Source organism: Mytilus trossulus, chromosome 7, assembly GCF_036588685.1.
Source record: "Mytilus trossulus isolate FHL-02 chromosome 7, PNRI_Mtr1.1.1.hap1, whole genome shotgun sequence".
In the NCBI taxonomy this organism is placed as follows: Eukaryota; Metazoa; Mollusca; class Bivalvia; order Mytilida; family Mytilidae; genus Mytilus; species Mytilus trossulus.
Window position 1 is genome coordinate 15276649 of NC_086379.1, and position 72089 is coordinate 15348737.

Sequence of the window (72089 nt, forward strand, 5' to 3'; positions counted from 1 at the left end):
AATACATATTAATCATGGTTTTACTTTTATAGAATGAGTATTACAATCGATCAGTCAATCTAATGGTTTCATTTCCAATGTTCACATTCATTTCCTTTTACATAATATATAACCCTTATCTAGCTATTCTGTTAAATTGACGGTCTTTTGAATTCGGATTCACTGTTTTAGCATTATTCACTTGAAACTATTGATAAAAGCGAATTTGCATGGCAATATAATACTATTATTAAATATCCAACAAACACAAAATAGATTTAATTTGATTTCCGAAAATGATCGAAGCTTCATTGGTCAACCAAGATACACAATTCCTTGACTCTTTACAAAGATGACTGTTAAGTAATAATCGCTTTTAACATGAAAAATACGTCCAAAGAGGAAATTAAAAAAAGTGTATTTACTAGATCATGGCGTCCGGTGAAATAATATTTTTACAGCAATACAAAGTAACTACGTCTAATAGAAATTAAAATCATAGATATAAGAAGATGTTGTATGGGTGCCAATGAGACAACTCTTTATCAAAGTCATAATTTGTAAAAGAAAAGTTCCAATAGGTCGGAGGACGGTCTTCAACATGGGGCCATGGCTCACACCGACCAACCATCTATAAGGGCCCTAAAATGATTATGGTCAACCATTCGAACTGGAAAAACAACGATCTCATTAAAAAAGAAAAATTTATGAACCACATCAACAACATTATTATTATTATTATTATTGATTCTAAAACCATCCTATATATGAAAACAGACCAAAATTTATCTTATCGCGTACGAGGTTGTACTGTATTAATAGAATGCACATAGACGTTAAACCAGAAGAATACAAAAAAGAAGTATTCACCAGTTACTGTTATTTGATTGGTTATGACTAACTCTTCCTTGTTGTTCTTTTAAGATTACAATCTGTTACCATGGTATCGTCCTTGTTGTTTCTATATTTACTTCACACATGTCATTAACTTTGTTCATTGAACAATAACTGATAATAAAATAACAATCTATTGATTTACACGTTTAAAATTACTATACTAATATTATAACAAGTATCATCTCTAACTATATTCGCAAGTTAATAATTTGTTTCATCGAGTCAATTCTCCACTGAGGTCAGCATGCATGTGAACTTCCTATAATTAGCCATTTAATTAGTCAAGCATGCATACTCTATTATTTATTTGTGTTTTCAGGTAAGCGTAAAATTATAAAGGTTAGATGAGGCCTTATAAACTTACTGAATGAGACTGACTGAAAAAGTGACGAATGTCGAATTGATTAGGAACTTTCTGTATTGAATTTTCCTCAGAATTAAGTATTTTCGTGATACTTTTTTACTTCATTTTTATTACTTTTGATGAATCGTCATCGTTGCTATTTGATTAAATAAATATAGAGGGCAAACATGTATCTGAAAATTTAGCATTCGTGTTATATGATTACGCCCTGTTGAATGACATTCAGATGGTGATGTATAGATTGAAACAATATTTTATTGATTTTTTTTTATCATATAGCACTTTAACTGTTTCGATTTGGTACACCATTGTAATTTTAATATTGGGCTTTCGTCGTTTCAGATGAAGGTTAATCCAGAAAGGCCCATTATATTTATAATGTGTTGTTCTCTTTTTTTCTATTATAACGTTAGATTGGCTCAACTTTAAATTGTCGAATCCTTTTTGGGACAGAAGTATGTTCAATAACTCATTCTTTTAAAGATGTATTTGAGATTATATTGCTACAGCAGGCCAAACATTGTAAAAAGAGATGGACGCTTTACCATTATGATTGTAAATACATTATATTAACTGAAACTATGTCACAAAGAGAGAAATCAGTGATTAATTAAATTGTGTCGGCTATTGAAGTAACATTTGGACACTGATAACAAAACGTAAGTAAAATTCAATACAACAAACCATTTCTGGTAATAAAAAAACCAACACGCTATTAATCATATATTGAACGAGGTTGTACTGTTTTCACACAGAAATTTAACTAGAAGAATACAATAAGGTTTACCAGTAGAATTCATCAAGGAAGCATTCACCAGTTACTGTTATTTGATTGGTTATAACTAACTCCTCGTTCTTGTACTTTTATGGTTTCAATCTGTTGCAATGGTATCTTCCTCGTTGTTTCTATATTTACTTCACACAAGTCATTGACTTTGCTCATCGGACAATAACAGATAAAATACAAGACTTAGTACAATTATATTGATTTACACGTTAACAATTACCACTATATCAATACTATTACAAGTCTTATCTGTAAACTTTTCGCAAGTGATTTTTGTTGTTGCATCGCATCAATCCTACTTTAAGGTCAGCAGGCATGCGTTCACCCTACAACTAGCCACACACTCAACAGTTATTGTGATGTGTTTTCATGTAATTATAAAATGTCAACCATATCATGCTTATGGTTTAACTGAATACAAATGAAACACAAAGTCAACTTAAAGAGGATTGCAATTGGTAAACGTAGGAATTCCTTTTGTTAGTTGAAAAATACGTCGTCTCAAAAAATCAGATATGTTGTGTGAATAACTGTAAACCAACTAGTTTTTGCGAACGTTAATTTTTGCGTCTTTCGCAAGTGGCAAAATTACGCTAATATAAATCGTCGCGAATATGTAAAACTGTTTTTATCCTTAACTACATCAGGTAAATTTCAGAATCCCGAAATTAAATCGCCGCAAAATGGACAAGAAATGGCCAAACGCGAAAAAGGTATTCGCAAAAATAAGTTGGTTTACAGTATGAAATTATTATTTGTAATAATGTCAGAATTACAGACTTTTTCATTTACTTAGATTTATTTGTTATAATCCTGGTACCTTTGATAAATATTTACACCTTTGTGTCGATGCCACTGGTGGTGGACGTTTCGTCCCCGAGGTTATTACCATCCCAGTAGTCAACACTTCGGGTTTGACATGAATATCAATAAAATGGTCATATTTATAAATTTCATGTTTACAAAACTTTGAATTTTTCGAAAACTAAGAATTTTCTTATCCTAAGTATATATTACATTATCCGTATTTGGCACAACATTTTGGATTTTTTTGGATCCTCACTGCTCTTTAACTTTGTACTTATTTGGCTTTATAATATTCTGAGTTTTATAATCCTGGTACCTTTAATAATTATGATGTCATTAAACAAGAACAATTATCGACTTCGGTCATTCTTTTAAGGAAACAATGCAGGCCCATTTCTTTAAATTTGTCTTTAATTTAGAACTGGGGTGTGAGGTCAAATGTTTAATACAAAAGGAAAGATACTTAGAATGTATATACAGATTGAATGGACTAAAAGATTAACTGCAGATAAATTTTCAAACTGCATAATTATACAACATTTTGGTCTGGAAACAATCTACTTGTATTGCAAATGAATCTGTATAATGTAAATCCGATACCAGCAATAAAAATTATGATTTAGAAAAGAATTATAATAGAAAATTTAACACCAAAATAAATACAGAATTATCCACGATTAAGCTGATATCATTTAAAAAAAAACTATATTATTCAAAAGCTTAATAGACAGTAAAATAAAATACACAGAAATGCTATCATTGATGAAATTTGAAATAAAACGTTTTATTGTAGACAAAAGTCAACTAAAAACAAATATTAAATAAGTTAATTCTTAGTTAATAATAAAACAACGAGTATACCAAACGAGTGGGTTGATAAATTAGTTGAAAACTGTTCAAGAACAACTGATTTACTAAGAGAAAATATTTTATATCATTGCGTTATTGTACAATAGTAAATTTATGTATTCTTGTCTTTAATTTTTTCTAATATGTTTGGTTTATATGCCGTTTTGTATTTCTTTGTTACATATTTGTTTTTTTAAGTGATTAAGATTATAACACAATGTTGACTACTGTACTCCCATTTTGTATTTCTTTGTTACATATTTGTTTTTTTAAGTGATTAAGATTATAACACAATGTAAAGGAATTTGATGCGATTGTCATAAAAGTGAGAGTTTAATAGCTAGCTATTAAACCAGGTTCAATGCACCATTTTCTACGTAATAAAATGTTTGTACCAAGTCAATAATATGAAAGTTGTTGTCCATTCAATTGATGTGTTTTATATTTTGATGTTACAATTATATAAAAAGTTAATAAAACAATGCATTTAAATAAATACTAAGTGGATTTTAAAAATTGAAGAGCCTATTCGATTTAGGAAACATAGACAATAAAAGTCAATATATATATAAATGGCTCTAGAACTATCTGATAATAGAAAATTAATTAAAGATGTTCAGATGGAAACTCTTATATTTTACTCTTTCAGACGTGCTATGGAAAATTTTTCCAAACTCAGACTGTTAAAACTATAACAATACAAAAGAATTATACACCCCCTTTTTATTTTTTTCAAATGTCACAAGTTATGGGAAGAAATATATAATCTATCAGAAAAAGTTAAACATGGACAACTCATTTTAACTCTAAAATAGTCAATTTGGGTGACAAAAAAAAATGATATACTATACCATATCATTATTATTATTATTATTTTATTTTTTTTTATCTGTCGGCGATTTGGGTTTCTCTTCACAAAATACAGCGTTTGTCAGAATTTTTGCCACCAAAATGTGACAATAATGGCACAATTATCAAGATATTTTAAAGATATGAGGTTTTTTTTGCGAAGTAATATAGCCCATCAAATTGATGAAATAAAAGATTTTTCAGAATAAATTGTGTTTTTCGGTCACACTATGTATATTTTTTCATTTTTGATTTTTGGATAAACCATATATACGTCATTTGAACCTTAGTGGATAGTTATCTTATTGGTCATAATACTATGTCTTAATATTAGTACAATATAAATAAACTCATCATAGATACCAGGACTAAAATTTTTATATACACTTGTCTACAAATGACTCATCAGTGACGCTCGAATCCAAAAAATCTAAAAAGGCCAAATAAAGTATGAAGTTGAAGAGCTTTGAGGACCAAAATTCCTAAAAGTGTATTCAAATACAGCTACGGTAATCTATGCCTGAGGTAGAAAAGCCTTAGTATTTCAAAATAATTTGTAAACAGTAAACTTAAAAATATAACCATATCGATGACAGTTCATCACAGCACAAACAGTACAAAAAGGGATGATTACTGGGTTTGTGATACCCTCGGAGGAAATCAATCTCCACTAGCAGTGGCATCGACCCAGTGATTGTAAATAAACTCATCATAGATACCAGGACTAAAATTTGGGTATACGACAAACGCGCGTTTCGTTTACAAAAGACTCATCAGTGACGCTCGAATGCAAAAAAGTTAAAAAGGCAAAATAATGTACGAAGTTGAAGAGCTTTGATGACCAAAATTCCTAAAAGTGTTGCCAAATACATCTAAGGTAATCTATGCCTGAGGTAGTAAAACCTTAGTATTTCAAAAATTCTAAATTTTGTTAACATGAAATTTATAAATATAACCATATCAATGACAGTTCATGTCAGTACAAAAAGTGCTGACTACTGGGCTTGTGATACCCTCGGGGAAATAAATGTCCACGGTTGTCCCCTTGGTAATTATACCACTTTTCCTTATTTGTACCAGCAGTTTTCTCATTGGTAATTATACAACTTCTCCATATTTGTACAAGTATAACTCATGGTTTTAAAAGATTATTGTTAGCACCTAGAAATTGAAAAATACCAGACATGTATCGAACTCATATATATGACTCGTAATTATACATCAAACAAGAGTGCACACGCAGAAATATCTTGCTTTTTTTGCTCACCATTGATTGATGTTGATACTCCTGAACATAAAGCTTTATTACAAATATCAAATAAACTTTATAAGATCGAAAATAATGAGGTCAAGGTCAGATTAACAAAACCGGAAATACATGTATACGTTGCAATCAATCAACAAATAAAATAAAATTGACCAATTGCTTACAGTATTTTAGAAAACAGACTTAAATAAGAAAACTAAACATTGCCTGATGAATCACGAAAAACATGTACAACCAATCTTTGCATTTCATATAGTTGATCTATTACTTATAGTATCTAGAAACAAAGTTTTTCTTGTATTATTCTAATTTTAGTTTCTTGTGTACAATTTTGAAATAATTATGGCATTCATTATCACTAAACTAGTATATATCTGTTTAGGGGCCAGCTGAAGGACGCCTCAGGGTGCGGGAATTTCTCGCTACATTGAAGACCTGTTGTTGACCTTTAGCTGTTGTTTTGTCTATGGTCGGGTTTTTGTCTGTTTGACACATTCCCAATTTCCATTCTCAATTTTATTAATCAAGAAAACTTAACAGACCAAAATGAAATCATGGCCAGATAAGACCTGCCACACAGACATTCAAACCTTATTAACATTCCATACAACAAATATAGTTGATCTAACACGATAGATTGAAATCTACATTGTAAAATATTTCCATACACCAAATAAAGTTGACCCACTGCATATAGTAATATAATTTTTTATACCAAAATACCCAAACTACTGGACTATGATAATAAGGTTAAGGTCAGGTGACTCCTGTCAGTTAAATATGAACACCTTACAATCATTCCACACAACACATATTAAAGACATAATGCTTTTAGTATCTGATATATGGACTTGACCAAAATACTAAACTTGGTTCACTAATACTTGAAATGAGAACAAGGTCAGATGAAATCTGCATAGGTACCTTGCAAGGTAATAATTATAAGTACAAAAAAAGTAGGTGTTGCACAAACAAATTTTGTAACAGAGGACCCCCTGTATGAATATATTTGAATTGTGATTGACAAATTATGGTCTATTGGATATGACCAGTAATCTAGACTTTGAACAGGGTATCTTTGGATCCCTAACGACATGTGTAAAGGGTGTACGACGTACATGGAGCTTGGCAATTTATCTGCACAAGGGGACGGATAACATATACTCAATATAACTAGACTTTGTTCTGTACTCGTATATTCTGCTCAATTCAAGGGACGGCTCCCCTCAAATTTGCTCTTTACTACTGGTCGGAAAATACTAAAATCTCTATTTTTCAGTCCTAAGAGTGCATATAAATGGAAAACGAAAATTTGAAATAAAACAGAATAGAAATACATCCATAATAAAGTTATAGTATGCTCTGATTAAGTGCAACTGAAATTATTGCGGATTGATTGCTGCACGAACGGGACGGGCCAACAACAAGCCATCGCCGGGTAGTGCAAAAATTTGAAAGTGATACCACTTATACAAACACTTTTTTAAAGGGGCGAAAATAGCAAATAAATCCAACATAGACAGGATCAGCTGAAAATTTCTTTAATCTCTATTGTCAAGTAGTGCACCCGAAGTTTTGAACTTCACACAAAAGCAGTCAGTGACAAGTCGAAAAAAAACCCGAAGAATTTTATTGAGCACAAAATACACCCAATAATCACTGATAATGGACTAATGGAATAAACACATAACAATAAACATGACAAATATAATGACACACGTTTGATTCAAGTTAAATTGTAATGTTTCCTGCTCTTAGATCTACTGACGTCCCAAACAGATACCAACTTATTGTAATTGGTCATTACTTTATGTTTTAGGCAACCGTGTAGAAAATGATTTAATCTACTATTTACAAAAATCTCTGACCTAGACAGTAATACAGCTATTCAAATTAATCGAAAATGATTTCGCTGTAGAATGATTTATTTTCTTTATTTTTTGTAAATGGCTAATGCTTTAAATACAAAATATTTAAAAAAAATGTCCATTCAAAATTGATTATTGTTTTAATCAAGACTAGTATAACATATTTTATGCACATTCAGGACAAGCAAATCAAGACAACGCGCTACTACGCTTTTTATATAAACACAACTAAATTCAAGTAATTAAACGTATAAAACGAACGAAATATAATAAAAATTTTCAAAAATAAAACACAGTTTTTTTTTATCTTTCACCTGTTTGATACACTTTTCTAAACATCTTCACGGATGATTTTAATGATATGCTTGATTTTTTCCACATATACCAATGAACACTCTTTAAGTCAATCAGTCCACCTTGGAGATATTGTCCTTTAAGATTGACGGATGTACAGGAGTGATACCACCAGGCTCCACCTCTGTCATTCGCACAGTTAACTATATAATGAAGATCATTTTCCCTGTCCTTTGTAGTAAAACTCATCCCATTATTATGCCTCAAACTATTTCCTTTTCAAAACAATTAAAATATATATGAAATAATATCGTTATACACGAATTTTAAGGGTTGTCATTACATTGGTTTTGATTTTAAAAAAAAAGGGGGGGGGGGTAAAAAACTACTTTAAATACTGTTAACGCAATATCTTTTAAAAACTATTTCATGGATTTCGATCGTCATCAATGTCCTTACTAGTAAATCTCATCCCCTTTTATAATGCAAATTATCTCCTATTAAAAAAGTTGAAATATATATGAAACAATATCGTTACACACTAGATAATTTTTCTGAACATCATCACAATTACATACAAATTACTAAAACAAAGTGACGTTTCGATCCGAGGGAAATGAGTATTGATAAGGCTTCGATCTAGGTATGATAACACTTTAACTACAATATGTGTAATAAACTTTATCCTTATTTAGAGTAATTTCTCGCAATTTGATTAGCTGATAGTGTCCTAATAAATTGCATACAATTTTTAATTTTAACTGGAACTATCTTCTTTATACCATTGAATGTTATCAAAAATATTGAGTTGCTTTATAGTCCTTATATTTGTTTTTCCTCAATTTGGATTAAGTATCTAAATAAATGTGGTTCATTTTGTCCTTGTAAATGAATTTTAATATATAAATTTGTAATATAACAGAATCCCAGTGTGCAATTGTCATACGAAATTTCAATAAATTCATATCAGGTTATATAGCATCACTCTGGTCCATTTGATGTGGTCAATTTTGTCAGATGTGAATGTTGTTTACCCGCTTAATAATTAAATTCAGTAAATTGTCGACAATTCTTTGTCTTTTAATTTTTTAGCCATAGCGTTGTCAGTTAAATTTATTTTCGATTAATGTGTTTGTCTGTCTCTCTGGTATTTTTGCTCCTCCAAATTTTGCACACTGTTTAACAAATTGTACATGTACTGCCCTTCTTAAGACGAAATGAAAAGACAAAAACGAAAACAAACCATTTAAGTTAGGATTTTCCGAAAGTTTTTCGGTATCAATTTTTGATGGTCTTAGATGTAGACAATCTCAATGATGTAAATATTGTTGATAAGTGACGTAATACATGTCAATTGTGTTTAATATAAGGCGTTTTAAATGTTAGCATCATTCCAGTATAATAAGACTTACAATCCGTGTACGCTAGGCACTCATTTCTTTTACACAAGACTCATTTGTGGCGCTCGAATAAATGAAGTTAAAATGGCCAAATAAAGTACAAATAAATAAACACTGATGATCAAAATTCCGAAATGATTTGCAAAATACAGTAACGGTAATCTACAGTTAACTTTCCCGGGGTCAAGATTATAGACGCGTTCGTAGATAATAGATGTGTATGTGTTCTGTTAAATTGTTCATTTAAAAATTATATACCATGATGACTGATGTACCCATATTTTGACTATTTTATTTATTGTGTCTGTATATTTAACGCATCAATGAAAATATAACGGAATTTGATGAAGCTGTCATTAAAGTGAGAGTGTTAGCGCTATAGAACCCGGTTTAATACACCATTTTCTACATTTGAAATTGCCTGTACTAAGTCCGGAATATGACAGTTCTTGTCCATTTGTTTCTGATGCGTTTTGTTATTTGATATTGCCATGTTATTATGGACTTTCCGAATTGATTTTCCTCTAAGTTCAGTATTTTTGTGATTTTACTTTTCACTCAATAGTTGATTAAACATATGTAGTCTCACGAGTCTAGTATAAATCAAGACCAGGCCATAAAGATGATATAGTATCAACTTTATTTACAGATTGAATTTCAAAGCAGAATATTATACTTCTTAAACCAATTTTTCGACAACCAGTATATAAAAGATACTTACATAAAGCACATTATGACGTTAACGTTTACTCACCAATATTCCCGCTATATCAACCAACTTCAAGCTTGTATTGAGTAGAAGCATTACCGACAGAGAACCTGGAATATTTCGCATATCCGGTGTTCCCGTCAAAATCAGTATAAGATCTACCCTTAATTCATGTTGTCCATTCGACGTTAATTCGTTGATTTTCCGATTACCTGAAACGGTTTTAAAATTGTTTGGTGTTTTTTATATATATATATAATGTGTTCTATCTTGCCTGAGATGACGTCATGAAGATAGGACAAGGCATCTTCACATTATTTTTTCTAGAGGGTCTAGAACAGTATTTGTTTTCAAATTTTTTAGGAAAGTTCTTTTGTAAGCTTTTTGCTAATGATATTCACATACAGTCTTAGATTGATGTTCAAGACTTTTTCAATCCTCTATGAATAATAACGGAACTGGTACAAATGTAAGCAAGCATATTGATCAAGAAGTATCATCTGCAGAATAATTGTTTGCAGCTCGTTTTGTCTTAAACTTATTCATAGCTTTTGGTAGTCATAATTCAACTATTGTTAATCAAAATCACACGAGAGACACTGCGTTCCGCGGAACGATTGACGAGGTTTTTTTTATGTGTGAACACATATAAAAATCGTCCTGAAACATCAAATTAAAGCTTGGCATGAATAAAGTAAAGGACAGCAACCCAACGGCATGAAAAGGACGACATTATGATGTAAAAATAGAATATAACGTCTTACAAAAGTGGCTTTATACTGTTTCAGCCCCTCTTTAGTCTGGTCTCGCACAAGGTTATACTATGTGGATATATATGTGGTTCGTGTTGTTTGTCTATAATCTTAAATTTATAATCGAAGGTATCGGTAGCCCGATGGTCTAAGTGCTCTTACCACGTGATGCAGTAAATTCTACGATTTCGTGTTCAAAACTAACATGCGACATATGGGTTCGACGTTAATTTTTCTTCATAAGGTTTTATCCTAAAATGACGGTTCTTTCCAGCCACTAATAAGGCTTCCTTCACCAATAAAGAAAATAGTTAAGATATAGTACATAGGTCGTCCCACTGTCTATATCACTCTGCTCAGCTCTTAATATTATTGCATATTAAGGCTTTGTGACCTCAACTACTTAATTAATATTAACGCATAGTTATGCTAAAACAATCAATAAATGAATCGACCAATCAATCAATCAATCACAATTACAATAGTTATTACTCCTCTAAAATAATATAAAGCATATAAATTTACCAAGCCAAAATTCAGCCTCCAAATTCCCAAATCCATTTTAATATTCCTCCCATCCTCTGAAAAAGTCTGTGGTTCCGTTTATTCTCCTCTGAAAGACCTGACAAATATAAATTATAAAATTAAACAGCAATATCAAAACGTTTTAAAATTATCATAAAATCATGATACTTATAGCATGTATAGCATAAAGGTAGGTATTCATTCATAACAACACGTGATGAAGTTGACTTTCCGATTTTATTTTCCTCTGAGTTCAGTATTTTTGTGCTTTTACTTTTTGTACAAAAATAAGCAAAATGTATAAATATACATGTTGAAGGCCGTACATTGACCTATAATGGTTCACTTTTTTTTTAAATTGTTATTTGGATGGAGTGTTGTCTCATTGGTACTCACACCACATCTTCCTATATCTATTAGACACAAAAAAGAAAAGCAATTACCGTCCAATTTCCGTTATCCGTTTCAAAATCACAATAGACTGAATAACCACTGCTACTGGATGTGTTCGGAAAAAGTGTGTAAATCCCATTTCCTCTTTTGGCATATATTTCTCCACAGTCTCTTGGTCAAAATTCAATACCTTTGGCTTTTTCTTTCAGAAAGAGAAAAATCAAAATATGAAAATGTGTTCTTATGATTTATAGCTTATTTATATATATGTTGTTTTAAATTGGCTTACAGTCGTTTGCAGTGAATAATAAAAGTTATGTGTTTTTGACAAAAGCTTATTTGTACATCGAAAGAGGAACAAACAATACCAAGGGATAATAATTCCCGTTAGCAGAAAAATAACTGACAACGTAATGGTTAAAAAAAGAAAAAAAGACAAACAGACACATAGACAAACAACAGTACACAAAACACAACATAAACAAACTAGGAACTGACCTCCACGAACTCCACAAACAAACCGGGGGTGAATTTATTTCCTCCGGAAATGTAGACAGATCTTTTTTTGCCAACGACTATTCGTTATACTTTTTGGTGAATATAATGTAAACGCGATATTGAGAAGAAGATTGAAATGGAAAAAAAATCTATTATCCTCACATTATAAAAAACACAAAAGAACAAGATAATATTTAGATGACGATGCTCAAAATCAAACAACAGGCACATACTCAACGTGTGTAAGGACAATAGACGGTTCAGATGTTTAAAAAAGGTCAGTGTTATTTTTTTTGTAGAGCAACGTTGAATTGTTTCCGGCACTTTGTAGTTAAGCGTATTTTGGACTTGAGAACTTCAACTAGATCTGATACGTATCAAAGTATACTCGGACTACATCCTATCACTGCAACTATAGAGATAAAGAATTTGCATTCCTTACAAAAGCTTTGAAGCCGTAAGGCAAATTATTAACTAAAATACAATTCCTTGTGCGCCTGCATTCTTATTTCTTGACACTGAACGAACATAAACATTATGGGTTTATTCCAGAAATTATAGATATCTTCTACAAATATTATCTTCATGAATTTGTAATAATATTTTCGCGAACTATTCCTACAAAGCAACCTTGGAAAGTTATAGTAAATAATACGGTAGACAAAGTACAAACTAATGAATGGACTCGTCGTATACAGAATGACAAAATCTTTTTCTCGTTTTAGAAATATTCACCTCTCAGTCAAAGTCCAAGATTTCTGGAAAAGCGCAACCTCATCAAAAGAAATCATAAACGCATCTTTCTTACCACAAAGTACTAACTGACATCCCTAATAACACGGGACGCACTTGCTAGCTATGCGACATACCATTTCTAGATGTATACGTAGATGCGTGTTGTAATTGTTGTGGTACTCAATCAATCAGAGATGTATGATGGGATTTCATTATTAAAATTTTCACATTACAATTATTTGTTGAACTGTATTCATACGATGATTTACAGTTATACTGCATTCTTTTGGACAAGCACGTAATAACAGTCAATATCGTCACCGACAGTTTTCTCAATCTGTGCCACGTACACGTTGCACTCTGTGTTGCTGAGTATAGAAGAGTTACGATCGGGATGATACAGTAGCGAGCCAGTACATGGATTATCGTAATTGAGAACAATTTTGTTTCAACTAGTGCTAGAAGTTCATCTGAAATCATCAAATGCCATGAAAAAAAACCTGAATTGTGGTGGTTAAATAGTCTTTAAAAGATGGCCATTGTTATATTATTTTTCGTTTCTGTGTGTGTTGCATTTTAACGTTGAGTCGTTTGTGTTTTCTCTTATTTTTGAGATATTGAGATAAGACGTGTCACGGTACTTGTCTATCACAAATTCATGTATTTGGTTTTGATGTTATATTTGTTATTCTCGTGGTGTTTTGTCTGTTGCTTGGTCCGTTTCTGTGTGTGTTGCGTTTCGGTGTTGTGTCGTTGTTCTCCTCTTATATTTAATGCGTTTCCCTCGGTTTTAGTTTGTTACCCCGATTTTGTTTTTTGTCCATGGACTTATGAGTTTTGAACAGCAGTATACTACTGTTGCCTTTATTTACATAAAAATGACACAAAACAAGAATACCTTCAATAAAATCATCTGTTGGAGTTCCATCATCTGGCATTTCATCCACCGACTGAATCATGTTATCCTGTTGAACTACACAAAGAAACATTTTATTTTTCAAATGTTATTTTGGTAATTTATTATAGTTATTGTTGTTATATTGTATTGTGTTGTCTGTTTTCTAAAATTTTGTCATTTAATCTGTTTACATACATTTTGTTCATTGAAAATCTTGATAGAGGAAATAACAAAATGAATGAATAAAAGAGGTGCCCTATGGAGAACCAAAAATTGCAGAAGCTCTGGAAGGGGTAAACAGATCATATCATATATAAGATATCCTGTAAAAGTAGCAAACAAAGTTATTCTGAAATATGTTCATTAATATTTCACCACATTTGATTATAACATTACATCCATGAATTATTCCTTAAGAACAGTCTGAAATATGACATATTCATAGTAATTTTAAAAGAATTATCTTTCGATCGAATATTTTCTTTGATCGACAAGGTCTCATGTCAAATCTCAACCTATGTTCAAAAGTCGTTACATCATTTGGTTATTCATTTTTTTCAAAATTCTGTATGTGCCTGTCACAAGCGAGTGTCCTATCTTTCAGCTGCTTTTTTTTTAGGTTGATTTAAATCTTATTTGATAATTTATTCTATTACACAACACATGTTGATGTTTTCTCGTTCGAACAGTGTTTGAATTTGTCATTTTGGAGCATTTTATAGCTTGCTATACAATATTTGGATTATTCATTGTTGAAGGCCGGACGGTGACCGATAAATACGAACATCTTTTCTTTTTGTTCTCTGGTTGTTATTGTATTATTGGAATTCATACCAAATTATTTTGTATAGAGCAGTAAGAATTGATTCAGATTACTTCCTTAAACCAAATGTGTGTTCATGTGCCAGTCTTTGGTTTATATTTATCGGTCGAGTTATGTCGCATTGCTATCATTAGTATTCTTTTATTCGTACAACACATTATATGTGTCTTTGGAATTGAATTATTGATAGCAAGATTCAGTGAAATCAAATGTCGAAAGACGATACAAAATATTGTAGTGTAAGAAACCAAAAAAGGTACTAAAGGTATATTCAAACTCAATAGTCAAAAACCAACCGATAATGTCACATAATATGTACTTGTGACGGATGTCAAGTTGGTTCAATATTCAACATTCAACATTCAACATTCAAATATCTTTAATTTTTCTATTTTTTTTTCTCGTATCCATTTTCAACATTCAACATTCGATTTCAACATTCAACATTCGATTTCAATATTCAACATTCAACATTCAAAATTTTTTTTTTTTTTTTTTTTCTCTCGTATCCATTTTCAACATTCAACATTCGATTTCAACATTCAACATTCAACATTCGATTTCAATATTCAACATTCAATATTCAAATTTTTTTCTTTTTTTTTTCTTTCTCGTATCCATTTTCAACATTCAACATTCGATTTCAACATTCAACATTCGATTTCAATATTCAACATTCAAATTTTTTTATTTTTTTTTCTCATTCAATTTTTTTTTTTTTTTTTTTTTCTCGTATCCATTTTCAACATTCAACATTTGCTTTCAACATTCAATATTCGATTTCAATATTCAACATACAACATTCAATTTTTTTTTTCTCGTATCCATTTTCAACATTCAACATTCGATTTCAACATTCAACATTCGATTTCAATATTCAACATTCAACATTCAAAAATTATTTTTTTTCTCTCGTATCCATTTTCAACATTCAACATTTGATTTCAACATTCAATATTCGATTTCAATATTCAACATTCAAATTTTTTCTTCTCGTATCCATTTTCAACATTCAAAAAAATTTTTTTTTTATTTTTTTTTTCTTCTCGTATCCATTTTCAATATTCAACATTCGATTTCAACATTCAACATTCAACATTCGATTTCAATATTCAACATTCAATATTCAAATTTTTTTTTTTTTTTTTTTTTTTTTTCGTATCCATTTTCAACATTCAACATTCGATTTCAACATTCAACATTCGATTTCAATATTCAACATTCAAATTTTTTTTTTTTTTCTCATTCAATTTTTTTTTTTTTTTTTTTTTTTTCGCGTATCCATTTTCAACATTCAACATTTGCTTTCAACATTCAACATTCAACATTCAATTATTTTTCTCGTATCCATTTTCAACATTCAAATGTTTTTTTTTTGGTTTTTTTTTCTTCTTCTCGTATCCATTTTCAACATTCAACATTCAATATTCGATTTCAACATTAGATTTTCAACTTTCAACATTCGTTTACAACATTCAATATTCGTTTTCAACATTCGATTTTCAACTTTCAACATTCATTTTCAACATTCGATTTTTCAACTTTCAACATTCGTTTTCAATATTCAACGTTCGTTTTCAACATTCAACAGTCGTTTTCATCATTCCATTTCAATATTCAACATTCCCAATTTGTTTTCAATATTTACCATTCTCAATCAATATAAGATTTTGACATTCTTGTAATTACTTTTTTAAACTGACAAGAACTAGCATGTTAAACTTAGAGTATAGATTCACAGGTCAGAGATTGTCAGATCAAAATTTTTTTAATCGGAGATTATGTCGACGGATCATATGTAAAAGTTTTTTTCAATCTAAACAATAAGGGTGCGTGATCTTTAGTCTTAAGTTTGGAGATGATCTAAGATGATAAGACATAACAGTGACTATCCTCTATTACTATTGTGGCTATTGTAAAATGGGTATAAATGGTCCGGTTCCGCATATTTATTTTCCCGCAAAAACAAATACAGGGCTACCGGTTCCTTGCCAGTATTGTCGCAAAACGTTCTGCAAGTTCACATTTAAAACCACGAGAAGCTTTCAATTTTTTTGCCATTCGGAGCCTATTCAGTATGAATATTGCTCATTTGTGAAGGCTATATGGTCACTTAAACTAGAAGGTGTGGATGGCGTTTAAGGAAAAGAGAATAGCGGGGATTGAATATTAGAGACAATGGAACAGAAATGAATAAAATAAAATAATGAGGTGTTCAAATATAAAGAGAATAAGTTAACTGGCAAAAAGTATGAAGAATAGAGAAAAATGGCTTACAACATAATTTAAAGAGTATATAGAGAAAAATTCTTAAGGGTTTCGCGGAACCCAGTGTCTAGCCTACTTATGCTGTTAATCGCAGGCTCAACAAAAGAGGAATAAAATCAATAAAAATATTCCTCTTAATACTATCTTATGATTCTAAAAAGCTTCTGTCCACGTTTGGTAAAAATGCAGAATGTTTTAAAAACCTTAACTGCAGACTGTCTGTAATATAGACTGGAAGAAATACTAATATATAAAAAAGAAGATGTGGTATGATTACCAATGAGATAACTATCCACAAAAGACCAAAATGACACAAACATTAACAACTATAGGTCACCGTACGGCCTTCAACAATGAGCAAAGCCCATACCCCGTAGTCAGCTATAAAAGCCGAAAAGACAAAGTAAAACAATTCAAACGAGAAAACTAACGGCCTTATTTATGTAAAAAAATGAACGAAAAACAAATATGTACACATAAACAAACGACAACCACTGAATTACAGGCTCCTGACTTGGGACAGGCACATACATAAATAATGTAAGTCTATTTATAAGTAAAATACAGATACACAGGTACAAAAGTTTAACAAAATTTTCATTTAGATACATTTTGTTCTAGCTTTTGATCATAAAAAAGCTTCTGTCCAATTTTGGTACAGGTCCAAAATAGTATAAGAAAGATATTAAAATTTTAAACACTTTAACCATGGAGTGAATGTGTTCTTTCCTGGCATAAAATCTAAGTCCATTTAAAAGTAAAATGCACAAAAAAATTGATTTATTTGTCAACAAAATTTACTTCTGTCTTAGTTTGGTACAAACCCAGGATAGTTTAAGAAACTTATTAAAATTTCAAAAACTTTAACCACAGAGTGAATGTAATGTTTCCTGGCAGAAAGACTAAGTCCATTCTTTTAAAAGTAAAATATGGAAAACAGGAATTTTATTTTTCCAAAATTTACTTCTAGATACTATCTTATGATCATAAACAAACTTCTGTCCAAGTTTGGTATAGTATAGTTTAAGAAATTTATTAAAATTTCAAAAACTTAAACCAAAGGGTGAATGCAATGTTTTCTGGCAGAAAAACTAAGTATATTTATAAGTAAAATACGGAAAAAAAATGGAATTTTATTTTTACAAAATTTACTTCTGCGTACTATCTTATGAACATAAAAAAGCTTCTGTCCAAGTTTGGTAGAAATCCAGTTTAGTTTACGAAAGTAATTAAAATTTCAAAATCTTTAACCAAAGAGTGAGTATTTGTGGACGCCGCCGACGACACCGACGCAGACGCAGACGGAATGTAGTATCGCTTTGTCTCGCTTTTTCGACTAAAGTCGAAGGCTCGACATAAATGGCCTAAAGTAAAACTATGGTTCTAGTATTACAGAATACAGAAACGAAAACCCCCACTTTGAGACCATTATACTAGTTGTCTAAAGCAACGACGTTGCGCACGATATTGGTGTAATTTGGAAATATGGGTTAGATGGCAGTTATTAAAATTCAAGCTCTTATCCTTTACAATAAATAGCCATGTTATGCATATCATTCGAAAGGAAATAAACCATAGAAATCAATGAAATAGATGAATTTGTGCTTTGTCTATTTTTTAATGAAAAAAAAATGCCCATTTCGATGCCTATTACGTCATTTTAAGGGTGTCCCGCTGTTACAATTTTGTTTTATGCGCGTCTTTGAAATCCAAGCGCGGATTCATTAGTAAGTAGAATGGTTTAAAATTTTACAACTATATTGTATACATTTAACCTTAAAAGAAGTAATAGTATAAGAGGAGGAAGATCGTCAGAAAAATTAAATAAAAAAGGGAAAAAATGTCCCAATTTGCTGCTCAACCCGTAAAAAAACTTTGGTATTAAAAGATTCGAAGCTATACACATGAATGAAAATTCTCACAATAAATCTTTTGAGAAAACGTACTCCTTAGTCGTGAAAATTTCAGTAAAATGTGCAACCATTTTTTTGGTGTCACATCGACTCATTTAACAAAAAGTTTTATCAGAGAATTAATACTCGTATGTCATAAAATTTCAGTATAGCTAACGATCATTTTTTTTTTACCTACTGCGAGTACATCTACAAATGTACCTAGCAATATGAGTATGAAAAATAGGGTAATTACATTTAGTAGTAGTGTGACAGAATGAAGTTTAACCATAATTTCGTTTTTGACTGGTAACCGATCGTATAAATACGCGGATATATATCATCGAGTACAAAATAACATAATAATTATCTTATCGCTTGTTATAAATTCATATCTGCAATGGATACTAATAAGAACGGAAATTAATTATACTAACATATTGTGTCGTTAGAAATATTTATATTTATTAAAATCTATGCACACGTACAAAAGAAATGTGTTAACGCATGCGGAAGAATATCACAAGAAAGTTTTGTGGGAAATTATGAATGTCTTCTCCAATCCAATTTATTGGAAAAATCGAATTGTGATAGAAGAGTGTCCATCATGCATGTGTACTGCACTTTTATTAGAATCGTAGAATAGAATGTTATACCATGAAAAAAAAAAAAAAGTAAAAACACAAAAATACCGAACTCCGAGGAAAATTCAAAAGGAAAATCCAAAATCAAAAGGCAAAATCAAAAGTTCAAACACATCAAACGAATGGATAACAACTGTCATATTCCTGACTTGGTACAGGCATTTTCTAAAGTAGAAAATGGTGGATTGAACCTGGTTTTATAGCTAGCTAAACCTCTCACTTGTATGACAGTCGTATCAAATTCCATTACATTGTCAACGATGTATGAACAAAACAAACATACTCAAAGAGTAAAAATGTCGAAAATACATACATGTAACTGCTATATACAAATATTAATATAATATAAATAACAACACATCAGATTATACTGATTTGTATCACCACAATATAATAGATATTAAAGCAGTGAGGTTGAATTCCCTGTCATTAATTTTATTCATCATCCACGCACGAACTTGTCTTATAAAAACATATATATCTGTACATAAATCTCAGTTTCAGGTATAGAAATGTGATTTTTTTCTGCGACAACTGCTTGTGACCATCAACAAGAACTTGCGGTCATCCGATGTTTAGTACTTCAGTACTTTGATACTACTTGTAAAACAATGTAAATACGAATATAGAAACCAAAGAGATTTAAACCGAAAACATAAAAAATAATCAGTTTGGAAACGTTTTTTTTTTTAAAGTCAAAGAAGATTTAGTGTTAACCGATATACTCTGTTATATGTTGAAAATGGAAGCGCTAGCTGAACCAAAAAATAACCAATAGTATATAAAAAGTGCATGGAATGTATTCTTGGTCCAAAGTTGTTAGCTTGAGAAAAAACCTTGACCTATGATGACATGCACATATAGCAATTACTTAAAAATACACATCTAGTAAAATGAAAATAATTGTATCATTCAAAATCGGATTTCGACCTGCTGGTAATCTGTGAGGTAGGTATTGGTATGTGTAAGAATTTTTTATACTCTTGCCAAATTTCTTTAATTTGAAATATTATAAAAAAAAGTTGATCGGCGACCCTTTTTTTGAAGCTTGAATTTGTGAAAAAAATATCAGATGAAAGAATGCTGGCTCGTAAATGATGTTTCCGAAAGCAAAAACACAACAATACAGAATCACCGTTCTCATAATAAAGTAAGAAAATGCGACTGTATGATTGCCAACGAGACAAACTTCCACCAAAGACCAATTAATAATTTCTCTATTGCAATCAACAATGAGCAAAACCCGTACCGTATAGTCAGCTATAAAAGAACCTCAAATGACAAATGTAAAACTATTCAAACGAGAAAACTAACGGCCTGATTTATGTACAAAATGTGTAAATACCTACATAACATGAATTTTCTTAATTATTTGGTAAAACAATCCTGATTTGAAAATTGTAATCAATGAAAACATTAAATATTTTCTTTTTATCAAAAAATAGTTTAGACCCCGACCATCTTTAAATCATTGAAAGTTGGCAACGGCAGCATAAGAGCACGTATTTCTTTTTCAAACTTGATGAACATATTATAAAGCTTTTCGTTAGAGATTTTTGAAAATATTCCATTTTTAACGTTTTCCATAAAATCGTGGTTGATATTAAGATTGTGGTCTTACTTATACGTTAAAATGAATAATATGCATTATAATGTAAGTATAAGTCACTGTTTTTAAAAGGTTATAAGCAAAGACAGCCAATGTGATATGTTCTAAGCACGCTCGTCCTAAGAGTAAAGAGATTCGCCTCAGATTCGTCCTGCATTTGTTTCACTCATAGTATCAAACTAAGTTTTAATGTTTTGAAACATTTTGATGATACAAAAACGCCAAAAAATATGTAAAAAACAGACTCTTTCGTTCATTTCTTTTACAAAAAATAGGCAGTTAGTTTTCTCGTCTGAATTGTTATACGTTGTCATTTCGGGGCCTTTTATAGCAGACTATGCGATATGGACTTTGCTTTTGAAGGCCGTACAGTGACCTATAGTTATTAATTTCTGTGTCATTTTGGTCTCTTGTAGAGAGATGTCTCATTGACAATCATACCACATCTTCTTTTTATATATTTCAATCATTTAACAAGACATCAAATTGTTATTTTGTGTTATTGTTACATCTATTATTCTTCTCAAACAATTAAAGAATTGTTGAGTTCAAATTCAATGGATTTTTGTATTTGCACCGGCTTGAAAAAATAAAACCATATAAAGAAGCAACTTCGTAAATCTCTGTACTTTAAGCGACATTTCACATGAGTAGAATATAAGATCAACGTTTGAAATTTTTCGTGAAACAACTATGGCATGGTATTGGTTGCAAAAATTTGATATTTTTCATTCAAATGCAATATTTTTCATTTAATTGGTATATTTTTTCATTTATATGCAATATTTTTTCATTTATATGCAATATTTTTTCATTTGTATGGTATATTTTTTCATTTATATGCAATATTTTTTCATTTATATGCAATATTTTTTCATTTATATGCAATATTTTTCATTTGTATGGTATATTTTTTCATTTAAATGGTATAATTTTTCATTTATATGCAATATTTTTTATTTTAATGGTATAATTTTTCATTCAAATGGTATAATTTGTCATTCAAATGCAATATTTTTTATTCAATTTGTATAACTTGTCATTGTAATGCAATATTTTTCATTCAATTGGTATAATTGTCGTTTTTTTATTTATATGCAATAATTTTTATTTATATGCAATAATTGCATTATGGGAAATTGTTTGACGTCACAAGGTCAAATTTGCAACAACGTTTGTGATTGGTCGATATAGTCGGGCAGCCCCTGCTTGACTCACATGTTGAAGTTGGCACGTTCTCTATGAACTCCCCTGGTTTGATTAGCTGTTGATATCTATATATGAGAAGGTAACGTTTTGTATAACTGTTTGCATTCCCCCTTTCTTTCTCAACACGAATGCATGACCAAGAATTAAAAAAACGCGTCGCCCCACTAACTAAATCTTGCGTTCATGCGAGTCCGGCATTGCAGGCTGATACTGTTAGTGTTACTGTTAGGATTATGTACCCTTGTGTTGATTCAATACTAAACATATGGAAAGTTTATAGAAAATCCATAGTCCAAATAATTATGACGTCTGGCAAGGCTATTTTGATTTTTTCTTGGACGCCTTCCTGCGACCAAAATAGCCTTGCCAGACGTCATAATTATTTAGACTAGAACATGGATCCACAGCCTTTTCTTTTTAATCTTGTTCCCTCAAATAAGGCAATTTAATGACTGATAGATATCGGAGTATTGCTCGAAATTTCCTCAAAACAAGTTTATTACTGTAGTTATAATAATGGTTAAAACAAATAAAAATTTAGCTCAAATTAAGTAGTGCACCTTTTAGGGTGCACTTGACTGGCTCAGCACCAGATGTTTGGGAATTTATAGGTTGCTTATATTTTTTTGTAAACAATTAATAAACACAAGGATTTATATAGTAGTCCTACTATATAAATCCTTGATAAACACAAGCACATTTTAGAAAAGCAAGTGAGTAATCTATGTTTGAAATTTTGTGGATTTTCTATAGAAATCTTGGTTTATTTGCCACAAAGTGCTCGCTTTGTTTATAAAAAATCCGCAAACCAGAACTGGAAGTTGACAGCAGGTTCATCAGATGGAAACACTTGTTGGAAACAGTTGGGGTACATCTAATAACCAATGTAAAAAAGTGCCGAAATATGCACCACAATGGCCGTTTATGGAAAAATTGGAATGTGTTCTAGTTCCCATCTCTGAATCCCCGAAGTAGATTTTTTTTCAACGCCCCACTGTGGTTAATAATTACTATATGTCTTTGCATATTTCAAAACATATTTTTCTTCAGGAATTGTTAGCTCTCTAGAACTTTTATTTGTCAGCATATTTTGTTCATATTTATACACGAGCTATATATTATTCATAGCCTCTCATAGGACAATTTTGAATTTCAGCCAGATTCACTTTTATTTCAAGGAGAAATTGCCCTTTATATGATTGAAAATTTGTCGTTTCCAACTTGTTAGCACTGATTAGGATTATACCCCGCTTTAAAAAAGGGGGGGGGGGGTATACTGTTTTAACTCTGTCTGTCCATCCATCAGTCCGTCCCATGAATATTTTTGCATTTTTACTCGGGAACTACAATACAATGATTTCTGAAATTCTGTTTCAGGGTTTATGTAATACAGCTATACCGTTTGATGTGTTTTCAGATTCATCACTCAACAACTTCCTGTTTACCGAATACTTGTATGATTTTACACATGTCTTTGATAGCCAAGTTGAAAATTTTCATCACATTTTTTCAGGAACTACAATACAATGATTTCTGAAATTTGGTTTCAGGGTTTATATAAGTCAGCTATACTGTGTGATGTGTTTTCAGATTCATCACTCAACAACTTCCTGTTTACCGAACACTTGCATATTTTTACACTATTAATATTATCCACTTGCGGCGGGGGTATCATCAGTGAGCAGTAGCTTGTAGTTTCACTTGTTTTATATTTTGAATGGATTAAATTTATATTTACATTAGGAAAATGGGGAAGGGGAGGGGGGAATTAGTCCTTTAATATACAAGTAAATATTCCAAATTGTATGTTGAATGTGTCACCATCTTGTTGGTGTTTTGTTCTCCATCCATTGATTTTCTCTCTTTATGGCACCTCGGTATGGATACTTTTGCTTAAAATGCATAAGCCCAAGAACAGGATTTATGGCTCTTTGTTTGACAGAAAAGTGTCATTTTTAACGCCTGTCTAATACTGGACATTTTATTGTATACCATTGTCTGTAACTTTCAATTGGTGAATTGTTTATAACACATTCTGTTTCAACTTGTCAATATTCTGATTTTGTCAAATAGGGAGAGTATGCAAGAATCTGCTTAATAACACCTCCTTAAAATTTAGATAACTGAGGTTTCTCCCCATATCTTAGAAGAATTTGACTCCTGTTGATGCAAATCGTTGTCTTTAAGTATTTTCAGCTATTTTGTGAGAAGTACACGATTGCAAATGTACATATACTATTTTTTTAGTCTGAGGATTTCAGTCCCTTTTTTAATATATAAGGCACAATGGGTACTTGCTTCCATTTGTGTAATCTGAAGCTGGATATACTATTTTTTTTTTAAATAGGACCATGCAGTAACATATATGCAAGAAGCCAGAGAAAACAGTACAACAATATTTTATTTAGCATGTTCAAAAACAAAATAAATGAGAATTTACGTTTTATTCAAACTGTTAAATTGTGACTAATTTTTGATGAAAATCTATTTGTCCCAGTTATCTGTATACCAAAGTCATGACTGAATTCAGTCATCTTGCACTACAACTTTCATCTTAATTTATTAATTGAATATTCAATTGATAATACATTAAAAATTGGAGATTGCCATCGGGGTCACCCCTACCCCATCATGTTTGAACATATTTTAAATGGTTGAGATCCCCACCCCTAAACCATTTATTCTTGTATGTGACAATAAAACAAATAAAACGAAATATTACATGTAGGGGATGTCTATGGGGAGCACCCCCATCCCCTTATGTTTGTTAAATTGTAAATGGTCAAGATCCCCACCCCTTAACCATATTCTTGCATGGGATAACAATGCAATTCAAATGAAATATAGGTAAAGTCTGTGAGGGTCACCCCCGCCCCCTCATGTTTGATAAATTGTAAACGATCAAGATCTTTGTACCTAGACCATATATATGTTCTTGTATGGGACAATAAAACAAATCAAATGAATATGTGACCATAGGAATTGCAAATTAAGGGAGCTTTGTTTGGGAGACTTCGTAAGTTCGTAACAGCATCTTGTTACAATTACTTCTTGTTATAAATGCCATTATGGGTTTCTTGGGCACTCAGATACATTGTAACACAGGCCCGTGGTTGCTAATTTTTATAAAAATGGACTATTCTTACTTCCCTGTATATCTGGCTGGGAACCCAAGTGCCTGTGAAATATAAATAGAGAGGAGAGGATAGGGATATACATGTATTAGAAAAAATATTCAAAATCAATGCCAATGGAAACCAGTATTATATGCACAAGTGAGTTAAAATAGTCCAGTTGTGTTCCCAAATTTCAAATATTTGGTGGCAATTGTCATGATATTTTAGGTGAACGATTCAGGCTCTGATCAATAATTGGTTTCCATATTTCTGTTTTTAGGTTTATATGATGTCAGGTCATATAAAGGTTTCACATAGTGAACTTTGTTATGATGCTGAGGTCTTATTGCCACTTAAAGAAGATGTTTTGGAGAGGGAGACACTCAAATCACAGTTTCCTTCAGCAGTGGGTTTGAGGTACCATGTAGGAGGGGTGTTGAAAGCTGTTGCAGCTGATACAAGAGGGTTTTCTTCTCCAGATGGAGGTTGGGGAACAAGAAGATATATTGTTGTAACAACAGCAGAATGTGCTGGTATGTACATTCATGGTTGGTAGAAAAATCAATTATTTTTTTGTACAACAGAACTACAGGATGTACAGGTGCTGAGCTCTTTGTATTGATGAAACTCAACAAAAAACCTAATAGCTTGGCAAAGATCAGTTGCCCACTTTTGTTGCAGATTGATGAAAAAAAAGTTCAATGAATTATGTCTCGAACAGGCTCTTTTTAAACCTATATATTTTGAGCAAATTCTCATGAATTTTTTTTGCAATACTATCGAAGGATTTAAAAGTATTAGTTGATTGTTCTTTAGGAACTTTGAAAATAAGATATCTGAGTACTATACGACAACTGTGAGTGATTTTGAGCTTTCTACTGTTTTGGAAAATAAGGGTTGAAACAGATGATAAAAAGGGTGAAAGGATTTTTGATACCTAATTTAAACTTCAGTACTTTTAGTTGAGTACATGACGGCCAAAAAATGTGTTGAAAAATTATGGTATGATACCGTCTTCATCTGTGTCTTTAAGTTGGGATACATGTACCTGAAGTAATATCTTTCCAAATAATTGTTTAGTTTAAAATTTTGTCATGATAATCGCCAACTGCTTTAATTTTATCTTTTTAATTTTACTATGATAATATTTACTTAATATAGGACAAGCAAGAGATATCATTGGCAACAGGCCAAGTACAAGTGGATTGGCTCAGCAGATTACTTCTGTGTTTAAGTCGTCAAAAGCCACTTCACACCCAAGGACACATTTCTCACCAATACAGGGAGCTGCCTCCAGAAAAGACATTAGACAACAAATGAAAAAGAAGAAGAAGTTATTTGAAAAGTCATATAAAGTTGTTTTTATTGGAAATATAAAATTGCCAGGCATTCTGTGTGCAGATATTATCCTAGAAGAAGGATTAATTAACATAAGTTCGGAGGATACAGAGGACACTATTAAAAACAAACTACTTGACATATTTGACAGCACTGACAAAGATCCCACCAAGATCATTTTTTTATCGTGCTCACACAAAAAATTATCCAAACCAAATGTACCATCAACATTCAAATTTGATGGAATAGGGCTGAAGGCTCTGATTGGTCAAGGGAAGCTTTATGTTCTCGTCGAGGGCCCTGAGGTTTGTACATTGTATTTTATCATTCATTGTACAATATTTCCAAAAAAATGGAATTAGAAAAATTCTGGTAGATTCAACACAAGAAATGAATATTGATATACAAAAAATAGTGTCCTGTGAAAATATGGAACAAGTGAAAAACTACAGACTTTGATTAAGAATATTACATGCAACTTTAATTCAGAATTACTGGAAAATAACATGAACAGTTTAAAGGAAAATAACAAACTCTTTCTTTTATACAAAAATATTAAAGTCAAACAAGACCAAAAATTTTATCTTCATCCAAATTTTTGAAACAAACTAGACATTTATTTACAAAAAGTTAGAATTAGTTACCATAATTTGATCATTGAAGGGCAGATAATCTAAACATACCTCAAAACAATAGAACGTTACGTCGTGTCCAACTTGTAAAACCTTAGATGAAAATCACTTTCTCCTCCACTGTCAAATCAATAATGCTTTACATATAAAACCTTTTAATGCCATGGCAATAGATAATGCTATGTTTCCAAATCTATCTGATACTGAAAAACTAGTAGTCCTACTAAATCCGTCAAATATAAACCAAGTGTCAGAAAAAACAGGTTCCTTTATTATGTTTTTAACAACAGTCTTTTAAGAACTGAGGACAGGGAACTCTTAGTTAGTTTTACTTGTGTATATTTAGATATGTGTGTGTTCCACTCAGTTATTTTATTGTTGTTGTTATTTTTGTTTATGTTAAAAGTATAATGTTACTTATATGACAAATACAGTTTAATATTGTATAACTATACATGAAGGACAACTACACATAAGCATTGATCACAAAGTTAACTGTTACCTGAGAAAGTAAACAGTAAAACACCTACTTATAGTTGTATGACAAAATATGGGCCGCAAAATATTTATTAAAGAATTAATAACATCAAAGAGGGGGGGGGGGGGGGGCAAGAGGGGGTCCAATAAAAGTTAACAAAAAATACATTCTCACAATAACAGATAACAAAAAAAGTAAAAGTCCTATAACAGCAACAGAAATAGTCAATAACAGATAACAGCATTTTTTTTCTTCAGAATAACAGATAACAAAGATTCAAATTGGCCCATAACAGCATAACAGTTATACCCCTTGCCCCCCCTCATCAAAATGTATTATGAGTCTTGAGGGAGTTGCAATATCCATTTAAAGGAAAGAAATATAATTTAATGTAATGTTCTTATTTTAGGTGCAGATTTTTACAATGTTCGTTTACACACATAAAAAGTTTTCTAATTAGTGACATAGTATATTACTGCAAAAATATTGATAGCTAGTTGTTTTACAAGTATGAATTCATTTTTAGTTTGAAAATGATAAGGACATGATGGATCAAAACAAATTAGATGACACAGACATGACAGACGAGGAACTTCCAGTATTCGGCAAGACACACTCTTTACAGGTAATTATGCAGCATCATAACATTTTAGAGCTCAAAACCATAGAACACAGGATATAACACATGTAGTTTTAATCGACAATAAATCAAACGTTTCTTAGTGGTGGTCGCACTATAGTAATCAGTCTACAGCTGCCACTCAAAACAAAATCATGTCTAGCATGTACCTAAAATTTGTGATTTAGGCTTTTATTATTTTGCATGTGGATAGATCACATGAAGGTGATAAAATCTGCTCTTGCTACATGTAGGATGATGGTCTTTTACCTTCAAGTTAGATTAATGATTTTTGGCTGGATTTTGCGAGTTGAAAAATCAGCTGAATTATAATATGTGAATGTTGGTCGCAGGGAAATACTGTATTTTTAATATTTATCTCAGGAACTAAAAATCGCAGGCTCTTCATATTTGGTATGCAGCTTCTGTATGGGCTCTCACATCAATGAGATGTGATTTCAGAGTGAGGTTTGTAGCTCTTCTTCTTGTTTTAACAAAAACTGGCCCTTTCTGTCTTTGACCCATTTCAATTTTACATGATTCATGCTTTCCTATATGATGTGTTCACTGTTCATATGGAATCATTTTTTTTAAGAATGTCTTTCTGTAATTCTGTTTTGTATGAAAAAATAATTTGTACATTTTATAAATACAGGATAAAAACAATATTTGTACAGTGGCAGAAAATTGTATTCGTACTCGACACACAACAGGTATGAAATGCTTGGTAATCCTATCATACTCACTCTATGTACCTATAGATTAATATTCTTATCCAAGTGCACTTCATGTATATACTGATACATATAATATATTTTTATGTCGCCTGTTTTTTATATAGGGGTCACTTTGACAAAATCCATCTTTCCAAAACCTTTGCCGCATGCACCGCAATGTTGTCACACATTTTCATTGCAGTTTTCTTAACTACATGCAGCAGACTTTTAATATTTTGGAGAATGCTTTATCTGGAAGTACTATGACGCGTAAAGCATTTTCATGGCTTTGCTTAATTCCTCTTTAATACCAAAAACTTTGATATTTAAGGCATGCTGGTCAAATATGTATGCAAAATTTCATTGCAGTTTTGTTTACAACTACATGCAGTACAGACATTTGATATTTTGCATCTCTATGCTTTATCCTTTAGAATTGTTTTTCATTGCACTGTCACTCAACTACATCCTGTTTATCAAAAACTTTGAAATTACACATGGTGGACTGCGGACATAAATAATGTGTGCAATGCTATCAATAAAATGCAGGCGACATACAGGTTCCCTTGAAGACAGTACAGTCTAGTTTGTAATTAACAATTGTGCATGTAACACTAAATAGCAATCTTGTGACACATTCAGATAAATGGACCATCATGATGATGTTAACGTTAAGCTTTTCATGAAATAAATTTTATATCTTTTGCCCCTACAACAATTTTTTTTTATATAGATCGATTGACTCGCTGACGTTCATTCTTTTATAAAACATATTTTCATGACCACACTTTGTTAGCTAAATTCATGCATTTTTAAAAATGATTTTTTAGTTTGTTTATGGTTGTGACATTTACCATATTAACACTTTTCAGAAGAAAAATGACACCTTTGCATTAAAATTATGAGGGGGGATGTCTAGGAAAGGGAAAGAAAAAATATTGAGTATCCAAATTGTCTGAAAATGAGCAAACAACATAGGGCCATGTGAGCTATTGTTGTCACTGAGCGTCCGTCCTTGTCATAAATTTAAATAAAAATCTTCTCCCACTCTGATAATAACTGAACAGATTGGGACCAAACTTGGCAAAAACATTATCAGGGTTTCTATTTAAAATTGTAAGGAAAATTTTGATTCGTCAAAAACATGACTGCCATGGCTAAAAATAGACCATGGCATCCAACACCTGGGTTTTGCATGTATTTACTTAAAAACTGTTACAGATATCAAAATTCTAGTATAAGATTAAATTGATAAGTACATAATAAGATCTACCCATACAGACATTTTAAAGTCAATCTGATATTAACCAGTCCAGGTGGTATGGCCTTTTATTTAATTTTTCTCTTTTGTGCACTTGAAAACTGCAAAATGAAAATTGCAAATTGTTCAGCTCATTAAGATCTACAAAAAAGTTAGCAGGGGCAAAATTGTCAGTTTTATTGTACATGTACATGATGTACATGATGTATCTCACTTTAAATACTTCAAGTTTTGTATTCTTCGCATATTTTTGCTTATGACTCTGGAAAACGGTACATTAGCTAGATCCAAAAAATTGCAAATTGTTCAGTTGATTTAGGGCTACAATGAAATCATCAGGGGCAAAACTGTCAGAATTTCACATGTTTTTGCTTGTATCTTGAAAACCATTACACAGTTTTATAAGCACTAAATTAATGTTGAGCTCATCTACTAGAGCGTTAAAAAGTCCTCACAACAAAAAATGAAAAAATAACAAACAATAGGTCTTAGCAGTGGGGTACAGAACAAAATAAAGGGGTCAATATGCATTTATTTGCTTATTTTTGCATGTAAACTATTGTATCAAAGTCAAAAGCATATGAAAGCTATTTTAATGGTAAACATGATATTCCGAGTTGAATTGCAATTAAATGTACACTTCTTTTTTCATGTGTTAATATGCAGATACCCCAAGCAGACACAAATGCAAGTATGAACAGTGACCAGGAAAATACAGGCTCATCCGCAGTTAGTATTTATGATTTAAGTTTTAGACTTTTTGTTGTTGTTTTTTTGTGATGAAATGAATAAACACTCATGGAAATATACAATATGGTTATTGTTGGGCTCCACAACATATGCTTTATTTTAAAAAAAAATGGCATTTGCTTCAATGACAGTGTTTATGTTTAATGTAAATCCAATTGCAAACAGCATTCCATGATGTGCTATAAGTTTTAAGTGTACAGTATGAAACTACTTCCCGAACAGCTCTTTGTACATGTTGTATGCAATAAATTGAATTAGTGTTCAGAGAGAGTCATATCTCTTGCACGTAAAAGACACCCTTGTAGATTTCGAAAAAAAGAGCAGGGTAATGCCGCTACAAGCAGCACTAGCACCTGCAAGTGGAAAGGGATTAATATAAGATGAAAAACTTGTTTCCCAATCCAGTATAATTAAATATGTTTAAACTAATAAATTATTATATGCAGTATTCTATGAATTTAGTGCTAAATATTACTTCAATATTTTGAAGTGTATGTTTCTGGTGTGTATTTTTGACACACTCCTGTAGGATAATAATCCTGAAGGAATTTATTGAACTAGGATAATATAGTTTTATGAATATTGTAGAAACCACAAACAGACATCACCAAAACTGTGCAAAGTCAAGATATAGTGGAAGGTGATCCGGAAGATACAGGCACACCGACAGTTAGTATTTACATGTAACTTAGCTATTCCATTAGAACGGATGTGAAAAGGTTTTATTATGAAATGTGTGTCATGCATCTTTTTAACAAACTCATTACATTATAAGTCTTTATCATGACCTCAAATGTTATTGCTTTTTTAAGATCCTAGATTGATTGTCATATGCAAACAGAACTTCAAAATTTTCAGTTTGTTTCATCCTTGTGAGCACTGTGGATTTAATATATTTCAATGGACTTTGATTAAACTAGTTACAGAGTATTCTACATGTTCTAGGAGGCACTATTACAAAATTTGCATTTTACATACAACAAGTACTGAAAATTTGTTATTGCATTAAAAGAAAGGCCCCAAATTTATTTCAATCTCTTGTTCTAAATAGCTCTTTACGCCACAGGTGATCAATTTTGATTTAAATCTACCAGTATCAGTTCTGAACTGAGTTTCTGTAATCTTTAGTAATGGACAATTCAGATATTTCAATGCCTGCCGAAACTATTATTAAAGAAATGTCAAAAAGAAAACAAAAGTGGCTAGGGAGATTTCATTTCAGAAAAATGGCAGTATTAACTGAATCTGTAAATAGTGAGCAGTAGGTCTTAGAAAGTGAAACCTGATTTAGATGACAAGCAGTATACATTTGTTAAAAAATCAAAATGAATTAAAATAACATGCATGTATGATACGTTGAAATGCTATATGTGCTGACCAAGAATACTCTGCAATTGTTTTACAATTTGAAATTGGTTAATTTTAAGACGGATTACCCTGTTTTATAGATAACATTTCATCCATCATGCTTAGAACGTAGAGAGCGTAGATCTCGATTAAGCTTGCGGTCATCTACTGGTAATGATGCTCTGGCATGTCCTTCAACTTACAGGTATTTTATTTGTAGATAATCTGGACACAATTTCTTGATATAATGAATCACTGTTACCTATATTTTTTACTTGACCAGTCAGGGCTACTTCTTAAACAAGTGATTTCAGGATCACCTTTAAAAGTGATTTCGCTATTGAAAAATGAAAAATGTTTACAAAATTAGAAACAGACTTTTTAAAATCACTGAAATAAGTGATTTGAGATGTAAACATTAAATCACTTATGAAAGTGATTATAACATTTTCTTGATAATTTATCCACAAGCTAGATCTACATTGGGTTTAAAAAACAACTATTCTATTGAAAAAACAACTGAATACATACAAAAATGCTCTTTTGCTAAATTAGTATGTCAGTTTTAACAATTTATTTGGATTATGCTTAAACTGGAATAATCTGTAGATAAGGTCAAAACCTTGAAGTAAATCATTCTAATTATAAAGAAAACAAATCAGGTTACATAAATGTGTTGACTTTTATGTTATTGATAGAGTAGTTAATGAAAATTTGATTACAGAAAAATTCCCAAGGGTTCTTTTAAAAGCTTCAGCACACTAACTTACTGCCCCAGCGCACTGATGAAATTGATATATCAAGATTAAGATATTTGATCTATGTAGACAAATTACAGAAAAAATTGCCATTTTATGGAAAATTAGTGAAATCAGCATTTGAAGATCAAAGAAAACACCAAAATCACTTAAATAAGTGATTACTGAAATTTGAAAATCACTGAAATAAGCGATAATGAAATCACTTGTTTGAGTCATACCCCTGACTGTTGACTGACTTACATTTAAGTTTACTTCAAAGTTCACATCTTTCTTAGTAATACCAATTCACATACAGAATTTTTTTCTTATAAATGCTCACAAATCTACAAATTTTTTGTCATTCACAGCAAGCATTGGAATTTAACTCTTAAAACAACTCTTATACATTCTGCTGATCCCTGATTTGACATGTCAAATAATTTTCAACAAATGGCTGATTGTTTTTAGATAACTTCATTCGTAAATAGCTCGCCATCCAGTCTTAGTCATTTGTAAAGCATTGTTAACTTAATGTAACAACACAAACACTATTCTTAAAGAATGGTGAAAAGTCTTTTGTGTGTAATTGAATACGATTGCTTTATGAATCAATTACAAATGATTGAGTATAGTTTATAATTGGTTGGCCACAAGTTTAGGAATAAATTTAAATACTTTCTTGATGTATATGAATATACATTTCCGATTGTTTTGGGATATATTCGAGTACTTTGCAAATGTATTTGATATTGATTTAAGATTTAGGTTTGATTGATTGGTTAAGGTTTAATGCCCTATCAGCAGCTTGTGAAAGTTTTATGAATCTGGTAAAGTTTTGAGATTCGTAAGCAATCGTAAGAAAAATTTGTGTATGTGAAGTGTTATAACTATACATGGTAGATTCATCTAACCTTGTATTTGCATGCATCCTAGATAGTAGATTATCATCTAGGCAAAGTCATGTGTTTCGCAGTTGAACACTCAGACAATATTAAGAACAAGACAAACTAAGTGATAGTTGATTATTTATATTTTTGTCAAAGATTTGATACAAAAATCCAGCATACTTTATATGTATTTTTTCAATTGAATATCCGTATTGGTGACAAGTACCTAACCTGGAGGTTTCAACGTAAGTTGTGTCATAAATGTCTAACTTCATATAAACATTACAGACATAAAAAATAGCATTGAGTAAAAAGGAAAACAGAATGAATAATAGGTTAATCAAACCAAGATTTATTTATTACTTAGGTCATATGTCCAGCTGTTTGAAACTGAAATAGTAACAGTTGATGACTCCGATGATGAAGGTGACAAAACCATACCAATGGATGGGTACGTATTTGAAGATTTCATGTTTATTTATGTATACTTAAATTGCACTAAAATTGGGATTGATTTTGGGAGTTTTGGTCCCAACAGTTTAGGAATTGGGGGCTAAAAAGGGCCCAAATAAGCATATTTTTTTATTTTCGCACTATAATTTAAGTTTAAGTAAATAGAAATCTATGAAATTTTGATACAAGGTTTATGACCACAAAAGAAAGGTTGGGATGAGTTTGGGAGTTTTGGTCCCAACAGTTTAGGAATTAGGGGCCAAAAAGGGGCCCAAATAAGCATTTATCTTGGTTTTCGCACAATAACTTTAGTATAAGTAAATAGAAATCTATGAAATTTAAACACAAGGTTTATGACCACAAAAGGAAGGTTGGGATTGACTTTGGGAGTTTTGGTCCCAACAGTTTAGGAATAAAGGGCCCAAAGGGTCCAAAATTAAACTTTGTTTGATTTCATCAAAAATTAAATAATTGGTGTTCTTTGATATGCCTAATCTAACTGTGTATGTAGATTCTTAATTTTTGGTCCTGTTTTCAAATTGGTCTACATTAAGGTCCAACGGGTCCAAAATTAAACTAAGTTTGATTTTAACAAAAAATGAATCCTTGGGGTTATTTGATATATGCTGAATCTAAAAATGTACTTAGATTTTCTATTATGGGCCCAGTTTTCAAGTTGGTTCAAATTGTGGTCCAAAATTTAACTTTGTTTGATATCAACAAAAATTGAATCCCTGGGGTTCTTTGATATGCTGAACCTAAACATGTATTAAATTTTTGATTTTAGGCCAAATTTTCAAGTTGGTCCAAATTGGGGTCCAAAATTAATCTTTGTTTGATTTCAACAAAAACTGTATATATGGGGTTCTTTGATATATGCTTAATCTAACCATGTATTTAGATTTTTGATGTTTGGGCCCGGTTATCAAACTGGTCCACATTGAGGTCTAAAGGGTCCAAAATTGAACTTTATTTGATTTCGTGAAAAATTGAATTCTTGGGGTCCTTTGATATGCTGAATCTAACCATGTATTTTGATTTTGGATATTGGACCATAATAGGTAATGTCCAATTTAAAGTTTTTAAGTTTAAGTTCTTAGACCACATTCATTATGTGTCAGAAACCTCTGTTGTGTCAACTATTTAATCAGAATCCAAATTCAGAGCTGTATCAAGCTTGAATGTTGTGTCCATACTTGCCCCAATGTTCAGGGTTCGAACTGTGCAGTCGTATAAAGCTGCGCCCTGCGGAGCATCTGGTTATCCCTTTCATTGGTGATACTTTTTTGTTCATTTTAGTGATATCAGTTTGCCAGAGTTATTAATAAAGTTACAGTCACAGGTTGACCTGGAGAAGATAACGAAATTCAATATCAACAGAAACCTTGTTTTAGATGGTGCTCGGAGAGCCATCAAAAGGAAATCCTTCTGTGCTAAAAGCAAGATAAGTGTGAAGTTTACGGACGATGTAGGAATCGCAGAAGGTGCCGTAGATGAAGGTGGACCAAAAAGAGAGTTCTTGAGAATGCTGATGAAAAAGATCCAATACCTGCACATTTTTGAAGGTCCTGAAAACAGAAGAATTTTGGCCTATAGTACATCAGGTGAATTTATATTGTCTCATCTTGGTGAAAGATTAAAAAAGGAATTTCATGTATTCTCTATACAGTTACATTTTTATGTCTCCCACTTTATAGGGATGGAGAGGTATTTTGTCATGTTTAATTATCAGTCATCTGGGTGAAGGTTTGCAATTGTTTCTCCATAGGCCGTAATGGTAACGTTTTCTTCTGTTGCTCAGTCCATATCGTTAACTTGGATATATATGATGGCTCGTTTTGAAGCTGAGAATTTCTTATTTGTGGTTAAATTTTCAGGGTACGAAGTGAGATTACTTTTTCTGTAAATTAGCAAACCCAGAGTATTCTTTTGTGATGCGGCTCCTTGTGGTCAAAAATCCCTGTTTTAACACAATAAGTTCTTTGAACTTTTAATAGCTCCATAGTTTTTACACATTTATTCTATGTCCCTCTACTTTCCTTATCACCACAAATGGTTAAGCTCAATCATTTGTAAAAAATAGAAACATGTCCAATATCAATACACAGAGATTTCTTGTACACATTACTTGGGGTTCCTCATCTAGAGCTGGTGCATTAGGGATCTTGACCCATCTCTCACAATAACCCTCACACCATTTACAATAGGGGACACTTTGGGGATCTAGACACTTGTTACGGTTTTAAAGGGAAGGACCATTTTTATGCCTCATTTATGGGCATTATGTTTTCTGGTCTGTTCGTTCATTTGTTCTTCCGTCTGTCTGTCCGGCTTCAGGTTAAAGTTTTTGGTTGAGTTAGTTTTTGATGAAGTTGAGGAAACTTAGTATACTTGTACCTTATGATATTATCTTTCAAATGTTAATGCCAAATAAGAGTTTTTACCCCATTTTCACGGTCCACTAGACAGAAAATTATAATGCAGATGGTGCATCCATGTATTAGGGACACATTCTTGTTTCCCTCATTTTGGTTCTGATTTCTGGAAGGTCTGTGAAACACAAAACAAACATGATATATATTATATCACTGAATCAGGGATTGATAATATATAGTTATGAATAGTAAAATTTATTCTTTGACATCTATCATGTCTATTAAGGCCTCTAAATGTTAAATTTAATATATCTTAAATCTTTTATCACATTTTAGCAAAATATTTAGTTTTGTTTTATTGTAGCCCTAGAAGACAATCTGTACAGAGATGTTGGATTATTCTTTTCCCTATCCATTGTACACGGAGGACCATCACCAAAATTCCTTTCTCCAGTTATGTACAATGCGTTGGTAGGACAAGCTGGAGAAAGGAATATTGAAGATATAGCAGATGGTGACTTGAGAGGAGAAGTTCAAAAGGTAGTATTTAGAAAGTATTGGATTGATAATAAGAATTGTTATAGAAAATAGGGGTAGAATGCAGTTTTTGGCTTATAACTCAAAAACCAAAGCATTTAGAGCAAATCTGACGAGATTAAATTGTTAATTAGGTTAAGATCTATCTCCCTGAAATTTTCAGATGGATCGGACAACCGGTTGTTGGGTTGCTGCCCCTGAATTGGTCATTTAAGGAAATTTTGCCGTTTTTTGTTATAATCTTGAATATTATTATAGATAGAGATAAACTGTAAACAGCAATAATGTACAGCTAAGTAAGACCTCGAAGGCTAGAAATAAGGCAACATTTGACCAACATGGTCAATTGACCCCATAAGGACTTACTGTCCTTTATAGTCAATTTTTAACAATTTTCATAAAATTTGTAAATTTTTAATAACATTTTCCACTGAAACTACTTGGGCCAAGTTCATTATAGATAGAGATAATTGTAAGCAGCAAGAATGTTCAGTAAAGTAAGATGTACAAACACATCACCATCACCAAAATGCAATTTTGCCATGAATTCATCTGCTTCCTTTGTTTAATATTCACATAGACCAAGGTGAGCGACACAGGCTCATTAGAGCCTCTAGTTTTGTTAATTAGCTTGAAGATATTGATTTGATTATTGGTTACAGATCAAGATCAAATGTTGTTCTGGTTTGATGAGATGTTGAGCACAGTTATGGTCGTTGGATAGTTTAAACTTTTTTATTCTTCAAGCTTGAAGAATTTGACTTGATGCTTGTTATATACTTTACACTGTTACAAGTTATAGATCATGATCGCATATTGTTCCAATAAAATGAATTTTTAACTGACTGTATAATGTCATGCAATACTCACAGAATGCCTGTTTTAACCCAATTTAAACAAATTAGCAGATAATTCTATTTTCTAAATATATATATATGTAGTTCTTGCTGGCTATATACCTATGTGCTAAATGTCACCTGACACTTAGATTGTTGATAGAGTTTTAATAACCTGTTTTTCTTTTTTAGTTAAAAGATGCATCAAGTTTGCAAGACTTGAACAAACAAATGAATGCAATGTCAACCCTGTTGATAACAGCGGGATGTTTCAGGCCTATATTGAACATGCAACAAAAAGATAAATTAATCATGGATATTGTCAGATTTTTGGTCCTGGAAAGAACCAGTACTCCTCTTCACCAGTGAGTAATATTTTATTTTTGATTGGAAAACTGGGGCCCTTTATAGGTTATTGTTCCGTGTTGAAGGGTGTACATTGACCTCTAACGGTTTACTTTTTTAAATTGTTATTTGGATGAAGAGTTATCAGTTGGTTATGTCATTGGCACTCATACATCATCTTCCTAAGTATTGTATGGTATTAGAGAGACAGGACTGACACTTCCATTCAACAGAAAATGAAATACTCTGGACTGAGTGGGTAAATTATAGATTAATATCTCCTTAAAGGAAAATGTCATCAATACATGCAATGACATGAAAAGTGGAGGGTATTAAGTATAAACTCTTTTTAAAAGTCATCAATGAGAAGTTTTTCACATGCAATCATTTCTGTTGAACTTGAATGTATTACAAAGCATCCTTAACCTGATAACCTGTTTCATCTAAAAGACCCTGCTGAAAATGGAAATGGTGACCTGAAGATGTTTGTAAACTATATAGCTATTATGAAACTTTTAACTTAGGTTTTTTCAACAACATTAAAGTCTTGTTGCAGGATATAATGTGTAATTCTTTTGTGAACAGTTAATATAGATGTCTCTCTTTCAAAGAATGAAGACATATTATTTAAGTGTGAATTCCTCATACAAAATTTTATCCATGTCATGACTTTTTATGCCCCATGTTTTCTGGTCTGTGCATTTGTTCATTCGTTCGTTTGTGCATCCGTCCGTTTGTCCCACTTCAGGTTAAAGTTTTGGTTAAAGTTTTTGGTCGAGGTAGTTTTTGATGAAGTTGAAGTCCTTATGATATGATCTTTCTAATTTTAATGCAAAATTAGCAATTATCCCCCATTTTAACGGTACACTGAACATAGAAAATGATAGTGCGGATGGGGCATCCGTGTACTGGGGACACATTCTTGTTTCTCTTTTGAAGTAGATATCTATAATTTGGTACATGGGTGCATCATGTCGAGGACATGTGTTGCTAACTAGAGTCAGTAACGAATCACAGTAACCTTTGACCTCGAAGTCAAATACATTCAAAAATTTGTCTAGGCTATCTATAGGCTTTTGGTATTTTGTATGTGAGTATATATCACCTAATTTAAAAAAATTAGTGACCTTGACCTTTGACTTTAAGGTCAAATAATTAAATGAAGTCTATTTATGTCCCCAACATCTTCAAGTGCAACACAAAAGGGATATATGCATTTTCTTCCACCAAACAAATAGTGAGATGAGGTGAATTGTCTGTCGTGTCTTTCACTTATCATTCTCAAGATTGCCATTTAAAGATTATCACAAATATTATTCTTCTAATAGGTTCTATTTTTGTTTAATTCAGCTGAATACAATGCATATCTTAAATATGTTTACATGGTTGATATGTTGGTGTTTAATAAACTGGTATACAATTACAGGTTGCGTGATGGGTTACAGACACTTGATGTATTAACGTACATTCAAGAGCATTATAAAGCATTTAAGGATTTGTTTGTCTGTCAAGGAAATGAAAAATTGACCGCTGAAATGATGGAGGTGGTGTTTATGGATATCAAAATGTCAGTTCCAGGCAGCAACAGAAGACGGGACGAGGAGAACATTGTTGGATATTGGAGAGATTTTTTAATTGACTTGCAAGGTACTTGTAAAATATATGCCTCACATCTTCTTTTTATTATATAAACATAAAATTTGATTCAACACCACCACTTCTGGAAGCACATATTCTGATCTGGAATTTTAATTTTTCTATATGAAGGCTTAATTTAAAACATAAGAATGCTCTTGATCTTTAATACATGTATATTTTAATTCTTAACCAAAATTAGAGTTTCCTGCATTGCAATATTGTAAGGGACAGTCATTAGAAAGAAACTTATGAAACCAAGCATTATCAGAAACAGAAGAAAGTAAATATTGTTTGTTTGGATATATAGGGTAAAACTACCCAAAAGGACTGAATAGCATTCTTATATTTTCTATACATGTATGCCCTTTTACAAGACTTATGGTATAACGTTTACCGTCCGTCTTCAACATTTCCGACATTATCTCAAATACGCTTTAACCACTATGCATAAAACTGTATTGAATTGTTATATCTTTTGATTTGAGCTCCCTTTTGTTTTTTTTACAAATTTCAAATTTACGTTTTCCAAGTATTGGGAGTTTTACTAAAGGGGTGATTTTCCAGTTTTTGGACAAGAACTTGAAAAAAAAATCACCAACTTACTAGAAACTGTTTAATTCTATTCACATGTGCTCCCTTTTGATTTTTATACGACTGCAAAAAATTTGCGTTCGTATATTGCTATCACGTCTTCGTCGTCGTTGTCGTCGTCCGTAGACAGATTGGTTTCCGGACAATAACTTCAGTTTAAGTGAATGGATCTCTGTGAAACTTAACCAAAAGGTTCAATACCACAAAAGGAAGGTTGGGATTGTTTTTGGGGGTATTGATCCCAACCGTTCAGGAATTATGGGCCAAAAACAAGCATTTTTCTAGTTTCCGGACAATAACTTGTGAATAAATTTTTGATTGCTCTGAAATTGTACCACAAGGTTCAATACCACAAGTAGAAGGTTGGGATTGATTTTGGGGGTATTTGCCAAAACCGTTTAGGAATGAAGGGCCAAAAAGGGGCCCAAATCAAGTATTTTTCTAGTTTTCAGACTAACTTGTGTTAAAGTTTATGGATATCTCTGAAATTGTACCACATTTTACAAAAATAAAATTTCTTAACATTTTTTTTTGTGGGGGGGGGGGGGGGGGGTAAAAAAAAAATATTTGGGGGGGGGGGGATTTTTTTTTCTTCAAGATTAACGAAATTACCCTTTTTTTGGAAAAAAAATTTGGGGGGGGGGGTGGGCAATTTTTTTTTTTTAATTTTAGGATTTCTCACAATTTATTTTGCTTTTTTTTTGTCTATAGTCTAAACACAGGTATTGCACAACAGCAGTGTATTGCGCAACAGCAAATTGTATTGCGCAACAGCATGAAATCTTCAATTGAAAATAAATTCAAATCATTTAACCAATTTTAAGTTCTTTGACTACATTTATTCTGTGACAGAAAACTATTATGTGTCAAATATTTAATTAAAATCCAAATTCAGCCTCTATCTCACAATGCATGTTAATATACCGAAGGCAACCAAGTTGCGAAGGAAATGATGTTTTTGACTTGTCCACAGTCAATCCCAACTTTTTTTCAAAAATTTGCAGATAAAAGTATACCATTCTTTCTGCTCTGCTGATTTGACTGAAATTATGTGCCTTCAACTTTGAAACTTCACCAATTTCACAGTCCATTGAACATGGAAAATGATAATGCGAGTAGGGCATCCCTGTACTTAGGACACATTCTTGTCATTGTTTTTATCTTTAAAAAAATTAGGGACCAGTGATATAATAAACCATGTAAAGACAGACTTTGTTTTTTTAAAGCAATTGCCAGGCAAGTTGCTTTATTCTTATGGGACATAGCCATTTTGACCTACATTACATAGTATAATCCCGTATAATCAAGCCTATCAAGATCAAGATCAAGCCAAATTTTAAACAGATTTTTCATTAAATATTCTGACAAAATCCTACTTGTCTTCTTCTTACATACATAAAGACAAACATAGACAAACAACCGTTGTTTTGTGAAGTTACAAAATATTTTCATGAAGATGCATTTTAACATTTAAGTTGCCATTTGTTTTCTCTAATTATTTTGAAAGTCCGCATGGAAAAAGTGCGTTTTTTACCCCTGATATTTCGTTCTCATTATGTTTCATATAAATTTTAAATCATTTTTGTTGTTGAGTTAATATTGATTATTTCAATGAATTATTCCTTATACGATTTTATTTTGATTGTTTCGTGTTTTTATTTGCATGTAGTAAATTTTCTCTTTTTCATTCATAAAACTATGGTTCATTCATAAAATTGTTTTAAATTATTACGCACGTTATAGTAAAGAAACCGATGGTTATTCACTGTTAAAGAAGCACAATGTTCCCGTTTTGATTACATTGACACTGAATTTACTAACCTAATTGTTCAATTTCATCTTAGGGGTCGTTAAAATAGCCCCAAAACACGATTTTGTTCAAATCAACTCCCACGAAAATATAAATAGATTAACACGGTCTCACTAATTAGAGACAAGAAGCGTCAACAAGCGACTAGGAAGGGCAAATAAGCAACAATGAAATGAAATTGGCGACAAGAAAATGGAAATAAGTTACAAGATTGCAAACATATTTTCAACTCGATTGACCCTTGATTTGATTTCTTGTTGCTTATTTTCCCCTTTGGTATCGCTAATTTAATTTCCTTGTCGCCATTTTTTTAATTTCAAAAATCGCCTTTTTAGTCGCTTGTTGACGCTTTTTGTTTCTAATTAGTGAGACCGCTTTCATCATAGATCTGTGAATCACCGATTTGCCGAGATTTTGAAATGAATCCTCTGTTTGCACGTCGGAAATATATCAAACCCTGATTTTGGTGGACGAATTTCAAGTTGCAGGATGTCCCTTGCGTCTCATTTGATTGGAATTCGTGGTGAAATTACGACTTTTGAGGAAAAACGATTTCGTCAATTATGAGGGTCTTGATGGGGGGGGGGGGGGGGGGGGGGGGGGGGGGGTGGTCTGTTATTCTGTAAACATTTAATTTTTACCCTTTTTTTCTCTAATCTTCAAAAAATTAGTCTATTCTTCAAAAGTGATTTTTTTACGCATTATTCTCTAATTTTTTCCCCAGTTTTCTTTGATAGAAGTATCGGAAACCAGTTCACATTGACTGAATCCTATAGTCTGTTATCACGAAACCAAAAAAAGTTTACAGAGTTTGTTTTCACTTTTATATTTTTACAAATTTCTTTAAATTTTAAGAAGGGAAAATTCTGTAAACACTTAACTTTTAGCGTTTTCTTTTATTAATTATTCAATATTCATTATATTTTTAGACCACACATTTCTCTAATCTTCATTTTTTTGCCCGTTATTCTCTAATCTTCATTTTTTAAGGGCATTATTCTATAATCATTTAACCCCATCCAAACCCTCAATTATGCCTTTGCAAAACTTAGCCGACAACGGAATGTGAAATGTAGTTGACACAGACAGTTGGAGCTTAATGTGTTTTTTTTCTATGCATAAAAGAACATTGCAATTTCTTCACGAGAAAGGAGAAGTTGCGATCGGGGCACTTTCAAAACTCTGTCACAGTAACTTTGACGCACGGTCCGAAGTCGTACGTGGACGTAAACAATTAGCTAAACATAGGCGGATCCAGGGAGGGACCCTGGGGGTCCGGCCCCCCTTTCGTGGGAAACATTTGGTTGATTATATAGGGAATCACTGAAGCATGACTGGAGCTCCCCCCTTTATGAAAAATTCTGGATCCGCCACTGCTAAAACAAGGAAACTGTCAATAAGATGTTTAAAAAAATGTTAACTACTACTAGTATACAGCAATTGCTTTTACAGCCTTTAAGGCTTTGATTTCATATTGGGACCTCATTGAGATGTGAAGCATAAAAAATATTGTTCATGTAGTAATATGAAAGTTTATTGAGTGAGGTTGTTTAGCTTTTATAGCCAACTAAAGTTCAACTTTGTTACATAACATTTAATGAATCAGTTATCCTCTTTGATTTTTGTATAATTATGACTATATGGACATTCCCTGTGATCAATCTACTACCAGCTTGGCTGTTGGTTTTGGTCGATCAATTACTTACCTGGTTTGTATAAACATGAGTAAACCTCAACTGAAGTCAACATTTTGTATAAAGTTTTAATATTTGTCTTATTTCAGAAGATGAGGATGGTGAAATTACCTTAGGTGATGTTTTATCATTTGCAACTGGAGCAGACTGTGTACCTCCATTAGGATTTGATCCATCACCATCTATTACTTTTCTTCATGACTCAGGATTGTTTCCAAAAGCAAACACATGCTCAATGGAGTTGAAGCTTCCAGTTTCAGAAGATTTTAATACATTAAAAAAAAACATGACTTTTGGAATTGCAAACTCACCAGGCTTTGGACTGGCATAAACCATTCATGGGAGTCTTTAATTTTAATACTCTTCCATACTTCATCTTCATTTTTTGTCTTGCCTGGTACAAAGGTTGTTACAAATACAAATTTGAATATTTCTGTATAAATATATTGATTATATAAATTCTTATACAAATGGTATCATGTTGTCGTTGTCCATAGACATTTGGTTTTCACACAATAACTTAAGTATATTAAGTAAATAAAAGTCTATGAAATTTAAACACATGTTTTTTTTACCACAAAAGGAAGGTTGGGATTGATATTTGGAGTTTGGTCCTAACAGTTTAGGAGGAAGAGGCCAAAAGGGTAAAATGTTAACTCTTTTTTTTTTTTTTATTGATTTCATCAAAAATTGAATTATTTGGGTTCTTTGATATGTCTATTCTAATCGTGTATTTGGATTCTTAATTTTTGGTCCTGTTTTCAAATTGGTCTACATTAAGATCCAAAGGGTCCAAAATTAAACTTAGTTGATTTTAACAAAAAAATAATTCTTGGGGTTGTTTGATATGCTGAATCTGAAAATGTATGAATTTTTATTATGGGCCCAGTTTTCAAGTTGGTCCAAATAGGGGTTCAAATTAAACTTTTGTTTGATTTCAACCAAAATTGAATATAAGGGGTTCGTTCTTTGACATGCTCAATCTAACCATGTATTTAGATTTTTGATATTTGGTCCCCATTATCAAATTGGTCCACATTATGGTCTAAAGGGTCCAAAATTGGAACTTTATTTGATTTCATCAAAAATTGAGTTCTTGTGGTTCTTTGATACGCTGAATCTAACCATGTATTTAAATTTTGGAAAATGGACCATAAAAAGTGAATGTCCAATTTAAAACTTTTCAGCTTTTAGACCCCATTCATTCTGTGTCAGAAACCTATGCAGTGTCAACTTTTTAATCACAATCCAAATTCAGAGCTGTATGAAACTCGAATGTTGTGTCCATATTTGCTCCCCATTTTCAGGGTTCCACTTCTGCGGTCGTGTCAAGCTGTGCCCTGCCAAACATTTTATTATGTTATAGTTTTGAACAAGTTCCAAAAAGAAACTTGGGTGCTTTATATGTTAAATTGTTGTTTGACTCAAACTGCACAGACATCTGAGTTTGATTATTTTGTAAAACATGTATAACAGTTAGGGAAACTGATGAGTTGTTGAAAATAAAATATTTAGATCTAATGTTATCATAATACTATGAACTTTTGTTTTGCAATTTATGGAGAACATAACTGTCAGGTTTATTTTCATTAAAATGTTTTATTAAAGTATGTGTTATGTGTATATATAGGTCCAAGTGCAAAAACCCACATTCTTACATGTATGTTTTTGGAAATTTATAATAAATTTTGAAGATTTTCATAAACACTTTTTAGCTCACCTAAGTAAAAGTCCAATTGCCATCAAGTTATGACCATCATTTGTCATAAAGTTTTCACATTTTCATTCTCTGAAACCTCTTGACAGATTTTAAGTAAAAATCGCATGAATGGTCAGTGCAAGGTCCTTAACAAATGACCCTACTTTGTTCTAGTCCAATGAAAAACATGTCCGCTAGAGCAAATCTTAGATTCTGTTTGGCCAATTTTCAAAGATTGTCTCCGAAACTACTAGACAAAATGGTTTGAAACTTTACATAAATCCTTATTTTGTTCTGGTCTGACGAAAAATGGCCACAGCCAGGGTTCAAAGTTTACATAGAAACCCTACGGGAAATCATATTTTTCCAATTTCTCAAGTACAAAGTAGCTGATATATGAACAAATTAAACCATACATATATTTGAATATTATAAAGCTCTTAAGATAGACCAAAAAAGGATTGCCAAAAGGGCTACACATGCAGGGTCATTGTGAGCCTCCGATTTTCAAAAATCTTGAAACTTAAGAGTCATGATCTATGACATGTCCTGAACAAATGGTCTTCGTTTTTCTCTGGTACGGAAGTACTGTAAAGGTGAAAATGTACAACTGGCAAGTGTCATCTGTCCTTTTTTTTTTTTTTTTTTTTTTGGTGTTTTTACGCCTTTTTTAAGCACCCCTTTTGGACTATTTCGTGGCGGTCAGTTTTTATTGGTGGAGGAAGCCGGAGTGCCTGGAGAAAACCACCGACCTTCGATAGGAAAACTGACAATCTGATCTTGACCTTATTTTCATGGTTCAGTTGTTATTTTTTTGTTGTCTTTTTTCTTTTACTATATGGAATGATTGTAAGGTGTCATCTGACTTTTACCTCATTTTCATGGCTCAGAGATAAAAAAAATTATTATTTTTTAGTTTTAGTCTTTTTGTAATATTTAATTGTATATGCAATAGGTCAACTATATTTGATGCATAGAAATATTTTATGATCTATGTGTCGGTCTCACAGGTTTTATTTGACCTTTACCTCATTTTCACTGTTCATTGCAAGGTGTTTTGGTGTAAAACTATAAGCAATAGGTCAAATATGTCTGTTGTATGGAAGTATAGTAGGCTGTAATTGTCTGCCAAGTATCGTTCATGTGACCTTGACCTCATTTTCATCGTTCATTGTTTAGTTTCCATAGTTCAGTCTGTTTCTTTGAAGCTATTTATAAGCAATAGGTCAACTTACTATATTTAGTGTATAGAATGATTGTAACATGTACACGACATAACAAGAGGCTCTCAAGAGCCTGAATCGCTCACCTTAAATTATTTGCTTAAATCTTTCATCAATGATTATTTTGGCTTTTCAATTTATATAAATATTCTTGAATCTGGTCATATCTTCTTCAAAAGCAAAAAAAAAGATTTTACCCCTATGTTCTATTTTAGCCATACAGGCTTTCTTGACGTACAAGGAAATAAAATATAAAATTTATACTTGATACTCTGAAACTCATTCAGCCTAAGTTTGGTGAAATTGATTCAGCAGTTTCAAAGGAGAAGATTTTTTAAAGTAAGCTAACAAGTAAAACAAATTAAGTAAAATGTCTTTAAAGGGCAATAAGTCCTTTAAAGGTCAATTGACAATTTTGGTCATATTGACTTATTTGTAGATCTTACTTTGCTTAACAGTTTTGCTGTTTACAGTTTCTCTTTATCTATAATAATATTCAAGATAATGAGCAAAAACTGCAAAATTTCCTTAAAATTACCTATTAAGTGGCATCAACCCAACAATAGGTTGTTTGATTCCTCTGAACATTTCAGGGCTGATAGATCTTGACCTAATGAACAAATTCACCCAATGTCAGATTTGCTCTTTATGCTTTAGTTTTTGAGATATAAGCCAAAAACTGCATTTTACCCTATGTTCTATTTTTAGCCATGACGGCCATCTTTTTTGAGGAAACAGAAAATAAAACACAAACTTTATTCTAGACACCCTAATGATCATTTACCTTAAGTTTGGTTGAAATTGGTTCAGTAGTTTCAGAGGAGAAGATTTTTTAAAGTTAGCAAATATGATGAACAAATTGTGTAAAATTTTCTTTAAAGGACAATAACTCCTTAAGGGGTCAATTGACAATTTTGGTCAAATTGACTTATTTGTAGATCTTACTTTGCTGAACATTTTTACTGTTTACAGTTTCTCTTTATCTATAATAATATTCAAGATAATGACCAAAAACTGCAAAATTTCCTTAAAATTACCAATTAAGTGGCAGCAACCCAACAATGGGTTTTTTGATTCCTCTGAAAATTTCAGGGCTGATAAATCTTGACCTGATGAACAATTTTACCCCATGTCAGATTTGCTCTAAATGCTTTAGTTTTTGAGATATAAGCCAAAAACTGCATTTTACCCCTATGTTCTATTTTTAGCCATAGCGGCCATGTTTTTTGAAGAAATGGAAAATAAAACACAAATTTTATTCTAGATACCCTAAGGATCGGTTGGAATTGGTTCAGTAGTTTCAGAGAAGAAGATCTTTGAAATAGTTTACGACGACGACGGACAACGGACAACGGACGACGACGGACAACGACGACGGACGCCAAGTAATGGCAAAAGCTCACATTTCCTTTCAGGAAAGGTGAGCTAAAAATGAGAATGGAAATGGGGAATGTGTCAAAGAGACAACAACCCGACCATAGAAAAAACAACAGCAGGTCACCAACAGGTCTTCAATGTAGAGAGAAATTCCCACAGCCGGAGACATCCTTCAGCTGTATTTCTTGATTGGTTTATATGACCTCATTTTCTTGGATCATGTGTGATAGTTATAGTTAAGCTTTATATTTAGGACTTTCAACATAATATCAGTGAAAAGTAAAGCAGGTGAGACGTTTCAGTGTGTACTCTCTTGTTGTACATTTTATGTTTTGTATTTATCTTTTTATTTCACATTTTGTAAAGGTTTGTTGTCTCATACAATGTATTCAAATGTACATGTATGTTATACATTTAAAGTAATTTTGACTTCACAAATATAATTTAACATGAATAACATCATCTTAACATGGGCAAGTACAGGGTCAGTGTACAATAATCTACATGTACCAGTGAAAATAAAAAAAAACAGAGTTTTATTTTTATCTAATTCTACACATCATCATGTCGTACAATCTCTCTTGCAGCAAGATAAACATCAACTCCATGTTCATTACTTGGAATAAGAGGGTCAACCTGACTCAACAAGTTATCCACATCTACAATTACATGATCTGGTTGCATATTCAGCATGTCCAATGAGCCAATATCTTCACCATGTGTTTGAACATCATTAACTTGAGGGTCTATTCCATACTGCTCAATTCCATCAATTAAAATATTTTCACTATTCAGTTCAGCTGAATGAATGTTTTTTTGAATCATGCTGTTCACCCAGATCTTTTGTGGTGACCAACAACGTTCTGTTCTTAACCCATGACTATTATATGCCACTACGAATTGAGAGAGTGCTTCGTTGATACGAGGTATAAACACATAATGTAAACACAGCAGATCCTTTTGATTATCAACATCTAGCAGATCATTTCCTTCTAGATAGTAAAACAATGAATAGAATGTTTGAATTACAGCATAATAAACATCTCTCCAAAGCCTTTCAATTCTGCTATTGTGCACAGATTTTCCTGCTATAAAACTACCACGATCAGAGCCTCGCCTTTCTTCCATATATCTAGCAACTAAAACATTTTCACTTCCTTGATCACCTCTGACTCGAGATGGTAATGAGTACGATTCAACTGCTTTCAAAAACGAGTTCAAAACAGTGACCGCCAAGTTGTTGTTCGAGCATTTTAAGAACACTATTAATCGCGAAAAACCATCAATACCTCCATGTGTTACTAATTTCCAGCGGATCAGCGCATGGTGTCCATCAATATGCCATAGGTCATTAGGCCCTGCAACTGAGTATTTCCTGCGAACTGCAGTTAAGCCCCATCGTATCAAGGTGCTTCCTGGATCAATATCACGCAGAGTTCTCCTTACACGTGACTGTTGCACACTTATACCTTTTGCTTTTAAGTGGCCAATCATCATACTCACACCAGTATGTGGTTGACTGTTAACGATTTCTCGCATCACTGACATCAATTCTGAATCATTTATCATAGTATGTCTAACCAGATTCTTCTCCTCATATTTAAGTCGTCTCCATAGTGTTGTTCTGTGCACTAAGAACATTCTGGCTATTTCACCTATCTTAAAACCAATTTTAAACAAATATTCCACTTGGTCGGTGCATATAAAAGCAGGAGGCCTTCCCAGCCTATCAGTCGCTGAAATACATCCTGCTCCATCAACAATGCTCAAGAAACTAGATGGCATAGAAAAATCTATCGTGCTCCAATGTTCTCTCAGGGGCTGAAGACAAGATAATAGGGTTTGAATTTTCTCAATTAAGCTCTGATCAGCTCTATTTATAACTAAATTAAATTCTAAACAATTTAAGCCATCCACTGCACTTTTCAATCTGTTGCGAAAGTATTCTATGTCACAATTTGGAGGGTTATCTGGGATATTTTCACAATATGATAACGTTTCGTCCAAGTCTTGGAAAAAAATTTCAAAAATAGACTCTTCTTGCTCTTCATCATGTTCATGATCTGGGTATGTTGCCATCTTCTGCAAAAAAAAGAAGAATGTCATTAAGCCATCAAACCTATCACATGAGCCAATATTTCACAGCTAATATCCATGGTGTTGCATTTGTAGCTACAGCATGTATAGTATTCTGCAATTTATCAGATTTCTATGTATAAATCAGTGATATTTTACACTCTGAACAGTCAAGGGTATAACTTAAATATTTTCATTTCAGAGAAATAAACATGCATGTGTGAATCTGGATCTAAGCTAGGATTTTGAGGGCTTTAGTCACTTTTGAGCGCTATATGAAAACCCACCAATGTGTAATAGCAAGGGACCAAGGATGTAATTTTTGTAACTTACTAAGCTTCATCTTTGACTTTGTCAGATTTTAAAAACTTTAGGCAGGATTGGCAGTCAGTATTGTATTTAATTTTTGACTGTATTAACCTTTAGGTAGCAGTCTTGTATTACAACTCCAGTTTCGGGTGCATGTCAAAACATGGAGGGGAACAAAATAATGCATTTTTTTCTGAATTTTTTTCTGAACTCAATTTTTTCTGTTTGATTATACATGTAGGTTTATGCTGAATTGAAACATATATATAGACTTGCATCTTTTGGGGATATCAATCCATGAAAGTGGAAGGATATCATGTTTACTGGAAGTGGTGCGGCCTAGTAAAAATAGCAAACAGAAAGTAGGAAAAAAATGTTTTGACTTCAGGATTGCGTCACTTTTTATTCTTCGTGGCAAGAACCCCCTTTTTTTCGATTAAATCACAATTTCACATTAGTACATACATGATATGAACATGAATTTTTTTTTATATATAGCAAAATTAGGCTAGCATTTTTTATTTTTTTATTTTTTTGTTTTCAAAGATCAGCTGTTTTGCATGTTAGCCTATGGAGCAGTCAATTTCAAGACTGCAACCTTTATTATGAAAGATTCTGACATGGGATGTGGAAACTTAGTTAATTTCTCACACAGTGTGATTACACATGCTTTCGCGAGTTGTCTCCTCTCTTTTTATTCCTAATAGTTTAGTAACACATGTTTGTTATTTGTTGACCAAATATTTAATATTTTACTTTTTATATTAATTAGGCACTTGAGAATTTTTGAAACTTTGCGCAGAAACTGAATACATGGACTGAATAACTCATTTTCTAATTAAAGTAAATCATTTTTGATGAACCATACTAAATCAATAGGAAAAGGCTTTAGTTAGCTTTAAAAGGCATATAATTTAGATACATGTTCTTACAGATTATCATTGATCATCTCAACAAGATTGATTTTCTCGCCTGAGATGATATGGCTAAAATGAGAAAAGCAATCCAGTTGAGATGACCAATTGCAATGATAATTTGTTGATCGCTATTTGTAACTATGACGACATTGTCAGTTTCATTAGGATCCATGTGCCTCATTTAATTTAGTTTCTTGCCATCATTGTTCATATCACTTGTCTTGACTCCTGCTGAGAAAGGAAATCACCAGTCAGCAAGATCAAAGGAAAATTTCCTAAAATAGCGATAATGCTTTTTACATGGGACACTTTGGAATTACTTGCATGACTTGGAAGCTTGCATAGTACTTCATTTCATGCTCTGGTGATTATAAATCATAAAATGTATTCATTGATGCGCACAGTTTGTTTGTTTTTGATTTGTTATGTGTTTATCTTATATATATTATGCATTTTTCTAAGTTCATGGTAATAACTTAAAGAAAAATGCTTATTTTGGCCCCCTTTGAGTCTGAATTCCAAAACCGTTGGGACCATCATCCAAAATTAATCCCAACCTTGTGGTATTGAACCTTCTAAAAAAAAATCATATCTAGATCCACACTTAAACTAAAGTTATCATGGTTATTGTCTAGAAACGTAATGTGTCTAAGGACAACGACGCAGACAACATGGACAACAATTACTTCATCATACCATTATTATGATCCTAAATATATTTTTGTGGTCGCATAATAAAACAAGATTGTGTCTGATGACATGGATCCTCCACTGGCAAAATGGATTGATTGTCATGCTTAAATAGGTGGTGAACAAGTGCAAATTGGAAAAGACATAACTCAGAAACAGTCAAAGTGACACCACCTGAATTTGAACTTAATCTTAGTTTTATGTTACTTAGCATTATTCTAGTCAGTGCTAACAAGTTGGAAACAACAAATTTCCATTCATATAATTAAAGGGCAATTTCTCCTTGAAATAAAAGTGAATCTGGCCGAAATTCGAAATTGTCCTATGACACCGTGTATCATCAGTACACTGGAAATAGGTACTAACCAAGCGGGCATGATCAATTTTGACCTTACAAGGTAACGGAAATCTTTGTTTTGCTTTTTCATTATTCAATGTACATTTCTCAACATTTGAAATTCCTGCTCCCAAATAATTTTTGCATCGATTTTTTCCTATTCATAAAAAAACTTTGATATTCAAATAAGAACAAATAACATGCGCAAATAGTTGTGAAAGTCAACACCCACTTTCAATTTCGATACAGTTGTTGAGACATTTACATGTTTTATCTGAAAGAAACCTATTACAGGGTAACAGTAATGGTTACCAATCATAAAGCTACCTGTGATTACTCATTCTTTGAAACTGTTTGGGTAATAAACGAGTATGAAAATAAAGTTTTTGTGTACGGTGTACAACAACTTAACTATGCACCGTACATAAGGATGTATGTGGTCAGCCAAACACCATACACAAGGCTTCTTTAGGGATAAAATATCGAAAAGATTTCAGTGCCAATTATTGAAACAGCTATACTTATTATACACACACATTGACATTCTATCGGATGAGACGAGGGCCAACTTCTTTTACAAGTATTTGCACATGCTTTTAGTAATCCCTCTTGTTTTGGGAAAATAATGAGACATCTCTAATTAGTCAAGCTACGATCAAATCATTTCTTAAAACAGCAATTATGTTTAGATTGAAGTAGTCACATTGATATTATGTGAACAAAAGAAAGATTTGTCGTTACCGTGTAAGATCAAAATCGCTCACGCCTGCTTGGATAGTACCTATATTCGCTGTAAGATGATACAAGGTGTATGAGAGGCTATGAATATATATAGCTTGCATTATGTGTATAAATATGAACAAAATATGCTGACAAATAAAAGTTCTAGAGAGCTAACAATTCCTGAAGAAAAATATGTTTTGAAATATGCAAAGACATATAGTAATTATTAACTACAGTAGGACGTTGAAAAAAAATCTAATTCGGGGATTCAGAGATGGGAACTAGAACACATTCCAATTTTTCCATAAACGGCCATTGTGGTGCATATTTCGGCACTTTTTTACATTGGTTATTAGATGTACCCCAACTGTTTCCAACAAGTGTTTCCATCTGATGAACCTGCTGTCAACTTCCAGTTCTGGTTTACGGATTTTTTATAAACAAAGCGAGTACTTTGTGGCAAATAAACCAAGATTTTATAGAAAATCCACAGCCTTCAATACAGAGATTTTTGTTATAAAATTTCAAACATAGATTACTCACTTGCTTTTCGAAAATTTGCTTGTGTTTATTAATTGTTTACAAAAAAATATAAGCAACCTGTAAATTCCCAAACATCTGGTGCTGAGCCAGTCAAGTGCACCCTAAAAGGTGCACTACTTAATTTGAGCTAAATTTTTATTTGTTTTAACCATTATTATAACTACAGTAATAAACTTGTTTTGAGGAAATTTCGAGCAATACTCCGATATCTATCAGTCATTAAATTGCCTTATTTGAGGGAACAAGATTAAAAAGAAAAGGCTGTGGATCCATGTTCTAGTCTAAATAATTATGACGTCTGGCAAGGCTATTTTGGTCGCAGGAAGGCGTCCAAGAAAAAAATCAAAATAGCCTTGCCAGACGTCATAATTATTTGGACTATGGATTTTCTATAAACTTTCCATATGTTTAGTATTGAATCAACACAAGGGTACATAATCCTAACAGTAACACTAACAGTATCAGCCTGCAATGCCGGACTCGCATGAACGCAAGATTTAGTTAGTGGGGCGACGCGTTTTTTTAATTCTTGGTCATGCATTCGTGTTGAGAAAGAAAGGGGGAATGCAAACAGTTATACAAAACGTTACCTTCTCATATATAGATATCAACAGCTAATCAAACCAGGGGAGTTCATAGAGAACGTGCCAACTTCAACATGTGAGTCAAGCAGGGGCTGCCCGACTATATCGACCAATCACAAACGTTGTTGCAAATTTGACCTTGTGACGTCAAACAATTTCCCATAATGCAATTATTGCATATAAATAAAAATTATTGCATATAAATAAAAAAACGACAATTATACCAATTGAATGAAAAATATTGCATTACAATGACAAGTTATACAAATTGAATAAAAAATATTGCATTTGAATGACAAATTATACCATTTGAATGAAAAATTATACCATTAAAATAAAAAATATTGCATATAAATGAAAAATTATACCATTTAAATGAAAAAATATACCATACAAATGAAAAATATTGCATATAAATGAAAAAATATTGCATATAAATGAAAAAATATTGCATATAAATGAAAAAATATACCATACAAATGAAAAAATATTGCATATAAATGAAAAAATATTGCATATAAATGAAAAAATATACCAATTAAATGAAAAATATTGCATTTGAATGAAAAATATCAAATTTTTGCAACCAATACCATGCCATAAACAACGTCAAAATCGTTGTTTTATTAGGAACGTCGTGTAAAGCTAAGTGGCACAAATACCGTGCGTAACGTCCTCGTTATTTTGTCCCTGGTAGATTGTTGTTGGTTTTCATACGTTTTTTTCTTTATTTATCTCTATTATAAATAAGTACGTGAGCTTTCATAATATGCAAACATATGGTTACTGAAGTTCTTTTGCGTCCTTGTTACAAAATGTATAAAGTTTATTAATAAACTCATCATAGATATTCATTGCGTCCGAAGCATTTTTCGGGCGGGGAAAACAACAGTATATTTCACCTATTTGTACTTTAGCGGAACTATTTCCTTGTGCGTGTTTTGTTTTCTATACATCAGGTAAGACTTTTCATTTTAGAACCTGTCTATCCCCCGCCTTTCCCGCGCAAAATATCATAATAAAACACATAATCATAGCCAAAAGTTTATTCTTAACACAGAATAGAAAACATGCCTTTAAACACAGCCAAACAAACAAAATATATTAAAAGCAATTTTGTTTACACTTTTTTATTTTTATGTTGTTTTAGAATATAAATTTGACTTGAATTTATAAGAGTATATTAAATATACATGTACATGTATATACCAATCTAATTTAGTGTATATCTTGTTTCTCGTCTTACTTTACAGTAGAGCTACTTTGATAGATCAGGTTGACTGATAAGCTGTCTATATAAAGTAATGGGACAATGCATGGAATGAAGACATCACCAAGTCACCGTATGCAACATTTAAAAAGACATCCTGAGCTTATCATATAGTCATCACCTACCCAACAACACGGTATGAGCTCTGGTTTCCGCGTATTTATAGATTATAGATCGGTTACAAGTCCAACACGCTCTCTGACTCGCAACAATAGACCGGAATGACTTTACGATCATCCGCTGTAAAAGGGACAAACAAATACAGATCCGAGAGTAATCGCAGTTACTGACAGCTAGTTCAAAGCCAAATAAAAACTAATACAAAAATCATGTATCTAAGACAAATATGTCAATCAGTGCAAATCCACTTCCAGTGGTTTTAGTATAAAGACGTTATTAACAATAAGAGAAGCATAGGTAACAACAGATTGTAGTACCTTGATGTGTAAAACAATGATATTTGATATGGTTTTAATTTACTGATAACAAAATTACTATTTATACCAATGAGAACAATATTCAAAAAATATTTTTATAGTGTTTGATTGGTATTGAAAGGACTGCTAAGTATGCTGCCCTGATCATTTTCAATTTACATGCATACAATTTCTTTTACATTATTATTGATAAATACTACATTGCAGAAGAAGTGGCAATATTGGCCGTTGCCAATACAAACTTATTTTATATGTGTACAAAGCACAGCATGGCAAGGCTCCTAGTTACCTTCAAAATTTAATTACGCCATAGAAGCCAAGTAGATCCCTCAGGTCGGAAAATAGTATGCTCCTACATCCTCCAAATGACGTTCGAACGAAAAGCTACGGTGAGAGGCGTTTTGACAAGGCTGCGCCTACACTCTGGAACAATTTGCCATCGTCTTTACGGAGTGTAAATTCCTTAGATGTTTTTAAAAAGCAACTCAAGACTCATTTATTTCAGACTGCTTTTAAGGATTTCTTGTAGTTTTTATATACTTTTAATTGACTACATTAGTTTTAGACAGTTTTATATATTTTAGAATACATGCATTTTTCATTTCTTTTATAAGTTTCTTATAAATTTTTATTTGCTTGTTTGATTCTTTTAAGATAGTGCTTTGTAATCTATGATTTATGTATTTTTGTATTTTATATACTTTTTAATGTGAAGCGCTTAGAGTAATTTTTGTTATTATATAATGCGCTCTATAAATATTGTATTTATTATTATTTATTTATAATATATCTTTAAGTGAAAGATATTGTTTGTGACCTTAGGGAAATTTATTTGGATATACCGATTATGGTCTCATTGAGATTTACCAGACCTTCATTCAATTTCAGCCCATTTTTTTACCTTCCATTTAATATGGACTTTATGCTGTTCGTTCTGTGCGTCCGTTCGTTCTTCCATTCATCGGTCTGTTTCGCTTCAGGTTAAAGTTTTTTGGTAAAGGTAGTTTTTGATGAAGCTGCAGTCTAATCAATTTGAAACACAGTACACATATTCCATATTACAAATTGTGACTTGAATGGAGAGTTGTCTCATTGGCACTCATAATACACCTTCTTATATCTATATAATTTTTGATCGGTTTAATTGGGGTCTTGAGCTGGCATGTCAGTTACTGCTAGTAGTTTAATTAATGAATTAGTTTCATTTTGCGTAGTTTTTTTGTTGGTACCTATTCCGACATCGGACTAGTATTTCTTTTAAACTGAGTGTTACTGTGCAAATTGTTGTGTGTTTGTTTATTCTACATTGGCTAGCTATAGTTGTATAGTTGTATAGTAGGAGGATTTAGATCTCACAAAGTATGTTTAACCCCGCCGCAATTTTTGCGCATGTCCCAAGTCAGGAGAAACTGGCCTTTGTTAGTTGTTTCATGGTGTTTTTTTAAATTTTAGTTTAGTGTAGACCTATTGGTGGCCTTCGGTTGTTTTCTGCTCTTTGGTTTGGCTGTTGTCTCTTTGCCACATTCTTTATTTCCATTCTCAATTGTATTAATTGAATAATTGATTGTTGATTGCTTGATTTGTTAATTGATTGCTTGCTTGCTTGATTGATTGATTGCGGGATTTGCTCATTGTACTACAAACAAAAGTCATGATCATTTGAGAATCCTTTATTTGTATTGTAGTCTACATTTAACCAATGAAACTCTACATTTACTTTTGCCTTAGAATTAAATTAAAGACACGCAAGAATGTGAAATATAAAAACTTATTTGGCCTTCAATATCTCAACATTTTTAATGTATGTAACTTCTTTGTTCAGTTATATTTCGAATTTGACATTGTTTTTACAAACTACCATTATAAATTTCCGGGAAATGTTCTGCATAAAACCCTTTGGGAAAGCACATTGACGTAATTTTCCAAACATTTATTGTAGCCCAATAATTTTATAAGATGTTGCAACATGTAATTGTAAAGACGTTACAGCCGATTCAGTGAGTGTGTATGCAAATGTGGTATTCTTGGTTATATTGCTTGCTAGCTGTATGGTGAAGTCATTTTTAGGTTAGGTATATAAATACCCTCCATTAAGAGTAGACTGGTCCGACATATACCCAATTAACTTGCATGTAGGACTAGGCTACTTCCACAGAAGGGTAGTATACCTTACCTAAAAATGACTTCGCGGTTTAACAAGAAAGGTAACCAATGATATTACCTTTGTCTACACACTCAGTGCAATAGGCTGCAATGAAAATGCGGAGTTTGTAAGACTAGGCTCAACCAGCCCGTCGGCAGCATCCAGCTTTCAAAGATATATAAACACAAATTTTGCATAAGACTCAAACGTACATCAAATGTTTTCATTTATAATATTATGATTAACCACTATATCACCAGTTAAGCAGTCAAAGACACCATTTAATATATTTTTTTAAAATTTCATTTCTGGTTCATTAGTTATATACAGGAAATATAAACCGCTTTCAGTATTTCATACAGCGTGCAGCACGCTTTACATTTTAAAGAGTCAACAATTTTGTGTGTTTTTAGATTCGTAAATAGTTATAGATTTTTTTAAAAGATGACAAATTGCTCTATTCTGTGAAATATATAGCTTTCGGAAATTCCATATTCTCGGCATCCTGTAAAATAGTTCATGAACAGTAATTATTGTTTTGCATTAAAAGACAAGAAAGTTGCACTCTTGATTTTAACTTTTTTTTGGCCACACAAAACTGATTTAACAAAACATTCTACCTCGGAAATAATGGATTTCGCTTGATTATGATTAGACCAAAGGTTTATATTTTGTGTTCACTTGTATGGTGGGCAAGGAAATTATTCATTAGCTTAAAAAGAGTAATCCTAGCTATACCAAATCTTGTAATTTTGATCAAGTAGGCCCTATATCTCTAGCTTACGTTTTTGCCTAGTGCAGATAAAAGTATTTTGCCGTAGAATTGTTTTTATTAACTATCCGGTAATGGTTGGGTTTGGTATCCGACATCAAGTTGAGAACTACTTTAGAAGAAAAAATTAAGCAGAACAACACCCTGGATTTTTTCTTCTGTAAACCTCTGCTATCAAGCTTCCCTTTGCACCTAGTGCGTACAATTTTTATTATATTTTCGGTAAGGGTTGGGTTGGGTGTCCGACCCCGACTTTGATCATATCTTTTGAAAATAAAATAAGCCAAATAACAACCTTGATTTTTTTTCTCCAGTAGACATCAGCTAGCCTACCCAGCTCCCCTTTACACATTGTGCGGACAAAAGTATGGCCGTTGAAATGTGTTTTATAATCTTTTCGGTAATGGCAGGGTAGGGTGGTTAGCTGAAGTCCACTTGAAAAAAAGTGGCCTCCAATGTGGTTTTATGCAGAACAGTAACCCGCAAATCTATGGTAGTTTGCAAAAAATAAAAGTATTTTTTGTTATAATGTGATATGTAATATGTTGGCAAATAATGAAAGCTCGTATCTTAATTAATAGACATCGAAATAAAGAGAAACCGTATGATAACCAATACAAATCTCCCAGAGACAAACTAACATTGATTAAGGCAACTAGTATGATGGTCTGAATTCATGGTTCATAATTTCTTTGATATTTTAGGCCATTTTTCTCTATTCCTTATACTTTTTGCCAATTATTCTCTTCTCTTTATATTTTAAACCATTATTCTAGCTTTTTTTATTTATTTCTTGGTCCATTGTCTCTTCAATTTATATTTTTTGTCAACTATTCTCAATAACATAATACCCCAACAATTAACGCCCTCTAGTTCAGGTCACCATATATGTAGCCTTCACAAATAAGCAAAACAAAAAACCCTATTTGAATGCTTGTCCAGGTTTGAATTGTGAAATTGCGGAAATTTGTTTTTTAATCAATCTATCAAGCAAAACAAATTATCGTCCTCGATGTTCACGGTACTGACAATACTGACAGATGGAGGTTGGTCATCAATTCTAATAATCTTAGATCGACCTTTCTAAACTTAAAAGTAAAGTTCACGCACCCGGTTCCTGATTGTTATTAAAGACTTTTGATCTGACAACCGCTGTGCATGTATACTTTAACGACTAGGCTAGTTTTCTTGTCAGTTTTAAAAAGTAACTACCTCCCGTATAAGTGTCATGTTGTAACAAATCTATTTATTTGTACCATCTTTATAAATCTTAATATTATATTGTACAATTTAAATTTGTGATTCGTTTAATATTTAAATATGATAATTTATTATTTATCAAAGGTATTAACAAGGTAATTTGAAAGTCTTTGATTATTTTATCACCGTATGTCAATTCAGAAGTCATGCGGTTTATTTTGTCTACATTACGAAGGCCCGTCATGGGAGTGTTTCAATGCCATCTGTGGCAGAATTTACAAACAATGTGAAATTAGAAAGGAAAACTGTTTTCATTATAAATCGGCCAATAATTAAAATTAAATACTATTCTCTTCCTCAGTAAATTGAAAACGAAAAATGGAAACTTACACTTTAAAATTTATATTCATTTTTAATTGGTTTTAGTGAAATAAAAAACAAAAAATGAAAACACTTTCGTTTTCCGTTTTGGTTATAGAAAAATAAAACACAAAAAACGAAAACACTGGTTTTTCATTTTGGTTTTCGAGAAATCAAAAACGAATAATGGTAACATTCTCGTTTTTTATTTTTTTATTTTGATATTTCAAAATGAAAAACGAATGGACTCAAAAATACACAGATATTGGATGTTGAATGTTGAAAATGAATGATGAATGCTGAAAACGAATGTTGAAAGTTGAAAATCCAATGTTAAAAACGAATGATTGTTGAAAACGAATGTTGAATATTGAAAACGAATGTTAAAAGTTGAAAACGAATGTTGAAAGTTGAAAATCGAATGTTGAAAATCGAATGTTGAAAACGAATGTTGAATGTTGAAAACGAATGTTGAATGTTGAAAACGAATGTTGAAAGTTGAAAATCGAATGTTGAAAACGAATGTTGAATGTTGAAAACGAATGTTGAATATTGAAAACGAATGTTGAATGTTGAAAACGAATGTTGAAAGTTGAAAATCGAATGTTGGAAACGAATGTTGAATGTTGAGAACGAATGTTGAAAGTTGAAAATCAAATGTTGAAAACGAATGTTGAATGTTGAAAACGAATGTTGAATATTGAAAACGAATGTTGAATGTTGAAAACGAATGTTGAAAGTTGAAAATCGAATGTTGAAAACGAATGTTGAATGTTGAAAACGAATGTTGAATGTTGAAAACGAATGATGAATGTTGAAAACGAATGTTGAATGTTGAAATCGAATGTTGAAAGTTGAAAATCGAATGTTGAAAGTTGAAAATCGAATGTTGAAAACGAATATTGAAAGTTGAAAATCGAATGTCGAAAACGAATGTTGAATGTTGAAAACGAATGTTGAATGTTAAAAAAGGAATGTTGAATATTGAAAACGAATGTTGAATGTTGAAAACGAATGTTGAAAGTTGAAACTCGAATGTTGAAAACGAATGTTGAATGTTGAAAGTTGAAAATCGAATGTTGAAAACGAATGTTGAAAGTTGAAAATCGAATGTTGAAAACGAATGTTGAAAGTTGAAAATCGAATGTTGAAAACGAATCTTGAATGTTGAAAACGAATGTTGAAAGTTGAAAACCGAATGTTGAAAACGAATATTGAATGTTGTAAACGAATGTTGAAAGTTGAAAATCGAATATTGAAATCGAATGTTGAATGTTGAAATCGAATGTTGAATGTTGCAATCGAATGTTGAATGTTGAAATCGAATGTTGAATGTTGAAATCGAATGTTGAATGTTGAAAATGGATACGAGAAAAAAAAAATAAAAAAAAATTTGAATGTTGAATGTTTTATATTGAAATCGAATGTTGAATGTTGAATGTTGAAATCGAATGTTGAATGTTGAAAATGGATACGAGAGAAGAAAAAAAAAAAAATTTGAATGTTGAATAATGAATGTTGAATATTGAAATCGAATATTGAATGTTGAAAACGAATGTTGAATGTTGAAAACGAATGTTGAATATTGAAAACGAATGTTGAATGTTGAAAACGAATGTTGAAAGTTGAAAATCGAATGTTGGAAACGAATGTTGAATGTTGAGAACGAATGTTGAAAGTTGAAAATCAAATGTTGAAAACGAATGTTGAATGTTGAAAACGAATGTTGAATATTGAAAACGAATGTTGAATGTTGAAAACGAATGTTGAAAGTTGAAAATCGAATGTTGAAAACGAATGTTGAATGTTGAAAACGAATGTTGAATGTTGAAAACGAATGATGAATGTTGAAAACGAATGTTGAATGTTGAAATCGAATGTTGAAAGTTGAAAATCGAATGTTGAAAGTTGAAAATCGAATGTTGAAAACGAATATTGAAAGTTGAAAATCGAATGTCGAAAACGAATGTTGAATGTTGAAAACGAATGTTGAATGTTAAAAAAGGAATGTTGAATATTGAAAACGAATGTTGATGTTGAAAACGAATGTTGAAAGATGAAACTCGAATGTTGAAAACGAATGTTGAATGTTGAAAACGAATGTTCAATGTTGAAATCGAATGTTGAAAGTTGAAAATCGAATGTTGAAAACGAATGTTGAAAGTTGAAAATCGAATGTTGAAAACGAATCTTGAATGTTGAAAACGAATGTTGAAGGTTGAAAACCGAATGTTGAAAACGAATATTGAATGTTGTAAACGAATGTTGAAAGTTGAAAATCGAATATTGAAATCGAATGTTGAATGTTGAAATCGAATGTTGAATGTTGCAATCGAATGTTGAATGTTGAAATCGAATGTTGAATGTTGAAATCGAATGTTGAATGTTGAAAATGGATACGAGAAAAAAAAAAAGAAAAAAAAATTTGAATGTTGAATTTTTTATATTGAAATCGAATGTTGAATGTTGAAAATGGATACGAGAGAAGAAAATTTTTTTTTTGAAAGTTGAATAATGAATGTTGAATATTGAAATCGAATATTGAATGTTGAAATCGAATGTTGAATGTTGAAATCGAATGTTGAATGTTGAAAATGGATACGAGAGAAGAAAAAAAAAAAATTTGAATGTTGAATGTTGAATGTTGAATATTGAAATCGAATATTGAATGTTGAAATCGAATGTTGAATGTTGAAAATGGATACGAGAAAAAAAAAAAAAAAAAAAAAAAAATTTGAAATGTTGAATGTTGAATATTGAAATCGAATGTTGAATGTTGAAATCGAATGTTGAAAGTTGAAATCGAATGTTGAATGTTGAAAATGGATACGAAAAAAAAATAAAAAAAAAATTTGAATGTTGAATGTTGAATATTGAAATCGAATGTTGAATGTTGAATGTTGAAAATGGATACGAGAAAAAAAAATAAAAAAAAAATAAAAATTTTTGAATATCTAATGTTGAATATTGAAATCGAATGTTGAATGTTGAAATCGAATGTTGAATGTTGAAAATGGATACGAGAAAAAAAAAAAAAAAAAAAAAAAATTGAATGTTAAATGTTGAATGTTGAATATTAAACCAACTTGACATCCGTAAAAGATGTACTAACGATGAAATAAAGATTATTACACACCTTTTGTTTAATTCAAGCGTCACTGATGAGTCTTTTGTAGACGAAACGCGCGTCTGGCGTATATACTAAATTTAGTCCTGGTATCTATGATGAGTTCATTAGAAGTCTGTATTATTGTGTATGTATCATTTACGGTTTTTATTTGGTTGCCAGTACCGTTTGGTTGACTTGTATGGAATGTTTATGTCACAAACGTTGATGGACATGCTCCCGTTGTCGTTCATTTCCACTGGTTTAATTAAGTCGTCATTTGTCGTATATATGTAGGGGCTGCACTATTTTGTACAAAATTTGCCATAAATTTGGGAGCAACAAAAATTCGCATTAGATTTGGGAGCAACATAAATACGCCATAGATTAGGAAATTAAAACACTTGCCATAGATTTGGATTGTAAAAAAATTGCCATAGATTTGGAATGGCATGATGTCACATTTTCCATAGATTAGATGATTAGGAATCTGCCATAGATTTGAGTCCAACATATATTATCTCTGTAACTATAACATAACATGTAGTTTGTCAGAATGAAGTTCATTCATACAGATTTACAAGGACATAGTCATCACTGATCAATGATTACACAAGATATATACAAGGTCATGGTTATCACTGATCAATGATTAAACATGAAATATACAATGTCATGGTTACCACTGATCAATGGTTAAACATGAAATATACAAGACATGGTTATCACTGATCAATGGTTAAACATGAGATATACAAGGACATGGTTATCATTGATAAACGATTAAACATGAGATATACAAGGACATGGTTATCACTGATCAATGATTAAACATGAGATATACAAGGACATTGTTATCACTGATAAATATAGATTATATCCACTCGAGACAGTTAAATTTTCAAAGTTAAAACGCGGAGCTTGCCCGAGCGTTTTAAATATATAAATTTTTTATTAAAAACTAATAGCATTAATACACCATATCCCAGATCCGATGGATCTATTTGAAAAGAATTAAGGATCCATTTTACCATCTCACGATTGCGATCTGACCTATTTGCACATGCTAACAAGAATACTTTATTTCCATCAATATCCAAAGACGTTTTTTCAAAATTTAGAAGTACCCAATTTGCGACATCTATCCTGCAATTTTCACTCGCTGCATAGAAAAGTTTCCTTGCATCAATATTGATATGTGAAAAACATTTTTCATAAATCCACATCAATAACGCGAAGACTTTTCTTTTATACGCTATATCTACTATTTCTTCCATTTTTAAATCTTCCTTAATCACTATACTCTCCCATATACTGCTTACTATTTCTAAAATGTTATTAGAACACCGAATATTATAATGTTCAGTTACACATTTTAAAACTTCTATTTTATCTAAGCTTGCCACATCAATTCTGTTCATTATATATTGCAACATTTCTGGTTTTTCGCCGGTTAAAGCTGCCTTTATCATTAAGTACACATCCAACATAGTAATATCAATATTCTGAACAAACCATTCTAAGATCTTGAACTTTTCAGAATTATATGCATGATGACATGCAGCTTTCAAATCAAACTTTTCATATCCAAATGTTCCAAAAATGTACTTTACAATTTCTAACTTTTTATCATCAATATTAGAGCCTAACGTTCGAATGAATAAACTATTCGAAAAACGATTTATATCTATGTTCATACATGTTGAAATTAGGGCTGCCTGAATGTCCACATCTTGGCCCTTGTCCATTAGCTGCTTTGCAATATAAACATGTGCATTCTTGCAAGCCAAAGTCAATACCTCTACATTATTCAGGCATAAGTGTAAGAAAGCGTCAAATACATAATCAGGGACGTTAATTTTCTGCAAAACTAACAGTATAATATGAGTCAAATCTTTTGAAGAACTGTCTATCTTTGAAAAAAGGAAATTAAACAAGTCTGTATTGTATGTAAAATATTCACTAAATTGCTGGTCATCATTTACACCTAGCGATATTTTTAGACATGAAATGACATCAAATGTAATACTTCTTGATGCAAGATACTCCACTGTATCAAGCATCTGTAAGTGGCAAGCAGCTCTTAAGATGAAGTCAGTATGAACTAATTCTATGTCTGAAAATCTATCTATCATCTATAAGTTGTTTATACGATATAGATGACTTAATTGATATCAGTGACTTACAAGATATTATATATGATTTTGACTTTTTTCTCAGCACTTGATATAGATTTTGGTTGCTATAAATCATTTTCAAAAATAAATTAACATCAAATGGAGTCCGATTGTATTTTGAAAGTAAGAATTCCAACACAGGTACATTAAATGCTTGATATGCCTCCCATATGCATAATGTAAGAAAAATACACCTAGTGTCATTAATTTCATAAACATTGTCTAAGAAGGCGTTTTCTGTCACTCCTATATTTGAAAAATTATCATTAATACTTTGATCAAGTAAGACAGGTATTTTGTTTTCCTCTACTGAAATAAAAGTGTCTTTTACACTTCTCAAATCTTTTGTTGAACAGCATTCATACATACACGAAACCAAAGCAGTTTTCATGTAATCAATGGAGAAATAATTTTCGCAGGTTATGATAACTTGGTTAAATTTAAGCAGTACAAAGTTATAAATTTCAACCATCTTTTCCAATTTGGCTATAATAACAAGTACGATGGCCATAAAGACACTTTTCCTCTTCAAGTGTAAATAACAACTAAACAATGAATTTGATTTCATCATATTTTCGGTAAGTGTATCATTGTGGTGTTCTGTTTCTAAAAACTCTAGAAAATAAACGAGTAGGAGACAATCTTCTTGTAGGAATATTTCTGTATGAATGAACTGATGAATGAAAATGTGTGCACTAGTTAAACTGTTCCATATTTTCCCATTATATATAGTTACTAATCGATCAGCCAATAATCTAAAACTGTTAATTGGAATTCTTAATACAACCTCTCCCTCCTTTTCTTTGTAATCATATGATTTTATCATTTTCAGGAAAAATGGCCAACTGAGTAAAGGTATGATCTTTTTGAAATTTTCGTCATCAAGCTGAGCAAAAGATAAGATGACACCCTCTTGAAGTGTTGGATGGTGGAACCTGTATGATCTTTGATTAGGAATATTTACTAAAACACTTCCTTAAATATCCTTAACTGAATCTGATATATTGCATTTTTTCAATTCAGTGGATTTTCCATAGATTTCATCGATAATTTTCAAAACTTCATCAGAATTTAAGCTATCATCAAGGTTAATTCGATTTTCATTTACCGCTGTGTAGACCATAACTGCATACTGTATCATACATTTCTTATCAATTTCCCCCTTTCGTCTAAGTTCATTGATTTCTTCTAGTATCGTTTCGGTTGGCCTATCAAAAAATTTGCTTCCAAGCTGGAAATATTTGTTATTATGGACAAACTGATACACTACAAGTGGAAATCCTTTGACGGGAGTTTTGGTTATAATTTTCTGAACTTCCGCGCGACGTAAAATCGTAACGCAATTACAGTCCGTAAATCCTTTATCTTCCAAATAGTCTGAGTTACGAACTGTTTTCATGTATATGGTTAGAATATTATGTTTCTCTTTATTGCTAAGTTTATACTTGTCTGAACTTAGATCAATAAAGTTATACTTAAATACCCTATGATTATCAAACACCTCCCATCATTGACGTTTGACTGTATCTCTGATTGTTATAATGACTTTAAAGTTACCTTTACGTACATATGCATGTAACTTGTCTAAAATTGGTGTGTCTGTCTCTCTATCATAAATACAATTTGTTTCACCAAAAATGTCATCAAGTAAAACTATGACATTATTTTGTCTACTGACCATATTTTCCCATTCCTTTATGGTGTTCAACTTGATACATTTGTACGAGCTATTCTCATTACAAAATAGATGAAGAATATGACGACCGATCCGACTTTCCCCGTACCTGCATGACCAGTCATCAATAAGACTCCGTTCTGTTTTAGCATTAATAAGCCATCACTAACTGCTTTAATGGTCACAAATGTGCCCTCTCTTATATCTTCATCAATAAGGGCGTGTGTGTCATCTGAAATATACTTTGAATTACATGTGAATAGAAGTAACGGAATATTACAAAATACACTTTAAACCCTACAATATTCAAAAGTAAAATAATTAAAATACATAACTCAAAGGAAAATTCAAAACGGAAAGTCTTTTATTCATTGTCAGAATCAAAAGCTCAAACAAAGTAAACGAATGGATAAAAACTGTAGTATACCTCACTTAGAACAGGCATTTCCTTGTGTAAAAATTGTGGATAAAGCCTGGTTGCATAGCTAGCTAAACCTCTCACTTGCATGACAGTCACATAGAATTCAATTATATAGACCATGTTGACGACAGTGTGCCAAAAAAACAACAACAAACCAGTTGCTTCGCAGGGCGCAACATAATACGACCGCAGATGTAGAACCCTGAACAGATGGGACAAGTATGGACACAACTTTTAAGTTTGATACAGCTTTTAATGTGGATTGTGATTAAATAGTTGACACAACATAGGTTTATGTCACATTATGATTTGGACCCTTTGGACCTTAATGTAGACAAATTTGAAAACTGGACCAAAAATTAAGAATCTACATACACAGTTAGATTTGGAATATCAAAGAACCCAATTTATTCAATTTTTGATGAAATCAAACAAAGTTTAATTTTGGACCCCGATTTGGACCAACTTGAAAACTGGGCCAATAATTAAAAATGTAAGTACATTTTTAGATTCAGCATATCAAAGAACCCCAAGGATTCAATTTTTGTCAAAATCAAACAAAGTTTAAGTTTGGGCCCTTTGGACCTTAATGTAAACCAATTTGAAAACGGGACCAAAAATTAAGAATCTACATACACAGTTAGATTCGGCATATCAAAGAACCCCAATTATTCAATTTTTGATAAAATCAAACAAAGTTTAATTTTGGACCCTTTGGGCCCCAAATTCCTAAACTGTTGGGACCAAAACTCCCAAAATCAATACCAACCTTCCTTTTGTGGTCATAAACCTTGTGTTTAAATTTCATAGATTTCTATTTACTTAAACTAAAGTTATTGTGCAAAAACCAAGAATAATGCTTATTTTGACCCTTTTTTGGCCCCTTATTCCTAAACTGTTGAAACCAAAACTCCCAAAGTCAATTCCAACCTTCCTTTTGTGGTCATAAACCTTGTGTCAAAATTTCATAGATTTCTATTTACTTAAACTAAAGTTACTGTGCGAAAACCAAGAAAATGCTTATTTCGGCCCTTTTTGGCCCCTAATTTCTAAAATGTTGGAATAAAAACTCACAAAATCAATCCCAACCCCTTCCTTTTGTGGTCATTAACCTTCTGTTAAAATTTCATAGATTTCTATTCACTTTTACTAAAGTTACAGTGCGAAAACTAAAAGTATTCGGACGACGACGACGACGACGACGACGACGCCAACGTGATAGCAATATACGACGAAATTTTTTTCAAATTTTGCGGTCGTATAAAAACCATAAAAACCAGACATAAAAGGCAAAAGTGTCAAAAATAAGATTATGCAGTCAACATTGTGTTATATTCTTAATCACTATAAAGCCAACAACTATTTTAACTAAGAAAAACAAAATGGTATTTACACAAAGATTAAAGCAAAAATGAAGCTTAAGGAAAAGAATACAAAAATGACCACAGCACAACTCAATTACGGATTGCAAAAGCACGAGCTGTAACATATGTCAGGAAAAAACAAAAGACTTCTAACAAGAACCTACATGCAGCAGGAGCATATGAGTATATATTTATCAATGCGGAGAATGATTCAATTGTGAAAATTGTAGAACTCAAGTTCGTGGAAATATTTGTGTCACATTAACTACATATTATCCGTTACTTATAGATGATGTCATGAAGCGATTGCGGGAAATTGCTGATTATCTTCAGGACATATATAAAAACAATGCCAAAATTGAATAAACTCGTCATAGATACCAGGATTAAATTTTGTATTTACGCCAGACGCGCGTTTTGTCTACAAAAGACTCACCAGTGCCTCTAGAGACCAAATTTTAAAAAAATAAAAAAGGCCAAATAAGGTTCAACGTTGGAGAGCATTGAATAAATATGGTTTTTTTTCTTAATCATGAACTATATTCATTAAAGAAGCAAAATGTCAAAAATATTTTAGGGTATTTTTTTCTTTCTTATCGTATTTAAATCGGTTGTTACTAGACAGTTTCTTTTGAATTGAAATAAGAAATATAAATCCCATTCCGAATATCATCGATCTGCAGAATAGGTATATTTGTACTAGTGTTCGTTCTCCATCATCGAATACCAAAGATAAATAAACATACTATAGGTTTCGGACAGGTCTGTTACATGTATATCACTGGAATAATTGAGGTTATCCATTAGAAATTTTGTTACAAATCTGGCTGCAAGGCAATGACGGAATTTGATGAGACTGTTATTAAAGTGAGAAGGTTAGCCTATAAAACCAGGTTTAATCAACCATTTTCTACATTTGAAAATGCCTGTACCAAGCCAGGAATAAGACAGTTCTTGTCCATTCGAGTTTGATGCGTTTTGTTATTTGATTTTGCCATGTGATTATGGACTTTCCGAATTGATTTTCCTCTAAGTTCAGTAGTTTTGTGATTTTCCTTTTTCTTGTACATAATTGTGGAAACTGCTTAATTTAGAAGATGATTTCTATTGACGACGGTTGATTTGTTTGTTTGAAATTGATGAAATTCGGTTTTAAAAATTGGTTTGGTCACAAGACTTATACGGCTATCTGTAAAACAACATTTTCTTTTCACAATAGTGATTACAAGACTATTGAAACTAAATTGATAAAATAAAAGACATTAGCTCAATGAGCATTGACTCCTATAAACTAACAAATAACTGATAATATGAGGTCTGTATCCTCACTAATAATTGGAAACTTTAACTGAATAGTTACCTTCGAGTGTGTTCTGTTTACTTTCACCTGGAAAATATATATATTAAAGTCATATGAAACGAGTGAATGGTGAAAAATAATGTTTATTCAATTCTCGGACCAATGCATGTATTTATCATATGCTTAGTCTTCTATGCACGGTTTCGTCATTTACGCAAACATATCGTATAATCGACAACTTTTGTTTCTCTTGTCTGTTATGATGTGTTAATATGACGGCTAATTATTTGTCGTGTTTTGAAGCCGAAGTTGTCACCTTATAGTAAAATATCAACAAAGAAGCATTGATATTGAGCACGTGTTTAAAAGAAGGACGAAAGATACCAAAGGGACAGTAAACCTCATAAATCGAAAACGCCATGGCTAAAAATGAAAAAGACAAACAGACAAACAATAGTACACATGAAACAACATAGAAAACTAAAGAATAAACAACACGAACCCCACCAAAAAGTAGGTGTGATCTCAGGTGTTTCGGAAGGGTAAGCAAATCCTGCTCCACATGTGGCACTTGTCGTGTTGCTTATGTGATAACAAATCCGGTAAATAATTTTATTCGGTAGTTCACATTCATCAAAAGGGAAGGGGATTGTGTTACGACGTAGGGAATATATCCGATATCATTTGTGAAACGGTTATTCCATAACGGTCAACCAACTCGTGATGGCGTCCGTAAAATTTACGAAGGGATGATTTTCGACATTTGGAACTCTTGGTTTAATAGCTTCCCTGTGAGCAGCAACCCTCTATCAAGAAAATCATGATAGGAAATGCAAGCACGGGAATATCGTATCAGTTGGGAGATATATACCCCGTATGAATGTTGCTACTTAGAAATGGAAAGTTC

At 31.9% G+C, this 72089-nt stretch overlaps 2 protein-coding genes across 4 annotated transcripts; one reads left to right on the plus strand and one right to left on the minus strand.

The window, feature by feature from the left end:
* Positions 1 to 22116: 22116 nt before the first annotated feature.
* LOC134724680 (uncharacterized) lies at positions 22117 to 46086 on the plus strand. Of its 2 annotated transcripts, none has more exons than XM_063587852.1 (13): positions 22117 to 22395; positions 25713 to 25965; positions 26594 to 27075; positions 28407 to 28505; positions 31143 to 31205; positions 31815 to 31895; positions 32675 to 32778; positions 34568 to 34651; positions 35953 to 36257; positions 37393 to 37568; positions 38594 to 38766; positions 40173 to 40393; positions 44572 to 46086. In XM_063587852.1, exons 2-13 carry the CDS (start codon positions 25719 to 25721, stop codon positions 44808 to 44810), a joined length of 2274 nt encoding a protein of 757 aa, XP_063443922.1. In that variant the 5' UTR covers positions 22117 to 22395; positions 25713 to 25718; the 3' UTR covers positions 44811 to 46086. The 2 variants fall into 2 exon arrangements, with proteins under 2 accessions (XP_063443922.1, XP_063443921.1); XM_063587851.1 differs by having other exon boundaries at positions 22128 to 22395; positions 44569 to 46086.
* Positions 46087 to 49297: 3211 nt separating this feature from the next.
* Positions 49298 to 55153, minus strand: LOC134724681 (uncharacterized). 2 transcript variants are annotated; one of them, XM_063587854.1, is made up of 2 exons: positions 54964 to 55153; positions 49298 to 50860 (listed from the first exon to the last, which is right to left on the minus strand). In XM_063587854.1, the coding sequence occupies exon 2, from the start codon at positions 50855 to 50857 to the stop codon at positions 49331 to 49333; it is 1527 nt and encodes a 508-aa protein (XP_063443924.1). In that variant the 5' UTR covers positions 50858 to 50860; positions 54964 to 55153; the 3' UTR covers positions 49298 to 49330. The 2 variants fall into 2 exon arrangements, with proteins under 2 accessions (XP_063443924.1, XP_063443925.1); XM_063587855.1 differs by lacking the exon at positions 54964 to 55153 and adding an exon at positions 54374 to 54432.
* Positions 55154 to 72089: the final 16936 nt, after the last annotated feature.

Coding starts and splice junctions, on each gene's coding strand:
- LOC134724680 (XM_063587851.1), top strand. CDS start 25,719: ATGATGTCAGGTCATATAAAGGTTTCACATAGTGAACTTTGTTATGAT. Junction 25,966..26,593: donor AACAACAGCAGAATGTGCTG/GTATGTACATTC, acceptor TACTTAATATAG/GACAAGCAAGAGATATCATT. Junction 27,076..28,406: donor TTCTCGTCGAGGGCCCTGAG/GTTTGTACATTG, acceptor ATTCATTTTTAG/TTTGAAAATGATAAGGACAT.
- LOC134724681 (XM_063587854.1), bottom strand. CDS start 50,857: ATGGCAACATACCCAGATCATGAACATGATGAAGAGCAAGAAGAGTCT.